This window comes from Camelus bactrianus, chromosome 1, assembly GCF_048773025.1.
Source record: "Camelus bactrianus isolate YW-2024 breed Bactrian camel chromosome 1, ASM4877302v1, whole genome shotgun sequence".
NCBI lineage: Eukaryota > Metazoa > Chordata > Mammalia > Artiodactyla > Camelidae > Camelus > Camelus bactrianus.
In genome coordinates this window covers 100304649-100376737 of record NC_133539.1, presented here as the reverse complement: position 1 = coordinate 100376737, position 72089 = coordinate 100304649, and the positions used below count along the sequence as shown (strand labels likewise).

Sequence of the window (72089 nt, the reverse complement as noted above, 5' to 3'; positions counted from 1 at the left end):
CCCTGTGCTATACAGTACAATCTTGTTTATCTATTCTGCATTTTAAAATCCCAGTCTGTCCCTTCCCACCCCCTGTCCCCCCAGCAATCCCAAGCTTGTACTCTATGTCTATGAGTCTGTTTCTGTTTTGTATTTATGTTTTTTTTTTTTTTTTTTAGATTCCTCATATGAGCGATCTCACATGGTATTTTTCTTTCTCTCTCTGGTTCACTTCACTCAGAATGACATTCTCCAGGAACATCCATGTTGCTGCAAATAGCGTTATGTTGTCGGTTTTTGTGGCTGAATAGTATTCTATCATATAAATATACCACATCTTCTTTATTTAGTCATCTGTTGATGGACATTTAGGCTGCTTTTTTATGTCAGTATCATACATACTGTTTTGATTACTGTGGCTTTTTAATATAGTTTGAAATCAAGGGGCATGATGCCTCTATCTTTGTTCTTCTTTCTCAAGATTGCTTTGGTTTTCAGGATCTGTTTTGGTTCCATAAAAATTTTAGGATTGTTTGATTTCTGTGAAAAATGTCTTAGGAATTTTGATAGGGATTGCTTTGAATGTGTAGATTTCTTCGGGAAATATGGACATTTTAACAATATTAATTCTTCCAATTCATGAGTACATAATATCTTTCCATTTATTTGTATCTTCTTTAGCTTTGTTCATGAATATCTTATAGTTTTCAGTGTACAGGTCTTTCACTTCCTTGGTAAATTTATTCTTAGTTATATTATTCTTTTTGAGTCCATTTTAAATGAGAGTCCTTTCTTAACTTTTGTCTCTGATAGTTCATTATTTGTGTATAAAAACACAACAGCTTTTTGTATATAAATTTTATACCTGTACCTTTACTGATTTAGCTTATTAGTTCTAACAGTTTTTTGGTAGAGTTCTTAAAGTTTTCTATGTATAAAATTGTGTTGTCTGCAGATAATGACAGTTTTATTCCTCCCTTTCTAACTTGAATACGTTTTATTTCTTTTTTATCATTTAATTGCTCTAGCAAGGTCTTCCAATACTCTGTTGAATGAAAGTCAGGAGAGTAAGCATCCTTGTCTTGTTCCTAATCTTAGAGGAAAAGCTTTCAGCTTTTTGCCATTGACTATGATGTTAGCTGTGGGCTTGTCATATACGGCCTTTATTATGTTGATGTGTGTTCCCTCTATTTTGTTGAGTGTTTTTAACATAAGTGGATGTTGAATTTTGTCAAAAGCCTTTCTACCTCTATTGAGATGATTATATGCTTTTATATTTCATTTTGTTAATGTGTCTCATGTGGGTAGATTTGCAGATGTTATAATTCCTTGCATCCCTGGAATTAATTCCATTTGGTCATGGTTTATTATCCTCTTAATGTATTGTTAAACTCAATGTGCTCATTTTCTGTTGAGGATATTTGTACCTGTGTTCATCAGGGATGTTGACCTGTAATTTTATTTTATTGTAGTGTTACTGTTTGGTTTTGGTATCAGGGTAATGCTGGCCTTATAAAAATGAGTTTGGAAGCATTCTCTCTCCTTCAATTTTTTGGAATAGTGTGAGAATAGGTATTAAAGCTTCTTTAAATGTTTGGTAGAATTCACCAGTGAAGCTATCCGATCCTAGACTTTTGTTTGTTTGGAGGTTTTTCATTACTGGTTTAATATCCTTACTAGTAATCGGTCTATTCAAATTTTATGTTTCTTCATGAATTTGTCTCAGAAGAGTGTATGTTTCTGGGAATTTGGTCATTTCTTCTAGGTTGTCCAATGTGTTGGCATATAATTGTTCATAGTAGTCTCTCATAATCCTTTGTATTTTTTGGTATCTGTTGTAGCTTCTGATTTATTTCTGACTTTATTTATTTGATCCTTCTTTTTTCTTGATAAGTCTAGGTAAAATTTGTCGATTTTACTTATCTTTTTGAAGAAACAGCTCTTAGTTTCATTGATCTTTTCCATTGTCTTATTAGTCTATATTTCATTTGTTATTGCTCTGATCTTATTAATTCTTTCCCTCTACTAACCTTTGGCTTTGTTTGTTCTTTTTCTATTTCTATTAGGTATAAAGTTAGATTGTTTGAGACTTTTATTTTTTGAAGTAGGCTTGTTTTGATATGAACTTCCCTCTTAGAACCAGTTTTGCTGCATATCATAGATCTTGGCATGTTGTATTTCCATTTTGATTTGTCTCAAGGTATTTTCTGGTTTCTCTTTGATTTTATGGTTGACCCATTGGTTGTTACATAATATGTTATTTGAGCTCCACATATTTGTGATTTTTTCATTTTTCTCGTAATTAATTTCTAGTATTAAATCATTGTGGTCAGAAAGATGCTTGATACAATTTCAATCTTCTGATTTATTGAGGCTTGTATTATGGCCTAACATGTGATCTAGCCCAGAGAATGTTCCATGTGCTCTTAAGAAGAAGGGTATTCTGCTGCTTTTGGATGGAATGTTCTATGTATTAAATCCATCAAGTTTAATGTGTCATTTAAAGCTGATCCTTCCTTATTGATTTTGTTTGGATGATCTATTCATTGATGTAAGTGAGGTATTAATGTATTCCTATTGTACTGCTGTCAATTTCTCCCTTTTGGTCTATTAATATTAGCTTTATATATTTAGGTTCCCCTTTGTTGAGTGCATTAATATTTACAAACGTTACATCTTCTTGTTGGATTGACTCTTTATTGTTGTGTAATTCCCATCTTTGTCTATATTACAGTGTTTAAAATTTATTTTGTCTGATATAGCTATCCCAGCTTTCTTTTGGTTTCCATTTATATGAAACATATTTTTCATCTCTTCACGTTCAGTCTGTGTGTCCTTACATCTATAGAGACTGTCTTGTAGGCAGCACATAGATGGTTCTTGTTTTCATTCATTCAGCCATTCTATGTCTTTTGATTGGAGACTTTAGTCCATTTGCATTTAAAGTCATTTTTGATAGGCATGTATTTACTGGCATTTTTGTTCATTGTTTTCTGGCTGTTTTATAGTTCTTCTCTTTTTCTCTTGTTCCCTTACCTTGTGTTTTGATGACTTTCTTTAGTATTATCACTAAATTCCTTTTTAAATTATATTTGAGTATCTATTACAGTCTTTGCTGATCTGGAAAGCTCTCTCTCTCCTTCTGTTCTTAATGATAATCTTGCCTGGTAGAATATTCTTGGTTGGAACGTTTCCTTTCAGCACTTTGAGTATAACATGCCACTTTCTTCTGGCTGACAAAATTTCTATTGAAAAATTTGCTGATAGCCTCATGGGGGTTCCCTTGTATGTAACAGGTTATATTTCTCTTGCTGCTTTTGATTCTCTCTTTAACTTTTGACATCTTAATTATAATGTATCTTGGTGTGGATCTCTTTGTGTTGCTCTTATTTGAAGTGGGTTTTTTTTTTTTTTTTTGGTGTCTTCCCTTATTCTTTCATTTATTGCATGTTTCTTCATTTTGCTTGACTCTCTATGTTTGTTTCTGTGTTAGGCAAAGGAGCTACCTCTCCCAATCCTGAAGAAATGGCCTTCTACAGGAGATGAACCATGTCCTTTGACCTTTCCTTAGCTCTTGGTTATCTCTCAAACCTTTGTGATTGTCTAAGCACCCACATTTAGTCTTCATAGGTCCTAGTTGTTGAGGCTGTTACAAGACATGTCACTGTGCAGAAGGAAGGATCTCAGTCAGTACCTAGTTTCAGGCTCACTGGGAGCCAGACTCTCAGGCAGCAGCTTCTAAGGTATACAAATATATATAGTCCTGTGGGATTGCTGTCATAAACCCAGTTGGACTCCAGATCAAGTAATTTGGAGGAATCCTCTTAGTGACGTTTGAAGAAATTCACACCCTAGATGAGTGTATAAGCTCCTTCCTGGTAGATACCAGAAAGCTGAAGCTAGGCCAAGAGAGAATGCAAAAATGGCATCTCCCTACCTATATTCCCTGGGGTCAGCTTTATAGCCTCTAGCTGTGTGACAAACTTGAAGCCTACCCCTCAAGCTGAGGCTCTGGGACCAGTAAATAGGCCTTTTTCACAGAAAGACTGGAGCTGTGTTTCAGTCTGCTGTCTATACCATGGTCTGGGGGGTGGTAGCCTTTTAAGAACTCTCTGATTGTTTCAGTCCCATGGGGCTCAGAAACAAGCACTCTTGGCTACCAGAGCCAGGTGATGAAGAGGTATCTCCATTGTGGACTGTACACACCTGTTGGCTTTGCCAGGGCTGCAGGTGAGCTTGGGGCCAGGGCATGCCTGCTGGCTTTAGCAAGGCTGCAGGCAGTGTACAACCACAGAACTAGCAAGGTAACAAGAATGCAAAAGTGGCACCATCTGTGCTGGCTGTTACAAGATAGAATGAGAGCATAAAAATGGTGCACACCAGTGTCTTCATCATCAGAGTCCCAACAGGCCCCTGCCCCTTTAGCAGTTGTTTTTAGATTAGCTAGTGAATCTTCTTTACTAGCTAATATCATTTAGTTTAGATGTTTTTCAAACTGCTGTTTGCTGTCCTAGGGTGAGTCTGTCTATGAGTCCTTTAAGACTTTGTTCCCTACAGCACTTTGAGTCTCCTGGACATAAGTCCTGTTGGCTTCCAAGCCCAGATGTTTTGCAGGCTAGTCTGTCTCTCCATTGCAGATCTCAAGGGCTGGGATGCCTGAAGGGAGGCATGAACCCCTTTCTTCTTGGGGAGAAGCTCCATATTTGTGAGATTTCTCCTGGTTGTGGGTCACTGCACCAAGTGTGGGTTTTTGGGTGAGAATACATCTCTGCCTTTCCAACCCATCTTGACGTGATCCTTACCGTATACTGTTGAAGAGCTGTTTAGCTAGTTGTCAGGTTTTTCTCAGAGGGAATTATTCCCTATGTAGCGGTAGATTTGGTATGCCCATGGTAGGAGATGAGTTCAGGCTGTTCTTATGCCACTATCTTGAACCACTTCTGACATTATTTTTAAAAGCATGTTTACATTCACAAGTATGGTTAGCATTTTATTTGCTCATGAGTATTATTGAACTTCAGATGATCCTTCTCAGATTGTGTTCCTTCTTCCTGAATTATCTCCTTTAGAAATGATCTGTGTGTGTAAAACTCTGTGTTTTTAAAAAAACTAATTTATGTATTTTTGTTTTATCCTTGAGATTTGTACTTTTGAAGAAAATAGAATTTGAGAGTTAAGATTTTTTTTTTAATCAATACTTTGAAGATATTCTACTTTCTCTGGTTTCCACTCTGTTGAGAAGTCAGTTGTCAGTCTAATTCCTTGTGGGAGATTTATTGATTCTTTTGGGTTATTTTTCTTTGTTGTTCTGCTTTTTCACTCTGGTTTATATAGATGTTAATTTTTAATAAAATTACATAGGATTGTCCTTTATGAATTTCTGGATTCACGTTTCTTTGTTCTGGAAACTTTTTAGTGATTATTTATTCTCTATCCTATCTTAATTATTTGGAACTCCTCACTTTTGTATTTCCTTATCTCTGTAGTGCATTATGAATAATTTCTTCAACTATATCTCTCAGTTCACTATTCTTTTTCTCACTTTCATTTGATCTGCTATCTACTCTGTGTATGTTTCTCTTTCTTCAAATTTTCTTAATACTACATGACTCAGCCCTGCATACCTCTCTTGCTGTTTTCTGTCATTTCATTACATTTGGAGAATGAAGGTAGTTGCTTATGTTCATTGTGCCCCTAAGATCCAATTATAATCAAGTGACATTTTTTAAAATATTTCTACATATCTATGGTTTCCAAATAACAATGCATTACTTTTGAATTAAAATGCAAAATAATGGTACTTTTAAAATGAAGTTTTAAATTATTGGAAATAACAATAAATTACATTGAATGAGCCATTATCCCCCTATTTTCAGTGACTTAGTCTTGTTTCTCATTAAGGCAAAGGATTTTAACTTTAACAATCACGTTTCCAAGACATTCTAGTTTTTATTTCCTTTGCAGTGTGAACACTAGTCCATGAAGTGATTTGGGGACTGAAGATTAGACCAAAAGCACAGATTGCAATTGATGATTTGAGGAGAAATATTGGCAAAGGTGTAGTTAAAATCTCAGAAAGTTAATGTTCAGCTAAATAGAATAAAAATAGACTCACAACGAGGAAACTTGCTCCAAGCATCAGTGCTTTTACTTTAACATCAAGATCAAATGGAAACTGGATCCCAAATTTGTCAGCATTGGTGAATAGTTCCCTCATAAATCCAGCCCACTGTTTTGAAATCTTACCAATTACTATTTCTTCATCCAGGGACAATAACTAAAATAAAAAATATATATATAGTCTTAGATAAAATCTCTGAAATAAAAAGAATAGGTATTCCTATATCAGTTTTAGTAATTAAATATGACCTATATGAGTAATAATCAAGCAAGCTGTAATATAACTATGGTTGTACCCTACAATAAAAAGAATAAGCAATATGGACACATAATAGCCTATAAAAACATCTACAGACAATTTCTATATAAAAAGAGATTTTCAAATTGATTATATACAACTGATTTTATGTATGTGTTTGTATACATACACATATAATATATAATCTTTATATATAATGCACATTATATATACAATTATGTTAATACATATAATTTGGAGAATTGATTTAATTGCAAAATGAAAACCACTAGCTGTTCAGCTAGTTAACTCTTTTCTAAGAGATACTAATTTTCTGAATTGCTCTATCTTTTCCTCATCCGCTTTTCTCCTGCACTTATCTAGACTCCTCAGGGCATCACTTCTCATACAAAATATTCATTTCTCAACATTGGAGATACTCATGCGAACATAACAATAAATCTGTGATAAATCCTACTACTTGTCTGGTAGTGAATGCCAGATGAAAAGGTAGGGTGCTATGATGCAGCATAATAGGGAGATGATAGGCAGACTGAAAGAATCCGGGGGATGGTTTTAGAGAAAGCCTCTTAGGCAAAGTACCATTTAAACTGAGACTTGGCGGATCAATGGAAATTAGTGACAGAGAACTAGGAAAAGTGAGAGCCTCCTAGAGAAAGTCAACTACATGTGAAAATGCTCTGAATTAGGAAGTGAAATGAGTGAGGAGGGTAGTGATAGAAAATGAGTGAGAAGAGAGAGGTTTACAGGGCTAGGTCTTCCATAGCCTTGTAAGTAATGTTAAGGAATTTGGGGAAAGAAAACTATGGAAAAGTTTTATATAACTATGTCAAAACTTCCCCAGTTTTTTCACAACTCTGAACACATCATTCCCCCTTATTCTTGGCAAACAGCTTATATTTTACATTGAAGAAAAAATCGAGGCAGCTGGACAGAAACTTACGAAAACCCTAGACACCAGCCTAGAAAGTTGTTGTATCTGTACCAACACCCCCTGCTTCCTTCATGGTATGATGAATGGGACATCTCTATGCCTGTTCAAGGCCAGTTCCATACAGCCTTGGGTCTCATACCAAATAAGAGACAGTGTTCATCAGATTTTCAATTTCTGCCGTTTCTCCACACTTTTCCTCCAATTTGGCTTCTTTCTTTTAAAATCAAAATATGCTAAGGACATACCTTTCATGAAGATACCTTCCTGTTCACCCTGTGCCCCCATCCAGCCAGGATCAGGATTATTGTAAGGCAGGGAGACAAGTCATACAAGTGCTTAGTGAGTTTTGGTCTTAACTAAAATTTTTGGTATTTGTTTATAACAGATTGTTTTGCATTAATTTTGATGTTTAAAACATGTCATTTATCTTAATTACTAGGTTTTTGATACCCCTTTAAATTTTGTACCTGAGATCAATGTTTTATTTGCCTCGCTGTGGTCCTGTCCTATTACTAGGAAGTCCTTGGCTTCTGCCCTCTTTTTCATAGCCAAAAGTATTAAAAGGTTTGTCCACATTCATGCACAAGATGACTTTCTCACAGAACCATTTGCCTCCCTTTCTTGCTCCTCACTCTTGGAGATTACCCACAAGTGCCAGCTCTAAAATGGCTTTGCTTCGAAATTAGAAGAAATAGGAAGTATTTTATATACCTTAGAGAAAGTTCTCAAAATACTAGAATAAAATAGAATTTATTGTATTACAATGTGAGATATAAACCAATGATATTATTAAAAAATGAGCCAAGGTAGCTTTGGCTTCCAGAATTCTATGCATAGACTACTCTGTTGCATTGGTTTCCAACTTGAAATAGAGAAGAGTCCTGTGTGCGCACTTTGTTAAATTTTTCTAAGCTAAACTTACTATTGTTATTATTAGAGTATGTTTTACTTAATCAGTACGTGCAAATGCTAATCAGAATTAGTATCACTAAACTGAATTGACATACTCTAGAGGAGGAAAAAAAAAGCAGGTAGTATTTTACCTAGGTTGTGTCCAAATTCCTGACTAGATATTAAAGATATTAAAACAAGCAAACATGTCCTTGATGAATACTGAAAGGCAGTACTTTTTTTCAAATTGAATATTTTATTAAACCAAGACAGTATTCTCTGTTGTTTAGGAATCTCCAGATTTAACCAAGTGTACTGGACTATCTAGCTTTATTAACTGTATTCAGTATATTTAGTAGTTCACTTTCAAAATTATTATCTGAATTTTGGACATAATCTGAGAAATAAATCAGTAAGCATATAAAAATGTAATAAAATTGTATCATACCAGTTTTAGAATTTTATAAAAATTAGCATTAATGTATTATCTATAATTAATGCTGAATTGTCATTGTCCATTGCAATAATGCTTAATTTTCTGTTTCAATATTCTACGAAATATTAAATACAAAACTTGTTGTTTGATAACTATATAGTTAACACTTTATAAAAACCTTTTCTGGAGGGGAGGGAGGTAATTAGGTTGATTAATTGATTGACTGAGGTACTGGGGATTGAACCCAGGACCTCATGCATGCTAAGCACACACTCTACCACTGAGCTATATCCTCCCCCTGATAACTGTATACTTAAAATATAGCTTATAAAGGTGCCTTACAAGCTGCACAAACTGTAGAGTTTAAGAAAAGAAACTATGAATTAGATATTCAATTAAAAATAGGCAAATAGTTCTAGCAATAACATGATAATGTTTTTGTTTTCTTTTAATCACATTTATTAATTATTTTACTAGAAAATTATCAAGCTATTAACTAATTTGAACATGATAATCTTAAAACATAATGAATTACTCACATTAAAATTTTGTTCTTTGAGACAGCTAGAAAGCACACATGGCCCTCTGATTTTCATTACATCCTCCTTTTTTTCATTTTATATTTTAAACATTGGCAAAAATGGGTGATAGTATTGATAAACATATCCAATTATTTCTCCTGGAGGAGCCTCAACTTTTAGCTATAAAATATTGAAAAATAGAACATTGATCAAATGAGATAAGTTTGATTTGTAAGTTACACTGTATTTACTTACATGCTACCTTTTAACTTTTTTTAAACATTTTTTATTGATTTATAATCATTTTACAATGTTGTGACCTTTTAACTTTTTGTATATATGAACAGAACTTTCTGACTTTAAGGCGTGCCCTATATTTGGGAATTGACTGGAAGTCTGAAACCCAGGATTTAGATGTTGAAACCCCTGAATTGAGATCTGTTGCCGCTGCTCACCAACAACATGAAATGTGGATAAGTCACTTACCTCTCTGAAATTAATTTTTCCATTTGTAAAAGAAGGCAAGAACACTCCCTTACACCATACACAAAAATCAACTCAAAATGGATCAAAGACTTAAACATAAGACAAGATACAATAAACCTCCTAGAAGAAAATATAGGCAAAACATTATCTGAAATACATATCAAAAATGTTCTCCTAGAACAGTCTACTCAAGCTATAGAAATAAAAGCAAGAATCAACAAATGGGACCCAATGAAACTTACAAGCTTCTGCACAGCAAAGGAAACCAGAAGTAAAACAAAAAGACAACCTACGGAATGGGAGAAAATTTTTGCAAATGAAACCACAAAGGCTTGATCTCCAGAATATATAAGCAGCTCATATGACTTAATAAGAAACAACCAAACAACCCAATCCAAAAATGGGCAAAAGACCTAAACAAGCAATTCTCCAAGGAAGAAATACAAATGATCAAAAGGCACATGAAAAAATGCTCAATATCACTAATTATCAGAGAAATGCAAATCAAAACTACAATGAGGTATCATCTCACACCAGTCAGAATGGCCATCATTCAAAAATCCATAAATGACAAATTCTAGAGAGGCTGTGGAGAAAGGGGAACCCTCCTACACTGCTGGTGGGAATGCAGTTTGGTGCACCCACTGTGGAAAACAGTATGGAGATTCCTCAAAAGACTAGGAATAGACTTATCATATGACTGAGGAATCCCACTCCTGGGCATATATCCAGAAGGAACCCTACTTCAGGATGACACCTGCACCCCAATGTTCATAGCAGCACTATTTACAATAGCCAAGACGTGGAGACAGCCTAAATGTCCATCAATGGATGACTGGATAAAGAAGAGGTGGTATATTTATACAATGGAATACTACTCAGCCATAAAAACCGACAACATAACGCCATTTGCAGCAACATGGATGCACCTGGAGAATGTCATTCTAAGTGAAGTAAGCCAGAAAGAGAAAGAAAAATACCATATGAGATCGCTCATATGTGGAATCTAAAAAAAAAAAAAAAAGCATAAATACAAAACAGAAACAGACTCATAGACATAGAATACAAACTTGTAGTTGCCAAGGGGGCAGGGGGTGGGAAGAGATAGACTGGGATTTCAAAATTGTAGAATAGATAAACAAGATTATACTGTATAGCACAGAGAAATATATACAAGATCTTATGGTAGCTCACAGAGGAAAAAAGGTGACAATGAATATATATATGTTCATGTATAACTGAAAAATTGTGCTCTACACTGGAATTTAATACATTATAAAATGATTATAAATCAATAAAAAATGTTAAAAAAAATGTAAGTGTGTATGCATATATATTAGTGGGTACGTGTGCAAAGAAAGGGCCTATGCCGAATTGTTAGCAGTGGCTGTCTCCAGATGGTGGCCAGACACACAGCACTTTTTTTCCGTGTTGTTCTGTTTTCCAAGGGTCTTAACACTGAATATGCATTACTTTTGTAATTAGAAACAAAGTTATTAAAAGAATGTTTGAAAAAATGAGGGCAGTTAGAATAGTAATTAATAAACTATTCTCTGGGGGCTTATGCGGATCACTTTTTAAGATTTCCATGCCCAAGAGATATGCCTTAAAAACTCCAGTTACACCAAAAACTATTTATTATCTAAAATGTGAATTCGTTAAAATTCTTTATGTTCATTGTGATTTGAAGCCCAGTTCATCAGAACTGATAGAGACTGGTTGAATAAATTATGGTATATCATCCATACAATGGGTTATTATGCAGCCATTTATGAGAATGAAGAAGCTCTGTTCATACTTATACAATCTACAAGCCATGTTATGTGTTAAAAAATTGTAAAAGAATGTTCACCATTTGTGTTTAAAACACACCCCCCCACACACATATATAGCACACATATAGCACAAATATACATCTGTTACATAAATATTCATAGAATATTTCTGGAAGAATACCTAACTCATAATAGCAATTGCCTCTGAAGAAGAATACAGCAGCAGACTCAGGAGATGAGGGTTTGAGAGACATTGTTTCCCTGAATATACTTCTGTTAGCTAGCTTGCTCTTTTTCTTCCTTTCCTTCCCTTCCTCCCTTCCCCTCCTGCCTTCCCTTCCTTTCCTTTCCTCCCTGCCCTTCCTTTCCTTCCTTCCACTTTTATATATAAGGGCTTATATTCAGACTATCTAAAAATTCTTATAACTTAACAGGACAAATAGATTCATTTAAAAATGTGCAACAGATTTAAACACTACATAAAAGATATTCAATATCTAACAAGCAGGGAAATGCAAATAAAAATCACAATAATATTTTAGAGTAAAAAAGTTCTAAAACTCTCAATTTCTTGTGACTTTCATTGCCTTAAAAATATTTACAGTTATATGCATGATTTTTATCCTGCAGGTATGAGGTATGAATATATGATTCTCTCTCTGACATACTTCATTCCGGACAATCCTTTGTAGCCAAACCTAATGTTTTAATTTTAGCATACTGCCCAGGGTTGATGCTTTTCTGAAGGAACTCAAATACATTCTAAATCACATGGTAGAAATAATATGTACTGACCTTTTGTAGGCAGCAGTTACTCCAGCAACAGCTCCATCTTAGAGCTTTATGCATAGTGATGACATCACAGCCTCTGTTATCATAAATTGTCATGGTAAAAGGCCTTGAAGGTCCACAGAAATGTCTGAGGAAACAGTTGCTTTTCTCTTCTGCAAAGTAAATTCTCTGTCCTTGATTGTCCATGACATCATATGTTTTGTTAGTTTCAAAATGGCTAAGGACTAAAGAATGAAACAATATGGTGATTTATTAATGCCAAAGGGACTTGTATAAATTGCATATCAAATTATGTTCAAATGTGAATAAGATGAGTAAGTTATGTAAGAAACCGCTTGGCTTTAAGTGGTTCTTCATTAGTATCCATATTTTCTCACACAGAAAAATAGAAGTGATGCTAGCTACTCTTTGGTTCTTTTTACTGCTAAAATTCCATGCATAGCTTTTTTGTGTCATTTTGAATTTCAGAGAAATTAACCTGTTACCATTATGTTTTGAGTTATTTTAAATTTTACTCCTCTTCATCTTTTCCTTCCTACAGGATGTGAAAATGACTTTCTTGGGTTTTCAGTCTGTCTAATAGAAACCAATAAAAAATATTTTACCTATGCTAAATTAACAGAGATAGCAGTCTCAAATATTAACCACATAAGACAGATTCAAATTCACCTCTTTTGCAGGCAAATGGAAGTATTAACTTTTGTCCTAATAACTTTACTTCTGTGATTATGCAAATAAAACAATCCTAATTTTTTTAAAAAGTGCTTTCTGCACCAAACATTAACTACTGCACTACTTAGAAAAGAAAAAAATAAAACAGAAGAAAAGTAAATATCCAGAAACAGAAGGCAATGTGTAGTATCCTCTCTTGAGGATTATTGTGTAGCTATTTAAAATGTTGGGTTTCAGGATAAAAAAAATTAAGTGGATAAATATAAAAAATTAGATGGACAGTGATTAAACATTATTTTAAAGACCTCATCAAAGAAATATTTTTAAAAGCCTTCAGAAGAAACTTACCAGTTACATATGGATGACTTTTTCCTCCTAAGTTTTCTTAATTTCAAATGTACTTTAGTGAGTATATGTTTATTTTGATATACATATGTTGCTCTGATATGCATATAACATTATGTTTTACTGTTAACCTTTGAAACAGAATTTAGTCACAGAATTAGTTATAGAATTTCGTCACTTTTTAATGGTTTTTGGGCATATAAACATATGTTTTCTTATTGTACCAGCATATTTGATAGGTATTCATTCTGATTTAACATTCAAAGTTAAATCATGATTCAAGATTTATGAAAAAATTTCTGGCTGCCTTTTAGATTTAATTTCTTTTATGATTAAGAATTACATATATATGGCACAAATTTTAAAATGCAAAGGAGAGTATAAAATTAAAAATAATTCTTCCTCCCAGGCCTATTTTATTTCTTCTTCTTTCTCCAATTTCATATGCATCCTTCTAGAGATATCTCAAACATATGCAAAACCTAAATGTATTTTACACACACACACACACACACACACACACACACACACACACACACACACATACACATGCTACTATATGCACTAACTTTGTAATTGCTTTTAACAGTTAGCAATATACCTTGGAGATATTCCTGACAATTCTGTAGAGCTGTCTCAGTCTTTTAAATAACTGCCCAGTGTTAAATCATGTGAAAGTGTCATTTAGAGCAGCAGTTCAGAAATTTGAGCCTTCATCAGAACCATCTGGATGGCTTGAGAAAGCACAGACTGCTGAGCCCCGCCTCTGGATTCTGTGATTTAGGGGGTCTGTGATAAAGCCTGGGAATTTGATAGCTCTAATACGTTCCATATGATGTTGGTGGTGCTGGCCCAGTGACCATGCTCTGAGCATCACTAGTTTGCAGAACTAGTTCCCTGTAGTATAGCTGGTTAGATTTTTCTAAATGTTTTTGCTATTTTTATCATAATTGAAATTGCAAGTTACTGTGACTGTTTATGTCCTGTGAGTCCCCACAATTGGTTCCTACCTCTCTCATGACTTTTATTACTTCATACCGTGTATTTTATTTAAGTACAGCCACTCTCACATTTTAGGGCAAGCCCTTCAGGGCAAGGCCAGGTCAGACTCTTCTTTGATACTTTCAAAATGGCTTGTTCATTATAGGTACTCAATGGGAATTCTGGAATAAATGGTCTTTCATAAAATAAAGCATTTAGTGTAAGCTAGCAAGAAAAATTCTCCCAAAGCACTCATTTATAATATGTCTATATTGGAATGCTTTTATTAATTAAACAAAACCATGAATGCCTATTTTAGTCTTAGATTCTCTAATGTCAGTAAGAAAGGTCGTCGATGGTGATACTATTTTTTTTTAATGACAGTCAATTTCATTTTATTTACATGTACTGCAGCTTCATCTAAATGAAATAAATATTTGTTCTAAGTGGAGGAAATAAACGAAAACAGTTGAATTCTAAAGGGCAGTTTAATTTCTCAGACTAAGGAGTGGAATTAGGAATTGGGCCGCCCAGAAATTTACCTGCATTCTGCTTCTACTAGCAGAATTCCAGAGAAATCTGGAATCATTGCTTCTCTGAAATACCAGTATTTGAGGAATTCAGGATAGGCAGACTCTTTCAGGAAACAGACCTACTGCTTAGCAAGACTTAAAACACAGACCAGAATTTTCAGGTGTAATCTGGAGCCGTATCTTTCTCTTGTCTCATGAGAAGACTACTATCACATTCACCTTTTCATCATCTAAAGACCTTCTATTTATTCTCTTCATATTTCAAAGTTTAGTTTTCCTTAGACATAAGAAGTGCTTTAATTAATAGGGGTTGGCTGAACTACAGCAAAACAAGTTACATATTTGAGAATTAACATATCAGTGCATTTGGTACGTACCTTCCAGCAGATCAAAACGCTGACACACTAGTAACTGATTAACCTATTACAGCAGAAAATAAACATAGGTGGTATGAAGTAATCAAACTAAATTTAAAGCACATAATAATACAAATATACATTAATACTTACAATTAGGTTATTTACAGTAATTGATTCATTATCAACATCTCTTATTTTTTTCTGTCAAATATCATACATTATACCAGTCTAGGTGTGACATTTTAACATTTGTACTATAGAAAAAGGAAATGAAAAAATCTTAGATAGTCTATAATGTGTATTCTCTTTGCCCTGTTGTTTATGTATTCAGTATTTTGGTTCAGAAAAAATTTTAAAGACTTTTATTAAAGATATCTTTGAAATTGAGAGAGAAATATCTATACTGTAATTTGAAGTAAAAATTTTAATGTAGTTTTTACCCACATTCAAAAATGTCTTGTTAGATTTATGTTAATATTAGTTTATAGTTTATAATTAAGCATTGAAAATGTAAAAAATCTTTTTAAGAAGGAACATGCATACCTTTTCATTTTTAAAGAATTAAAAAATAAGATGTGGCCAACGAATTGTAATGTGAAATATCAAAGTTAATTAGTTATTCAGAGATAGCACTACAGGAAAATTAAATCAGAATTGATAGCATAAACAAAATAGCAATTCAGTGTCATTAAATTTGCTAGAGAATGGAGATGTTTTCCTAATATTAGTGTTCATATTTGCGTACCAGGCGTCTAATACCTAATCAGTTAGATAAACTGAAGAGTCTTGAAGTCATTTTTACTTACATTCTCAGAATCCAATTTCCTATTTTAAAAAGTAGGTATTTATTTTTAAATGGGTTTCCCATAAAACCCATTTGTAAATAACAATGTTACATTGTAGTTGGCCCTTGAACAACATGGGTTTGAACTGCTCAGGTCTACTTATAAATGCATTTTTTTGAGTAAATTTACAGTCAGCACTCCATACCCCTGTGTCTGCATCCGCACACTCAGCCAGCCTCTGACGATGTGCCGTGTTCATGATCTGCAGTCGGTTGAGCCTGCGGTTCACAACTGCAGATCTGAAGGGCCGACTCCGGGACTTGGGCACCTCCAGTTTTGGTATCTTCTGGGCTAGTCCTGAAACCAGTCCTCCAGTGGATACTGAGGGGTTACTGTATTTAACTTGTGAATTTACTATCTCAATCAAAAATTAAAATTAAATAAAATGTAGAATTCTTAATGTTAACAGGTATAGTATTTTAGTCTATAGTGAAAATATTTTCTAATAACACAAATTATATTTTTAATCCATCTAAATTCATAGTATTATCCATCAGCTAAATTAAGAAACACATTATCATACCTGAGTTAAATATTCCAGTCCAGGTGGACAGTTGAGTATTGACCCTGGTGTTTGCATCCATTGTATCGTAGGTTGTAAATCACAAAAAGCCATAATCTAGATTACCGAATGCTTGAGACTGTGACAGATTGAAGAGATTTCCCCTTTTATCTTTAAAATCTAACAATACAGAAACATTAATCTAGTCAGAGACAGAAGTCAACTTCCAAGTTTAGTTTTTCTTCATTTAATGATAAACATTAAATTAAATGGTAAACATCATCCATACTTAATTTTTAAAATTGTTTTCAACTGAAATATTTATGGTTTTATTTATAGAGTCTCTCAACAAAAGCCAAAAAAGGAACCTCAGTAATACAAGAAATCCCAGTTAGTACCAATGTAATGAATTTAGTGTAAATTATTACACACATTCCTGTGTGATCTTGGTCTATTTAAATACAATTAAACCTTTAGGTTCAGAATCATTTGACAGTGATTGGATGAACATTTCTTCTCCAATGTTGAAGGACATGTTATGGTGGACATGAATTTTAAAATGAGGTTTGGGGAGCTATTTCTCTCTAGTGCCATGATTCTAGCAAACTTATAACAAATATATATGGAGTCAAAACTTTCTTGTTGGCCCTGATTAAAGTCTCATTATTCTCTGTATTTTCCTCAGCTTGCATCAGGATTACATTTATGGAATAAATTTACAAGCCCATGCTTCCAGCTCAGAGTATAAGAAGATGATTCTAACAGTGACTATAAACACATTGAAAGTATTACAGAATTTATTTATATTGTTTTGGGGCCAATATTCTAAGTTTTACTCTCATTCAGGTACATTAAAAGAAGCAAACAAATAAGACATCACAACATTAGCATAAGAGATGAATATCAATGTTGATAAGAGAAAGGTGTATTTTGGAAAAATATTTACCACTTAAAACAAGAGTGAGTTTTAAATAATAGATTATATTCCAAAGAATTAAGAATTAAGCTATGAAATGAGAGTTGAGGTAAAGAGAAGAACAGATCCTACAAAGGAAAGGAAAATGCAAACTTAAGAAGTATTTTCCTTCCTTCCTTCCTTCCTTTTTTATTCTTTTTCTTTTTCTTTTTTCTCTTTTCTCTTTTCCCTTTCTCTCTCTCTCTCTCCCCCACCCCCCTCTCTCTGCTTAATTGGGTCATATGGTAACTATATGTTTAAATTTGGAGGAAACTACAACATATTCTCCAGAGTGGCTAGTCCATTTTACATTCCTACTAGCAAAGTAAGAGAGTTCTAATTTCTCTGCATCCTTTCCAACACTTGTTATATTGTCTGTCTTTTTAATTACAGCCATCCTAGTGGGTGTGAAGTTGTATCTCCTTGTGACTTTCGTTTACATTATCCTAATGATTAATGTTCATGAGCAACCTTTCATGTGTTATTGCCACTCGTGTATCTTCTTTAGAGAACTCTTCAAATTCTTGTGCATTTTTTGCTTATGTAATTGGCATTTTTATTGTTGAATTGTGAGAGTTTTATACATTTTGGATTAAATAAATCCCATTATAAGATACAAGACTTGCAAGTATTTTTTTCCATTCTGTGAGTTGTCTTTTCACTTTCTTGATGGTGTCCTCTAGAGCACAGAAGTTTAAAATTTTGATGTAGTCCAATTTATCAACTTATCTATTTTCTAATAGTGCTAATGTTTTAGCTCTTACATTTGGGTCTTTCATCCCTTTAGAGTTAAATTTTGTGTCTACTGTGAGGTAGGAGTCCAGCTTTATTCTTGTACATAAGAATATCTAGTGGTTCCAGAACTATTTGCTGAACAGACTATCTTTCGCCATTGAATTATTTTGCCATCCTTGTTGAAAGTCAGTTGGCTGTAAACATAAGGGTGTATTTCTGGATTCTCACTCTGTTCCATCAATGTATATATCTATTTTATGTCAGTACTGCAATGTCTTAATTACTGTAGTTTGCAGGAAGTTTAGAAATGTAGAAGAATAAGTCCTCCAAATTTGTTCCTTTTCAAGATTGCTTTGGGTATTCTGCATCCCTTGAGTTTCCACATAAATTTTAGGGTTACTTTGTCAGTTTCTACAAAAAAGCTACTTGTGATTCGGAGATTCATTGAATCTGTAGGTTGTATTAGGGAATAGTGCAATCTTAACAATATTAAGACTTTTGATCCATAAACATTAGATGTATTTCCATTTGTTTAGATCTTCTTTCATTTCTTTCAATACTATTTTCTGATTTTCAGCACTTAGCACATCTTTAAAACTTTGTTCCTAAGTATCTTAATGTTTTGATGCTATTGTAAATAAAATTGCTTTCTTATTTTTATTTTAGGACAGTTCACTGCATGTTTATAGAAATAAAATTGATTTGGTTCAATGATCTTAAATATTGCAACCTTACTGAACTTATTTTTTTTCATTCTAATTGTGTCTTAGTGAAGCTCCTAGGAATTTCTGTGCAAGATCATGCCATCTACAAATAGAAAATCTTTTACTTCTTTTATTTCATTTTTTTATTTAGTTCATCAGACTAGAACCTCTAGTATGATGTTAAGTAGAAGTGGAAGGAACATCTGTGCTTTGTTACTGAATTTATGTAAAAAGCATTCAGTCTTTAATCATTTAGTATGATGTTAGCTGTGGGTTTTGTTTTGTTTTGTTTTTGACAGATGCTGTTTACTAGGTTGAGGAATTTCCCTTCTATTCTTAGTTCTTTCATAATTTTTTTTGTCACAAATGTGTGTTTGATTCTTTTCCAAGTGCTTTTTTTTGTGTCTATTGAGATGATCATTTAGCTTTTGTATTTTATTCTATTTATATGTTGTATTATATTAACTGATTTTCAGATTTCAAATCAACCTTACATTCCTGGGATAAATCTTACTTGGTATACAATTCTTTTTATATCTTGCTGGGTTTGGTTTGCTCATACTTTCTTGAGGATTTGTGTCTAAATTAATAAGAAATTTTAATTTGTAGCTTTCTTGTAATGTCTTTGTGTAGTTTTATTATTAAAGTAATACTGGCCTCAATAATAATTTGGAAAATGTAATTCTTCTTGCATTTTTTGGAAGAGTTTGTGAATAATTTGTATTAATTCTTTAAATATTTGGTAGAATTCACCAAGTAAGTCGTCTGGGCCTGGACTTAATTTGTGCACACCCTCAACTTTTTGCTTAGAAATCTCCTCAGCTAAATATACAATTAATTGCTTACAAATTCTTCTTTTCAAATATCTCCAGGACACAATTCAGCTAATCATTCTGTCACTGTATAATGAAGATGCCTTTTCTTCAGGTTTGCAGTAAGACTTTTGTCATTTCCTTCTGAACCCTTACCACCAGTGTTTTTCATGTACTTATTTCTACCAATAGTCTGTGATGGTTTAGGTGTTCGCAAAAGTCAATTTTCACTGTCGTGCTCCTCACTTCTTTCCGAGCTCTCATCATCAGCATCTTAAATAACCATATTTCTACTAACAATCTTCTGGTAACCCAGAAATTTTCTGTTATGCTTTTCAAAACTCTTCTAGTTCCCCATCCATTATTCAATTACAAATTTATTTCCACACTTTGGGGTATTTTTGATAGCAGCACCCAACTTTCAGTTACCAAAATCTGTGTTAATTTTCTATTGCTACTCTAACAGATTACCACAAACTTAGTGGCATAAAAACACACATTTATTATATTGCAGTTATGAAATTCAGAAGTGTACAATGGATCAGCAGGGCCATATTCTTTTTAAAGACTGTAAGGAAGAATGTGTTTCTTTGCCTTTCCTAGCTTCTAGAAGCTGCCTGCATTCCTTGGTTGTGTCCCCCTCCCTCTGTCTTCCAAGTCAGCAGTGTAACATCTCCTTTCCTCTTTGACTTCCTCCCTCTTATAAAAACCCATATGATTTGATCAGATCCACACAGATAATACAGGATAATCTGCTCATCTCCAGATCCTTAATTTCATCATATCTGCAAAAGACATTTTACAATGTGAGATAACACAGTCACAGGTTTTGAGGATTATGATGTGCACATGTTTGTGTGTCATTATTTGTCAATCACATGTCAATCATGGGTACTATGATTGCAAGGCTGTTGGTTTTCAAGGATTCTGTGGAGCTGGGGAGATGGAAATAGAGCAAATTGAAATGCCACAAAACTGCCTGCTCTTACTGAGATTTTTTCCATTTTTTATTGAATACATTCTCCTCAAACTGTTTCAAGTTTTGGGGTAATTTTCAGAATTCTGAAAAAGTTGATTTTGACTTTTTTTAAAACGAGTGTTTTAATTGCTTTTATTGAGGCACAAATATTCAGAGACACTTACTCTGAGGTTTTTTGTGTGTGTTTGAAATAATTAACACATATAGAGAGACAATTACTTGGAATTATAAACAAATAAGAATATACTTAACGTGTGCATTCATAATTTCTGAAATACTTTATATGTTTAAATGAGAAATATACTTATTTTTAAATTGTTATTACCAATATATTAATATTTTAATAAGTAATTATTTTACATAGTATATATAGATATTTTATATGTATACTTGTAATGTTTCTTAAGAAGTATAACTATATTGATCTTTATAGACATGTCACCAGAGAGAAGGTTAAAAAAAACTGGATAAATTTGTGGTCTTCCAATTGTTTTCTCAAAGCACCTCAACTTTAAATGTTTGCCCTATTTATGATTATCTCTAGTTTGATAAAGTAGAACCTAAAATATAAGCACTGTTTGTAAACACTGTCATAATAAATGCACAGATGTTCAATATCAGTAATAACTATACAATTGTAAAAAATGGAAGTTCTACTGAATTTTTAGGGAGACTGTAAGTCTTGTATTCTCCTTTAAGCAAATATTATAGCTTTTTAATTCTGGAGATAATTTTGGACTTTTTGACATCAAACATCTTTTTTTTTTTCTAGTAGAATTATAGTTGGTTCATTGTGGGAACTTACATATCATTCCAAGCTCAATCCCTATAGTAGTTTTTCACTTGCCAGTGGACACTTAGGTTGTTTCCCTATTTTGTATATTGTTAATAATACTGCAATGAAAATGGTGGTGCAATAAAATATTCTCCAGGGTAGGTCACAAAACATATCTTAGCAAATTTAAGATGACTGAAATCGTACCAAGTGTCTTTTCCAACCACAATTGTATGAAACTAGAAATTAATATCAGGAGAAGAAGTGAAAAATTCACAAATATGTGGAGATTAAACATGCTTCCCCCCAAAAAAATAGGTCAAAAAAGAAATCAAAAGAGAAATAAAAAATCTTAAGACATATGAAAATGGAAATACAACATAAATTTATGGGATGCTACAAAAGCAGTTCTAAGAGGGAAGTTTATAGCAATAAATACCTGTATTAAGAAACTACAAAGATTTCAAATAAGTATCCTCACTTTACACTTCAAAGAACTAGAAAAAGAAGCAAGCTCAAAATCCATAGAAGGAAGGAAATAAGAGCAGAAATAAAATAGTGACTAAAAAGCAATAGAAAAAAATCAGTGAAACTAAGATCTGGTTCTTTGAACAGATGAACAAAATTGACAGAACTTGAGTTAACTGAGAAAAGAAGAGAGAAGACTCAAATAAAACCAGAAGTGAAAGAGGAGACATTACCACTGATACCACAGAAATAGAAAGGATTATGAGACTATTATGAAAAAATATATGCCAAGAAACAGGATAACCTAGAAGAAATGGATAAGTTCCTGGAAACAAACAACCTACCAAGACTGAATCATGAAAAATAGAAAATATAAACAGACCAATAAAGTATAAAGGGATTGAATCAGTAATTAAAAACTTCCAACATAGAAAATCCCAGGACGGATGGTTTCACTACCAAACATTCAAAAAGAAATAATGCCAATCTTTTTAAAGTCTTTCAGAAAACTGAAGAGCAAGGGATACTCCCAAACTCATTTTGAGGCCAGGATTACTCTGATACCAAAGTACCTCAAGAAAAGAAAATTACAGGTCATTATCCCTGATGAATACAGATGTAAAAATTATCAACAAAATATTAGCAAACCCAATTCAATAGCACATTAAAAGATCATTCACCATGATCAAGTGGGTTTTGTCTCTGGGATACAAGGATGGTTCAACATATGCAAAATGATAAATGTGATACCACATTAATAGAATGAAAGATAAAAATTGTATGATCATTCCAATAAATGCAGAAAAATAATTTGAAAAACTACATCTTTTAAAAATAAAAACCCTCAACAAATTGGGTATGGAACATAATAATACAATAAAAGGCCATACACAACAAACCACAGCTAACATCATACACAACAGTGAATGGCTGAAAGCTTTTTCTCCAAGATCAGAAAGATGACAAGGATGCCCATCCTCACCAATTCTACTCAACATAGTACTGGAACTAGTAGCTACAGCAATTAGGTAAGAAAAAGAATAAAAAGCATACATGTTGAAAATGAAGAAGTGAAATTATCTGTTTATAGATGAAATGACCTTATATATAGAAAACTCTAAAAACTACTCTAAAACCTGTTAAAACTTATAAATGAATTCAGTAAAGTTGCAGGATACAAAACTGACATATGGAAATCAGTTACATTTCTATATACTAACAGCAAACTATCTGAAAGAGATATTAAGAAAGCAATCCCATTTACAATAATAAAATATTTAGGAATAAAGTTGGCCAAGGAAATGAAAGGCCTGTACCCTGAAAACTATATGACACTGATGAAACAAATTGAAGAATACACAAATAAATGGAAAGATATCCCATACCCATGAATTGGAAGAATCAGTCGTGCTAAAATGTTCGTATTACCCAAAGCAACCTACAGATTCAATGCAATCCTGCAAAAATTCCTATGGCATTTCTCAGAGGAGTCAGAAAAACAGTCCTAAAATTTGCATGGAACTACCAAAGACCCTGACTAACCAAAGCAATCTTGAGAAAGAGTAATAAATCTGGTGGTGTCATGCTTCCTGATTTTAAACTACATTAAAAAGCCGTGATAATTAAAAATAGTGTGGCACTGGCATGCAAACAAGCAGGGTGCCAACAATACACAATGGGAAAAGGACAGTCTCTTCAATAGATGGTGTTGGGAAAACTAGATATCCACATGCAGAAGAATGAAACAATGCTTATCTTACGCCATTCACAAAAATTAACTCAAAATGAATCAAAGATTTAAATGTAAACCTGAAACTATAAAACTCTCAAAGAAAAAAATGGGAAAAAATTCTTGATATTGATCTAGGCTGTGATTTCTTGGATAAGTCACAAAAGCACAGGGAACAAAAACTGAAACAAGTGGGACAACATTGAACTAAAGGGCTGCTGCACAGCAGGGGAAATCAATACATTTGAAAAGGCAGCCAGCAGAATGGGAGAAAATATTCATAAACCATATACCTCATAAGGAACTATATCCAAGATATATAAAGAACTCATGTAATTCAATAGCAAAAAAAAAAAAAAAAAAAAAAAACAAAAAAACCCAAATAATACAATTTAAAAATGGACAAAGACCAGAATAGGCATTTTTCCAAAGAAGACTTACAAATGGCCAACAGGAATAGGAAAAGGTGCTAATCAACACTAATCATCAGGCAAATGCAAATTAAAGCCATAAAGAGATATTACCTCACACTTGTTAGGATGGCTTTTCTCAAAAAAACAAGACATGACAAATTTTGGCAAGGATGTGGAAAAGAGGGAAGTCATACACTGTTGGAGGGAATGCAAATTAGTACAGCCATTATGGAAGACAGTATGGAGCTTCTTCAAAAAATTAAAAATTGAACTACTATATGATAAAGCAATTCCAATTCTGGGTATGTATCCAAAGGAATTAAAATCAGTATCTTGAAGAGATCTGCACACTCATATTCATTGCAGCATTATTCACAGTAGCCAAGATATGGAAACAACCTAAGTGTCCATCAATGAATAAATGGATAAAGAAGATGGGAGATATCTATATAGATATTTTCATCCTATGCAATGGAACATTATTCAGCCATGAGAAAGAAGGCAGTCCTGCCATTTGTAACAACTTGGATGTATTTTGATTATACTAAGTGAGATAATTCAGACAAATACTGTATACTACTACTTACATGAAAAAAAACTGAACTTGTAAAAAACCATATTGTAGAATGATGGTTACCAGAGGCTAGAGGGTGGGGAATTTGGGGAAGATATTATTTAAAGGTACAAACTTGCAACTAGTAGATAAATAAGTTCTGGAGACCAATGCACAATATAGAGTGATTATAGTCAACAATACTGTAGTATAAATTTTAAAATTGCTAAGAGTATATCAATTATTCTCAACACATAAAACATGACAATTATATGATGTAATAAAAGTATTAACTAATGTTACTGTACTAACCATATTGCAATATATAAACATATCAAACCAATACATTGTACACCTCAAACTTCACACAATATTATGTATCAATTATATCTCAGTGATTTTTTTAAGAAAGAAAATGAAGTTCAGCTATCTCTTTGACATAGATATAGTGATTTCATTTTCTTCAAATATATACCTAGAAATACAACTCTGTTTTCTATCTGGTTCCTTCTATGATTTCTATCTCCCTGTTTAACTTCTCATTTCGTTCTTGTATTGTTTACTAATTTCATTGAATTGTCTTTCTGTTTTCTTGTGATTCACTGAGCTTCCTTAAAGCAACTATTTTGAATGTTTATTGGGCAAATCACAGGTCTTCATTTTTTGGGATGTGGTTACTTGAAAATTCTTGTGTTCGGTGATGTCATATTTCTTGGTTTTCAGGTTTCTTGAAGTTTTACATTGCTTTTGCAGTTGAAGAAGCAGTCAACTCCTTCAGTCTTTACTGACTGAAGAGAAATATCTTCTGATAGCCATACTAGGGACTCTGAGGCTTTCTCAGCCCTTTGTATGAATATGCTTGTTCCAAACTTCTTGTTCCCTGTTGGGGGTAGTTCTTAAGATTTTATGCCTTCTCATTATCCTGCAAAGCCAGGCCAGGTGCTGATAGCTTCTTGTTTGCTTTCCCTAGGGTGGTGCTGAATGCTCAAGTTTGTCTGATCTTTTTCCCCAACCTTGTATTGTTAGCCCTGCTTTCTGTGTGTGCTCACTAGCCATCTGCAAATATTCACTCTTGCCACCTTTCGGGATATGCACAGGGAGCTGGCCACAGGGTAGGGATGTGAGTGAGGGTGAGGCACATGAAGGGTTGGGGGTGCCTGTGGGCCGGTTGGGAGGGATCTGCAGGTGAGGTGTCCCCAGGGGCTAGTGGGTGGGCTACCTGATGGAGTCTGTGATGCAGTGAGTAGGATCCATGTCCTTTTGATGTCCTCCAAGAGCCCTAGCTACAGTTCTCCCAGTTGTCCCCTCATCGTTCTACACAGGTCAGTATTCTGGATAGGGTGAGAAAGAAGTTGGTCTTTTCGGCAGCATCCTGCACTGGACACTCACTCACACACCCAGCTTTGCTTGATGGGAAAATCACAGCCGAGGTCTCCCTTGGTACTGGGCTTTGCCGCCTTGGAGTACGGGTGATGTGGGTAAAGTGAAATCCTTCTTCTTACCCTCTTCAATGTGTCCAATCTCTGATACTTTTTTTACTCCAGCAGCGTGCTGGAGTATCTCTGCTGAACTCCTGGGCTTTCATAAACGCATTATCATTTGTGGGTGACTGTCAAAATCAGTCTTCTTTGGGTGTAATACGGTAGAAAAATTTTGCCACTTCAATAACATCATTCTCCTCTCATCCCAGTTTTGCAGATCAAAAATATGAGACTCAAAGATGTTTCATTGTCATTTAGATTTATAAATAGAGCAGTAACACCCAGGCATCCTGAAGAAGATGAATAGCAGGAGTCCTTGAGATGGATTATGAAATGGGGGTGTGGATGGAGTAACTGTATTGGGGCAGGAAGGAAGAGGCTTATGTAGGGACAGATGTATTTTATATGTGTGGCTAATTATAACTCAGAAACAAGATAAGTTTGGAGATTTGTTACTCATGAGCTATGATATTTGTTTTTCTGTTCTCTAGATATAAATATGAACATCCACTTCCTACTTTTGATATTGAACACCTGAGTGGGAATCTCAGAGACTTGTCCTCAGCCCAGGAAGTTTGGCATCCTCTCCAGAAAGAATGCAAAACTTCCCCTTCTATCAGAACAACAGCAGTGAAGCATCAGCCAAGTTACAGATCCTTTTGCCTGAAGACTACAGTTTCCTAATGTAAGCTGTAGGATGTTCATTAGATAGGTCACGAATAGGACCACAGATAGAAAGAAAGGGCAGACATCGCTTAGGGTGACCAACAGTTGGAACACATTTGTCTCTGAAACTCCCTATGATGTGGCTACCTGAGAGGTGAGCTTGAAGAGGCTTGGTCCTCTCTGTGGTCCACATCCACAGCCTCTCAAAGCTCTTGTGAGGAAGAGTCTAAGATGGGACATCCGAATAGCCACAACAGTAAACATTCCATTCAGAACTTTGAAGCGAATTAGTTCTATGCGTACTCACATGTGTACTAGGATGTAAAGCTGGTGATTCTCCTGCCGTTCTAGGATGGCAGTAGAAGGACAGAGTGCCAAGCACCACACACACTTAGTTTGAATAATTAACCAAGTTGGGGCCACTTCGTCTTGGGTTTATTGGCAGCTAAACCCCCTACAACTCTGTGTTGAACAGTGAATGTCAATTAGGACATCACATTTGGTGTCAGGCTTTAAGGCAAAAGGTGAAGACTCTGGTATCTCCAAACAGGAGTGGAAGGTATTCAAAACGGAAGCGAGAGAGAGAGCATCTCACCGAATGAGGACCTGAAGCAGAGTGATGGGGATACTATAGTCAGCTTCCCTCATGCGTGAGCCAGTTTGCTAACCTTAGCTATGGTCCACACACAGACTTGGACATTTGTGAACCCCCTTGAATCAAGGGAAGGGACTTGCACATCCTGTGAATGGATGTGAGCATGAGAGGCCACCTGGTCTCTGCCCGTGATGTCACTGAAGCTCTGGTGGGGGTGTTCCCTGTCAATAGGGATGCGGTTCAGCCCCTAGCTCATACTCGAGCTGTTCAGGGGAGAGAGACAAGTGCCTGCTGACCACCAGGAGGAGAAAAGACCCTGATGATAAAGGCTGCCACTTAGTGGAACATGAAACTAGTCCAAAGGGAACTCTGCCCTGTGGGTGGCTAACTTCTCCCTAGGGAAGATGAGAGAGGTTAAATACATACAGGCCAGTAGCAACTCATACGCCCTCAGTCAAATCGAAACCTTGAAAACCTCCCCTATCTCTGGACCCAGAAGGATCAAATAAACAGCCCAGAAATGTACCCCCTTGGCCCCAGTAACCTGCAACACAGGTTTCAGAGAAGTGACATAAATCAGTAATTAAAGGAAATATAGAGATACTGTCTCACTTAAAATCTAGTATAAATTTGAGTTTTGAAAGAGACATATTGCCTCTTCAGAAGTATCTTTATTCAGAACTTCCCTCTTTTAAAAAGCTGCAGTATTCAGTGATTTAAAAATATGTATTATGCACCCTATCATATTTTACATAAAACTCAAAATGTTGGAGTAGGTAGCCTATTTTAATCATGGAATTGCATGAACCTCTAAAGTTTTCTTTTGACCCCCCTGTTTCTTTCTTACCATGACTTAACTTGCTTTTTACAAACAAAATCAAGGGAAACTAAAATGAAGAATAGATACTTGGTAAACTGCTAGAGACTAGCCCAGTTTAACTAAATGCCCTGCCGCGGCATACTCTACCCCATTGCCCAGTCAGTGGTCCAAAGTTAAAAGGCAGACATGTAGAGAAACCAGATCAGAGTAATATTCAAGGGGATTCAGCCTCAATACCTGGACTGGAAAGAGTAGCTGACTGGGTGCTAGGAGCCCAGGCATGATTTTCTGGATATTTTAGCTGCCTCTGCCTGGAGCATCTCTTCTGCCCCAGCAGCTACTCTGCTTTAGCTCTTCCCTCCCCCTCCCACCCCCAAAGCTCTCTGCCCAGGTGCTGGACACTTTAGCCAGACCACCCACCCAGAACTTCTCAAAGGCTGAAAACAGCTCCATTCTCTGCCTCTGCATCCTCTTCCCACACTTACCCCTTAGTCAGGGACATCCAGTGACTCAGCTTTCACTGTCACAACCCACCCCACGGTGGGCTGGTTCCTAGGCCCTAGGTGTGCCCTCGACTTCCCCTCTCCTGGGCCTCAGGCACTTCCAGAGCAGGACAAGAAGCTTCCCACCCTTTGTCTTCCCTCTCAGGACAAGGAACTCGGGGTGTAGGGCTGGAGGGGTAGGAGGATGAAGGGGTGGGAGTGCAGAAGCCACTTCCCCGTCCTAGGATAATGTAGACTCAGTACTGTCTGCAGTTGCGCCCCAGCCCAGCCACGTGGCCCCAGAGGAGTGGCCTCACTTTGCTTTCCTGAGCTTTTCCACTCTGGCAGATTTCTAACTGCGATCATTAGGTTTGTCTACTTGTTGAGGTTTGTCCACTGGTCGAGTCTCTTTAGACTGAGAGATGCTATCACCCCTCCTCCCTCAGACCCATCACCCATCAACTCCCCTCACATTCACACACCCAGACACAGCACTCAGGTTTCTAGCCAGTCCTGGATCTGTGAATGCCTCCTGAGTGATGACGTGACTTAAAGAGATAAATTGGGCAAATCCGCAGTCTCTGACTTCAGGCTGCTTTGAATTGGGGAACAGGAGGTTTACAGTGCCTGCTTGAGACTGACACTTATCTCGAATATCAGAAAATACTCTGTCCCCTATTCCCCAGCCCCAGACTAACAAGCACTGAGTGAAAAGAAGAATGAATTATGGATGGAGTGCTGTAAGATTCTCTCCGAGGAGATATTCAGTAAAACTTTCTAGTAAACTGGCCCACATTCTGAACATAAGTTATCACCAGCAGAATATGAAATCTGGAGTGCACCAAGGGTAACTGCAACAACCAGCTGCGAACTAAGCCCAAGGCCTCACTAGAAAAACACAAGTTGCTGGGCAAAAAGCTGACGACAAGGGAAGATGAGCTCATTGAGCATTAAAACATAATTAATTTGAGGAAGGTAAAGTCCAAGATGACATAGGAGGCTCCAGAATTCACCTCCTTCCAAGGACACACAGCACCTACAGCCATACACAGAATAATTCTAAAAGAAATTCTGAAACTACCGGAGCAACTTCTTTACGTGGGGCAAATGAGAAAAACAAAACCCTTACATTGAAATAGGTAGGAATGGCTGTGATAAACAATCTCCATAAACCCTATGCCTGGCACATTGCCACGTAATTGAGAGGGAACTCACAACTCCGAGAATCTCCCTGAAGAGAAAAATGTCTGGACCCAACTCAAGCATCCCAATTTCTAAGACTTCTCCTTGAGGGATGGGCCCCCAAAATACCTAGTTCTACAAGTGATCAAGGCTTGCCTCTGTGAGACCCACAGGACTACAGCGAGCAAGGAAACAGTTCATAAGGGTCTCCCAAAGACTTCCTGTGCCTATCCCCACCGAGCTCAGCACAGAGGCAGCAGACAGAAATACCCATCTGTAATTCATTGCCTGAAAGATGCCTATTTGCATAATTTAAAAGCTGCAGCCTGAGGGTCAGGCTTTCCGTTTAACACAACCTAGGGCTGACTGCTCCTTTTCAGAAACTGGGAAGGCCGGTGGGCCGTGTCATCACACTCTGTCAGCAAGAGGCACGGCAAGCCAGAATGTTGAGATACTGACTTGAAGCAAAGAAAGGGTTTATTCACAAGGCTACTTTAGTTTTTATTCTGTGGGACAGACATAACTCCTTTGATGTAAGAAACAGGAAAGGCTGGGAGCAGGGCTGGTGGAGCACCTTACAAGTCCAATTATGACATTTCCATTCACAATCTTTGTAAGACAATTATGTTTCAGTCTGAATCTTGACATTAAAGTGTATGTTTACAAAATTGGCAGTTAGATAAACTAAGTGTGTAAGACCATTAAATAGAAAAGGCAGCCAAGTGAGTAGACAGGAGAAGATCTGCCTCCCCAAAGACAAGGGTCTTGGCATATTTATGAGATAAAGAATAAAAAATTCAGGATAGTATGAAGCATGGATAATGTGGGGAAAGGTGATTGGGAAAAGGTGTGGTAATTGTTCTGCACAGGTACAGCTAGGCTATAGGCCTCTGCAAGTTAAAAAAAAAATGGAGGCATGTAGCATGAGATGAGGTTGGAGTTCTTGGCTCTCTGACATCAGAGGGTCACCTAGTGGACATTGTATATGCCCAGTTGGAGGGTTGGTGGTCCTATCCAGTCTTAACCAGCTCAGCTCCAACTAGACACAGCTGACTCCAAGTTCCTGGACAACAACTCAAGCAAACATCTTATTGTTTAGGCCGTGTGCCTCTCTGAGGACATGCAAGTCTTATGTGGCAGCAAATTAAAATGACCTTGATTAGTGAAGGCAGGTTACAGGTGAAATGGATTTAACTAATGAGTACCCCTGAGTTAATCTCTAATAATCTGTTACTAGCTTTACACCTGAAGGTACTAGAAAAGAAGAACAAACTAAGTCCAAAGGGAGTAGAATGAAGGGTAATAAAGATCAGAGCAGAATCAAATAAAATATAGAAAAAAATTAAAAAGATAAATGGAGTTAAGAATGGAGTTTAAAAGGGTAAACAAAATAGACAAACCTTATCTAGACTCACTAAGGAAAAAGAGAGAGGACTCATAAATAAATTTAAAATGAATGAGAAGTAACAACTGATACCACAGAGCTACAAAGAATTATGAGAAATTACAATGAACTATACACCAACAAATTGGACAACCTAGAATAAATAGATACGTCCCTAGAAACAAATAAACATCTAAGACTGAATCATCAGTAAATAGAAAATCTGAGCAAACCAATCTCCTAGTAGTAAGGAGACTGAATCAGTAATCAAAAACCTCACAACAAACAAAAGTCCGGGACCAGATGGCTTCACTGGTGAATTTTACCAAATATTTAAAGAAGGATGAATACCTATCCTTCTCAAAGTCTTTCAAAAAAAGGAAGAAAGGGAAACACTTCCCATCTCATTTTAAGAGGCCAGCCTTACCCTGATATAAGAACCAGGCAAGTATACTATAGGTAAAGAAAATTATAGGCCAATATCCTTGATGAATGTAGATGCAAAAATTCTCAACTGAATATTAGGAAAGCATATTCAACAATATATTCAAAGAATCATATACCATAGTCAAGTGAGGTGTATTCCAGGGATGCAGAGATGGTCCAGAATGCACAAATCAATCCATGTGACATAACACTTAATCAAATAAAGAATGGAAGTCATATCATCATCTCGATACATGCAAAAAAAGTATCAGATAAAATTCAACATCCATTCACGATGAAAACTCTCAACAAACTGGGTATAGAAGAAACATAGCTCCACATAATAAAGGTCATTTATAACAAGCCAGCAGGTAATATACTCAATGGTGAAAAGCAGAAAGCTTCTGCAAACATCAGGAACAAGGAAAGAATGCCCACTCTTGTCAGTTTTATGCAACATAGTAGTGGAAGTTAGTTGGAACAGTTAGGTGAGAAAACGAAATAAAAGGCATCCAAATCAGACAGAAATAAGTAAAACTGTCTCTATTCACAGAAGACTTGATATTAAATATAGAAAACTCCCAACTCCACCAATAAACTATTAGAACTAATCAATGTGTTATTAAAGTTGCAGAATAGAGAAACAATATACAAAAATTAGTTGCATTTCTGTATGCTATGAACTATGCAAAAGAGAAATTACGGAAACAATTCTGTTTACAATTGTATCAAAGAGAATAAGTTATCTAGAAATAAATTTCACCAAGGTGGTGAAAACTATGTACACTGCAAGCTATAAGACATTGATGAAAGAAATTGAAGAGATGAATAAATGGACAGATAGCCTTTGATTAAAAGAATTAATATTTTTCAAATATCCATACTATCCAAAGCAATATACAGATTCAGCGCAATCCCTATCAAAATTCCAATGGGAGTTTTCACTGAAAGAGAAAGAAAATTCCTAAAGTGTGCATGGAATCTCAAAAACCCTGAATAGCCAAAGCAATCTTGAGAAAGAATAACAAAGATGGAAGCATGTATATTTCAAACTATGTTACTCATCTGTGGTCATCAAAAACAGTATGAAATTGGCATAAAAATGCATGTAGATCAGGAACAATCAGAAGTAAACCCATGCATATGTTGTCATTTCACTTGTGATGAAGGATATATAAATACAATGAGAAAAGAATAGTCTTTAATAAATGGTGCTGGCAACACTGGATAGCTACATGCAAAGGAATGACACTGGAGCACTCTCTTATACCATACACCAAAATCAATTCAAAATGAAGTAAAGATTTGAATGTAAGACCTGAAAACACAAAACTCCTAGAAGAAAACTTAAGAGCAATATCTTTGACATTGGTCTTGACAATGATTTTTTTTTTAAGGTTTGACACCAAAGCAAAGGCGACAAGTGGGGCTACATCAAACTAAAAAGCTTTTGCACAGCATAAGAAACTATTAATAAAATGAAAAAGGAGCCTCCAAAAAGAGAGAAAATATTTGCCAATCATATATTTTGTAAGGGGTTAATACACAAAATATTAAAGAACTCATATAATTCAAAAGCACAAAAAAAGAATCTGATTTAAAACTGGGCAGAGGATCTGAATAAACATGTTTTCCAAAGAAGACATACAAATGGCCAATAGATACACTCAAATGTGCTCAACATTGCTTATTATCAGAGAAATGCAAATCAAAATGACAATGTGGTGTTACTTCACACCGATTAGAATGGCTATTTTCAGAAAGGTAAGAAATAAGACATACTGTGTTGACAAGGTCCTGGAGAAAAGGGAACTCTTGTGCTCTTTTGGTGGAAATGTAAGTTGGGGCAACTAATATGGAAAAGAGTACGGAGATTCCTCAAAAATTAAAAATAGAACAACCATGTGATGCAGCCATTCCACTTCTGGGCATTCAAGCAAAGGAAGTTAAATCATTATTTCAGAAAGGTATCTGAACACACATGTTCATCACAGCATTACTTACATTAGCCAGGACTTGAAAACAATCTAAATGTCCATCCACAGAAGAATGGATAACAAAACTGTGGTATATGTATACAGTGGAATTCAGCCATAAAAAGAAGGAATCCCTGCCATTTACAGTAACATGGATGGAGCTTGAGCACATTATGCTGAATGATATATATCAGATAGAGAAAGACAAATACTGTGTGATTTCACCTATATGTGGAAACTATTGAAATCTGAACTCACAGACACAGAGTACAGAGGGTGGGTTGTCAATTGCGGGGAGTTAGAGGGTTAGCAAAATGAGTGAATGCTGTGAAAAGGTACAAACTTTCAGTTATAAGATAAATTAGTCCTGGGGATGTAATGTACAGCACGGTGACTATAGTTGGTAATACTGTGTCACATATTTGAAAGTTGCTGAGAGAGTAAATCTTAATTCTCATCACATGGGAAAAATTGTAATTATATGAGGGGATAGATGATAACTAAACTTACTGTGGTAATCCTTTTGCAATATAAACATAAACCATCATGTTGTACATCTAAAACCAATAACAATGTTATATGTCATTTGTATTTCAATAAAACTTTGAAATATTATTTTACTGTGTGCTGTCATAAAACAGCATGTCACAATTCCTGATACTGTGTCTTACTGAATCCTATGACGTGACACTCAATTTATTTTTTCCTCTTACTGACAATGGTCACTTTGATCACATGATCATAGTGGGGGCTGCTGAGCTTTTAACTTTAAAAAAGTTACTTTTTCCCTCTTAAAAATTAAAAGGATTTCATGGGAGACTATATTAAAATTATATATATATATATACATATATATATATATCTTTTTCTTCATCAAACTTAATTTTCATGTTTATTGTATGTGTAGGTGCACAGTGTTCTTTTATTTAATGGTAATAATCTCTTATAAAAGGTTTTGATGTTCAGATTGTCCTTAATTTTGTGGCTGGAGCCCTTTCAACTTTATCCTTTTTGACACGCCACCATCATTCCTTGAGCACCTCCTTGCTATTCCATTAGTTGTTCGAGGCTCATCTTGTACTTTTCCTGGCTTCAACTCTAGGATCAGCCATTTCTCAAAGAGCCCAGTTTGAGTGGAGAATGGTATTCAGAAACCAAGAGCTAGGACTTGGTAGGTAGAATGATGACCTGAGATATGACACTTTCTCTTTGTTCTTTTCAGGGTGAAAATGACAGGAAAAGGGAGTCCCTGCTCCGAATGATCCATGACCCCACATCTCTCTAAGTCACATCACGCTGACGGACAGAATCTCTGAACTGGTAAGGTCTCTGCTCAAAGGCAGACATGGGAAATGGGGGACAAGGTCACAATACCTTTATAGGATTTCTCTTTGTTTTACATACTTTGGTCCTTTAAATGTCTGTGATTAAACAGTGCTAAATTGGTTGAGCCTTATTGATGAAGTAAGAAAAAATGAACTAGACTGTGGGAATATCATGGAATTTAGGCCACAGAAACCATTCTACTAAGGCCTAACAACATCTGTAATAATTGTTTTGTGAATAATCATAAATAGGTATTTTCATAATTTTTTCTAATATATGGCAAATTCATTCACCTAAAAGAATATGATCTGTACTGATTGTAAATAAGTTTTCTTCTTAAAATTATTCTCTTGGTTCCATCTGATTTCTCCTTCTGGAATTCCTATTATGCATAAATTGAAATTGATCTCTCTATTCCTCAAAAATCACCTTTTTTCCTCTAAACTCTGACTTCCTGAAGAGTTTCTAAAATCTGTCTTTTACTTTATTGTGTTATCTTTCTTCTATCATACTTTAACATGTGGTCATCATATGTTTCAACCTTACTAAAATTTTGCCACCTCAGAATGTTCCCCTTTTCTCTATTGCTTGTTCCAAAAAACATATGCAACATCTCCTCAAATCTCATTGAGATTACAAATTATGATACTTTTTGTAATTCCTGATATTTTTCTCATTTACATTTCTAATATTTGATCATTTTTCTCTTTGTAAATAATGAGAAGGAGTTTGTCTAATATTTGAACTTAATGGGTTCTGCAGATAGTGTTTCTGCTTACGTCTTCTGTGCACAGTTGAAAACAGAAGGAACTGTTCAGATTAATTGCTGGGTTGTTTTTTGTTTTTTTGCTTTGCTTAGCCAGAGATCCTAGGTCCCATGCAAAGAAGAGGGAAAACGGGGGAGGGGAGGAATGATAGCAAGATGTAGCTGTCATGAGATAATGTCAGTCCTTTAGCCTCATTTTGGGTTGGTTGTGGTGCCTGACCGCTGGCCTGGAAAGCCCTCCCCTTCTCTAACTGGCGTAACTAATGCCACTGGGATCCAGCTGTGCAAGTACCTCGTTTACCTGGCATGCTGTCTGTACCAACTGTAAACTGAATGTGAGTACCTGTGTTACACCTCATCATTGGAATCTGGCATCTGGTGAATTGATTAGGCTAATGAAAGGTGACCTGGACACCACTTTTCTTGCAGCTCCCCTGCCCTCCCGGTGTTCTCAGCATCAGGAGCCAGTGGTGCTGGAGTTCTGCTGAGATGACAGGGAATCTCTCCCCTAAGCTCTTGTTTCTTAAACACACTTTTCCTTTGCATGAAGTAAACTGAAGTTTAGACATCTCCTCTCACTGGATTCAATTTTGTCTACAAAACAGAGTATAAAAATTTCTTTATCTTTCTGATAGATAGAAATTCTAGTTTTCCAATGCTGGAATTGATTTTACTAATGGTGTCATATGCTTTTGCTCCTTTTAAGGAGATCTGAAAGGGAATGAAAGGTAAATGTACAGGGTTCAGAATACCACCTGACTTGATTGTTCATGGTTTGTTTAAAAATACCGAATATGCAAAGAAATATATCAACAATTTAAAATTTTTAGTGGTTTGATTATTGGTACATTTAATACTAGACCCATATTGAAGTTTATTTTCTGCAAAGGTATATGTGTGCTCTATTAACACATAGAGTAATATCGAGGTTACTGTGTTCTATAAATGCTAGAATGTAGGTGCTAACTATTCCATATATAAATAGTTACTTCAAAAATGATAACGATATCCTAGTTATAGAGTGAGTTCTTACAATGTGTCCTTCTCTGGGACAGAATTATATTTTTCTTTGTTCACTGAAAACTATCAAAATGGTAATTTATTGTCTTGTCATTATGAAGACTTTATTTATGTTAGCAGATTAGTTTATCTAAAAGTTAAATATAATGTGAATTCCTGACTGTAAAACAAATGCATTTTACTTTTCCTTAAATTCCATATTGAGAATTATTTGAACATAATTGTAAAGGAAACTGAAATTATGTGAATCCTTGAATATACAGGATTTACAAAATAACATGAGTTGTTACATATAAAATAACTAGATTTAATAAAGTATAATTTTATAATATAATTCCTTTAATAAGTTTTTCATTAATTTTTGCTATAAAAATGGAAAATAAACCAGAGTATAATTGAAAACAGTTTTTCATAAGAAATTTCATGTCTAAGCTTAAAAAGTCCTATGTCATTTTTCCCAAATACAGAGTGAACATTCAAAGAAAATGTATAAAAACATTTATAAGCCAGGGAACAGAAAATAAACTATATAGTTTCAAAGTGAAGTCACATTCTGGGACTACAGGCATCACAGAGTATTCCACATGTGGTATTTGACTCCAAGAGAAAAAAACAATGAGTCTTCCATTTATATAGTCCCAATCAGTATAGACGTTAAATTTTCTGATGCTTTCATCAGTCTGCTACCATATTCCTAATGTCAAAAGCTGAAAGCATCCATTGTTTTCATAAAACATGAAATCCTATATAAAAACAAAAACACAGAAATGAATTTTCAGCAATAAAACAGAGACAATTCTCTGATGCAGAAATGCTAAGGAATCTGGTGAAACACAGTAATACATCTGTTAAACAAGAAAAATTAAGTGTAAAAAATAACATCTGGGGCAAGTCTATAGCTACATAAAGTTCCACCTTCAGCTTTCCATTTTAATAGCAATTAAATCCTGTGAGTCTATTCATTTGTTGATATCTGCATTAGTTTAATTAATCTTTGGTAATTTCTATTTCACTATAACCTGCCTTGGAATCTTTCTTGTTCGTTCTTTCTTCCTCTACTTTTTGTAGTCGTTCTCTAGCAATGTAACTTGTGACTGGGGTTCCATGTATAATTTTTAGCTTTTTTTTTCATAAGAATGACAGCCATGTTGAGTCAGAAGGCACCTTAGACATTTTGTGTCAGTTTGATGATTGGTCTTCCAAATTTGCTCCCTATGTTTCCCAGCTTGTTTCATTGCATCAGCATCAATCCAGACTCCCTCCCCTATGACTTTAGCTGAATCCTATGAAATTCATTTCTCTCACACCTGTTATTTTACCTTATCCCTTCAACAGAAATAATTTAATCCTTATTGCTAATAACTTGCAGATAGATGTACTATTACAATTTTACCTCTCAAATTCATTTTTCACATAAACACGAGGATTTATCTTTCTAAAATCTGGATTTATAACTTGTTAATTTATATCTGTTTTGAAACCAACCAATTAACAAAAATTTTTATTTTTTTACTGAAGTATAGTCACTTTTCATGTGTCAATTTTTGGTGTACAGCATAATGTTTTATTCATATACAGACATACATATATTCCATTTTGTATTCTTTTTCATTATAGGTTACTACAAGATATTGAATATAGTTGCCTGTGCTATACAGTATAAACTTGTTTATCTTTTTGATGTATAGTTACTAACTGCAAATCTCAAGCTCCCATTTTATCCCTTCCCACCTCTTTTCCCCCACTGGTAACCATGAGTTTGTTTTCTGTGAGTCTGTTTGTGAGCTGGTCTTGAGATGAGTTAAGGCCGTGGGACCCAAGGCCACGATTGGAGCATTGAGATGAGTTACAGCCATGGGACCCAAGGCCACAATCAGAGCATGTTTATAGTATGCAGTAAATAATTGCTCCACGCATGCATCAATTATATAAGATTTAGAACAAAGAAAATAGACGTACGCATGTGCTAGAGATATTCTGTAAGCCTAATGAACAAAGAAACTCAGACCGCGCATGTGCTGACAGAAAACAGATAAAAGCAGGACAGGTGCATCATAGGCTCACCTCCCTGTGGCAATAAAGTGTTGTTAATCCCATGGTGTCTCCGGCTGAAGTCTGCCCGGCAGTATGGCAACTCCTCGTGCATTTTTTCGTTTGGGCTGCTCACCTCCTAGAACCCCGCATCAGCCTCCCTCGGCTGACACTGTTTCTGTTTTGTAAATAAATTCATCTTTTTTTTTTTTTTTAAGATTCCACATATATGTGATATCATATGGTATTTTTCTTTCTCTTTCTGGCTTACTTCACATAGAATGTTCTCCAGGTTCATCCATGTTGCTGCTACAAATGGTATTATTTTATTCTTTTTTATGGCTGAGTAGTATTCCATTGTATAAATATACCACAATTTCTTTCTCCAGTCATCTGTTGATGGGCATTTAGGTTGCTTCCATGTTTTGGCTATTGTAAATAGTGCTGCTATGAACATTGGGGTGCATGTATCTTTCTGAATTAGTTTCCTCCAGGTATATGCCCAGGACTGGGATTGCTGGAATATATGGTAAGTCTGTTTTCAGTCTTTTGAGAAATCTGCATACTGTTTTCCATAATGGCTGCACCAAACTACATCCCCACAGCAATGTTGGAGGGTTCGCTTTTCTCTACACCCTCTCTAGCATTTATTGTTTGTGGACTTCTTAATGATGGCCATTCTGACTGATAAGAGTTGATACCTCATTGTAGTTTTGATTTGCATTTCTCTGGTAATTAGTGATATTGAGCATTTTTCATGTGCCTATTGGCCATTTGTATTTGCCTCAAAAAGTTAAAAGATTCTTTGCTTTTATATAACTATTCTTATCATCATAGCTTTAAAAAAAAAACAAACCTTAGTCATTAATATCATCAAATAGTCCAATTGTCAAATTCCTTGAATGTCTTGTAAATGTGTTTTTACATTGATTTGTTCAAGTCAATATCCAAACATGATCTGTAAACTAGGTAAGTTTGGTCTCTTTTTTTCATTTTGTTTTTATCTTTTTATCTTCCTTGACATTTATTTATTGATGGAACCAGGTCCTTTATTGCTATATATCCTCTCACCTTTTAGTTTTCTCACATTGCATCTCCAAATGAATGTTTAAGATAGTTATCTAATGATTCCAAACCTTGTTTGCATATTGGAATCACCTGGGAGCCCTAAACAGCTTAAAGACCCGGTCTCACCTCCAGAGATTTTGGTTACTAGATCTGAGTGGAATCTTGACATATAAGCTTTGAAAAACTACCCAGGTATTTCTCCCCAGGTGTTTCTACTGTGCAGCCAAGGTTGAAGATCATTGCTCTGTCCCAGATGTCTTTGACTTTGGCTGCATATGGAATCATCTGGGGAACTATACAAACTTCTGATTCTGAGCTTCTGATTTAATTGAACTCGGGTGTGATTTGGTACTTGGGCTTTTGAAATCTCCCAAAGTGATTTAATGTGAAGACAAGGGCCTTGCTCTGTCCCATGAATTTCCTCTCAACTGGCAGTTTGATCTAATGGCTTGATTGGATGTATACACTTATTTCAGATTCTACTCTTGTATTTGAGGATTTAATTTCATAGTGAATCAAGAGGTAATCTCCTTGTTTCACTGAGTTTTATTCCATGTAAGCCCATACTTAAAGTATTCCCCAGTGCACCAATGTTGATTTTTTAATACAAGCCTCAAGGACCAGGACCTCTACTCAACACATAAGGTCCTTCTATTGACATGTGAAACTAAGTAGAGTTTCCAGAGAGAATTAGTCACCTGTGAATCAAGAGTATCAGGAGAAAATAGAATTTCAGAGCCAGGATTAAATGAACCCTTTTGAACAAAACCTATAAATTGAAGAAGGTCATTCTAAAACATACAGTTTACTGAATAATTTAAGAATGATGCTAGAGAAACCATCTATACCCAATGTTAGTGAGAACAGACTTACAATGAGGAAACACGTGCCAATGATCACAGCTTTTATTTTCACATCAACATCTGAAGGGAACTGGATGCCATAGTTACTATAATGTGTAAACATTTCTCTCATAATCCTAGTAAACTGCTTGGAAATCTTGCCAACAACATTTTTTCCATCAAGAGATTTGATCTAAAATGTAAAAAATAAAAAACAACAAAACTCTAGTCTTACACAATTCTAGGTAATTTTAATCTACCTCCAAAGTTTGATTAAAATGAAACAAATTTACTCTTAAAAGTATATTCCAGATAGAACTATGAACATTATATAATTCATTAGATCATAGAGATACATCCATCTATTTATAGATACATAAAAAAACTGTTTCTTTGCCTTAGAGGAGTCGTATAAAAGTAGTTTTGTGAAATATTTAACATTTTTTTATTCTACACTAAGAAAGACTTAATAAATGAGTTGAATTGATCCAAAATAAAAGTTAAGTAAAGACATGAAATATTTCTTAGATGAAATTTCTAGAAGCCATCAGGGAGTAGGAAATGAAATTTGCATCTGAGTTCTGTTCTAAGACAAGCACAGAGAGTTTACATAGGCTGAGTGTTTAGAGGTGATGGGAGGCCCCATTGTCACCCGCTGTCAGAAGGAAAATGTGAAATGCCAGGAGCCTGGAAAAGAGGACTGGCAGTTCTGAGTGTAGGAAAGTAACCAGTAAGTGGGATGCCCCAGGTCCAAGGCTGGGGTCAGACTGGACAACAGGAGGGGATGGGTGACAACAAATGAGAAAGTGTGTATGAAAGAAAAAGGCTCCAAAGTAAATTTCTTCTAAATTTACAGTTCTGCCTGTGGAAAGCCAAGGGCCATGATAAAGAGTTGAACAGCTTATAGCCAGACAGATGCACCTCACCAAGCGGGCATGTAGGGGCTGAAAGTAGCCCCCATTCACCAAAACATGTACAGGCAGGGTTGTGTGAACCCAGGAAGAGGAGTGTCCTTTTCAAGTGTGCACAAGGTACCACATGTACTAGGAACAACCTTATGTTGGCAGTAACATAAATATGCGGAAACTAAAAACTGCTGACTCATTTTATTTGAGTGTGAGTAGTTAAGTTCTTTAAAAACCTGAATTAAACTTCTAATATGAATACTGCGATAGCATGGATTACTCTTCATCAAATATTCATTTCAATTCCCTCCCACTGTAAGCCCAGTATCCTTCCCTGCACATTGAAATTAGGCTTGGCCATGTGCCTTGTTTGACTGACAGAGTCTTAGTGGATGTGACATGAGCAGAGACCTTAAACAGGGCCGAGTGGTTTGGCCTTGAGTCTTGCTCTCCAGGGATCAGCCACCAGAAAAGCACAATCCAGGCCTCTGCTGTTGCTACAGCTCCAGACTGAACATACCAGGAGCAGACCTGAAGCCAAACAGCAGCCTCAATCAGAGCTGTCTGGCTGAGCCTCGGTATATCCCCCAGACACAGTTAACCTGCAGACCCATAAGCATGAGAATCAATTCCTGCTTTATAAGCCACTGACCTTTAGGGGTTATTTGTTATGCAATGCTATTGTGGCAAAACACACACAAATCTTTCATACACTTTAGTAGTTCACCTTCTAATAGCTGCCATTTTTAGCTAGTAAAGAAATCTTATTTTTTAAATTTATTTTTAATTTAAAAATATTTTTTAAAATAAAAAATACAGCCACTATAATCCCACCACTGAATTTAAGATACTAAAATTTCCCCATATTGATTTTTATAGTGAGACATTTTAAACTCCACCAAAATCATTCCAAAGTTAAAATAAAAAAATTTTTGTGGAAACCTTTAAATATGAATAATGTCTCACAACTTAAAAGTTATGAGAACTAGGTAATTTTTTACCTAAATTCCAAATGACCTTTTAAAAAAGAGAAAAATACCTATAATAAGGTTATTTCAACTCTGAAATAATTAATTTGTTTGTGACACAAGAAACATATATTTAGTTTTTGTGCCTGGCTCCTGACATAGAGCTCTAAACCTCTTGTAACTTGCTGAGTGATAGGAATTATAGGAGTTTTCTTTTGTTTTGTTTATGTACTATGTGGCCTTTATTCCAGGTTTCTAGCACACAGATTCTAAAACCTTTGGAAACTTCTGAGTGATAAATCTTTTGCAGGCTAATGATATGACACTGGCTATGGACTACTTTCAACTTCAGGATGGGGGCTGGTCACCAGGAAGTCCAAACGATGAACAGAGACTTGGCATGGGGGCGGGGAAAAGAGGTGTGAGGGAGAGGCTAGAGATCGACTTAATCACCCACAGCCAATGATTTAATCAGCGATGTCCATGTAATGAAAACTCCATAAAAACTAACTGATAGGGTTCAGAGATCTTCCAGGTTGGTGAATGTATACATATTTTTAGAGGGGGATGCATCCCAGTGCCATGAAGACAGACAGCTATACCTTTCCAGACCTTACCCTAGATATATGCATACCTTGGATATGTTACAGGTTTGGATCCAGACCACCACAACAAAGCAAATCTCACAACAAAGTGAATCACATGAAATTCTGATTTTCCAGGACATATAAAATTATTTGTAAATTATACTGTAGCCTCTTACCTGTGCAATAGCATTATGTCTAAAAAATATATATACATGCCTTAATTAAACATACTTTATTGCTAAAAGATGCTAACTATCATCCCAGCCTTCAGTGAATCATAATCTTTTTGCTGGTGGAGGGTTTTGAAATACTGCAAGAATTACCACTTTGTGACAACAGACACACGAAGTGAACAAAAGATGATGGAAAAATGGTGCTGGTAGACTGGCCTCACTCAAGGTTGCCACAAGCCTTTTGTACAAAGTGCAGTATCTGTGAAGAGCAATAAAGTGAGGTGCAAATAAGAAGTGTGCCTGTGCTTCCTCTTGGTGATCACCTGCGTTCTTGTAATAATCCTTTATAAAACCTGTTCATGTGAGTAAAGTGTGTTTCTGAGTTCTGTGATCCACTCCAGCAAATGATCAAATCTGAGAACCTCTGCTTTATACCAGGTTGGTCAGGAATGCAGGAGTTCTGGGACTTGTGATTGGCATCTGAGGTAGGGGCAGTCTAGTGGGACAGGGCCCTTAATCTGTGGGGTCTGCATCAACTCCAATTTGTTACTGTCAGAAATGAATTAAATTGTAGGATGACCAGTTGGTATCTGGAGAGTTAGAGGACTGTTTGGTATGAGAAAAAATTTCATACCTTTGGTGTCAGAAGTGTGGGTAAAAAAATAGCATTATGTATATTATATTTGAATTAAATTTGTAAGTACATAAATTTAATACCAATAACTGTTAAAGATATTCTAAAAAGAAAACTATAGACTCACATAATATAAATCCAAAAATCCAAGTAGAACACTAGCACAGCATCCTAGGTAAGTATCAAAAGAATATACAATAGTAAGTGTGAAATACTAGAAAATTAATAGAATTTAAAACAAAAGATCGCATCAGTGGTTGCTGAAAAGGTATTTTAGTATTTACTAACTAAACATTTATATAACATTTAGTATACGGATGGCATACAAAGGCTTTACAACTGTTAGGTAATTTAATGCACATGATAACCTTGCATGTTACCTACTATTATTATCCATATTTCCCATATGAAAAAATTGAAGCAAAGAAAGGTTAAGTAATTTGTTCACTGTTACACAGATAAATTGTGGTCATGGGTTTCAAACCAAGGCATTCTGGTTCCAGGGTCTGTACTCTTGGTCATTATGGTATTCTTTTCAAAAAGTTAAGTATCCATTCCTAATAAAAATCTCAGTCAGGAGTCAGCCAACAGTGATCCGTGGGCATATCTGCCTGCCTTCTGTTTTTGTAAGTGAAGTTTAATGGTGCACAAACGTGACCATTCATTAATGTACTACTTTTGACTCCCTTTATGCCACAATGGTATAATTGAGTTGTGACAATGAACATGTGGCCCACAACATCTTAAATATTCTCTGTCTGGTCCTGTACAAAAATTTTTTTTTGCTCATTCCTGCTTTAAGTAAATAGGAAGAGAAAAAAATGTTATGAAAACAAGAGTAATATCTTCCTAAAGTGTGAAATATTTGGTACTATTTCAACTGAAATCATCAGCTTGGTAGATACTCCCACAGTTGTCATCATCATCATTACTATTTCTGATCTGTAGTTAGGCTGGAAGAAAAATGAGCCAGCGGGTTTAGAAACACTAGAAAAGCTACCAGAATCTCATTTGCACTGTGATTTTATACCTAGAAAAACTAATAATGCAAAAACACCTAAATTTAACATTATAATACAGTCATATGAATACAAAGTAAAGAAAAATAGCTTTTCGTACTATTTAGAATAAGCACCTCAAAATATAAATATTCCTTCTTAGTAGTGATAAATGGCTACATATTACTTAGGAATAAGCTTAACAAAAAAGTCAGAGGTTCCATATGAAGAAACCTATGTGGTCTTATGAAGTATACAAAATAAGGTATGAATTTGAAGACATAACACTTCTGAGATGGGCGAGGTTTAGCATTGCATGTATGCTGATTTTTAAAAATGATGAGCAGGTTTCACTCAGTACTGATTAGATTCTAACTTCTGAAAAACTGAATGAAATTATCTTACTGTTCATATGAAAGGAAAATTAGATAAGAGCAAGCAAATATGATAAGAAGAATAACGAGTGATCATTTTGCTATGGGTAGACAGAGGACATACCATTAAGGCGTCATGAGCATATCATAAGGCACTGCTGTGAACACAGTTAGGTCACTGCAACAGAGCATGGAATCTAGAAATTAATTCCATTACTTGTGGGAATTTAATGTATGGTGAGGATGGTATTTCAATTTAGCAAAGAATATTTACTTAATAAATTCTGCTGGCACAACTGTTCAGCTATTTGAAATAAAATGAAGTTTGCTCCTATCCTGTACTAATAAAACTGCTGATGAGTTAAAGATTTAAATATAAAATTTAAAAAAGATTAGATAAAATATAAGGTTTGCTGTGTACCTTCATAATTAAAACAAGAGAACCAGAAGTTGTGAAAATAGACATATTTGACCATAAATGATTTAAAATTTCTGTATGGCAAAAATATATTTTAAAAAAGTACGAAAACAAAGGGTAGGTTTGTGGGAAATATTTGCAAATCAGAGGACAGATGCAGAATTAATATCTCCAGTACACAAATTATTTTTATAAATTGACAATAAAAAGCAAACAGCCCAATAGGTAAATGGATATTAATACATAATGCAAAAAGAGCAAATAAAAGTAGCCAGTGAAGGTAGAGTAAAATGTTCAAAAGCATTAATTGTAGGACATTATGTATTAGAGATAAATTTCTTCCTTGTCACTTGCTGATCTTAGATTTCCATTTTTAGTTTGAAGTTTGCTGTTTATCTAAGCTGTACCTGGGTGTCATTTCTTTTTCTTTTCCAGAACTCCTGGCAATTTCTTAATCTGAGCATTCATAGCATCAGGTCTGAAAGAATTTTAGTAATTTATCTCTTTGAATATCATTTCAGCACAGTCTCTGTCTTTTCCTTCTCTGTATCTTCTCTTTGGCATATGCACAAGCAGTTGTTTTTTTTTCCCTCCTAGCCTTCTATGTCCCTTCAATTTTATTTCTGTCCCTTCAAATTTATGTCTTTTTCCCACCTCCTCTTTTTAATCAGGCACTGCTCCTTATTTCTGGAGATTCTTCTGATTTGTTTTCGAATCCTTTTTCTTATTCTTCTCTTGTGACTTTTGCTTCTTCTTGGTCTCTTTAGTGTTTATTTAGGTATTTCTTATATGACTGATTGTAGACTGTTCTATTGTATGCCGTTTATTCTTGGTGGATTACTTGCTAGAGCATTATATAATTTTTCAATCTGCTCATGTGAAGATAGGCTTTTACAGTAGGAATAGAGGGTACCCTCAGTGATAATCTTCTACTGTAATTCTGCATTCAATTCTGCCATCTGTATCACCACTCAAGGTCAATTTCTGTGTTTTGAGATTCCTGAACCAAAACAGTGGTATGCATTCAGACATCAAAGTCACAGAAGGGACTGGATTGGATATCAGTTTCATACAGGCGTATTTTTTCCCCCACCAAGAGTCCTGGAAGAAGACAGACTGCCCTATCATCTCCATGAGATTGAAAGCCTACTTGTCTTTCTTCTGCTCACCTTTGGAATAATCTTGTCCTGGCTTTAACTACCATCTGTATGCTGAAAACTCCCCAACCTTTTCTTCTGCATACCTAAAATCCAGCATGACTCAAATACAAGTCATTAGCTTTCCACACATCACGTGTTTCTCCTTCAATATTCTTAAATTGGCCAACGCCTTCATTATTCATTCAGCTTCTCAAACATCAGACATCAGAATCATCTCCCAATATTTTTCCTCCTCAGCTGACATCAAATCTGTGAATCACTTGGTTCACTTATGAAATGTGTCTGAATTATTTCCTCCGTTAGAATGACTCCTGCTCCTTCTTGTTCAGGCTGTTGTCCCATTCTACTCCAACTTTCAAAGACCACTGATATCATGATGGAGTCCAGGTTCCACAGTGGTCCCTCGTACTGATAAATCCCTCTTTAAGGTGTCAAACTTTCCATCAGAAATTGATTCAAGTGAGTATGTTTTCCATTCTCTGAAAGAGAATACCTAATTATCATCATCCTAGATGCCCAGGAGAGAAGCTAATTCATTACATATAATCTTGTTTTAAGGCATCCACTGAGAAGGATTGCTGGGTGAAATCTAAGTTTCTTAGCATTAAATACCAGAGTTTCAAATACTTTTCATGTTTTCACTTATTCCCACCAAATAAAGCATCTGCCAGCTGAACGTCTGTTAATGTTGTTCCTTGAATGAATAATCTCTTTCTGCTCCTCTGGATCTTTGATCGATACCCCATCCTCTACACAGAGAACTGGTATTAGGTATACCTATGAAGTCCTTTTACATACATCTCACATACATTGTACATAGCTCTTTAAAAGAGCCTTTATGAAGTCTCTTTACATTAGTTGTGTTTTCTTGGGACTTCTCATCTTTGTCATTAGACTAGGAAGTCCATGTGAAGAGTGATTAATCTTTAAATGAGCAGGGTCTAGCAGAGGAATTGAAAACTATATAACAAGGGAAGCGAGGAGATAATGTAAAAGAAAGATTCTGGATAGTGGAAAACCTTAGGATGTCAGGGGACAGTGGCAAAATTCCTACATGTTATCATAAGGTGGCAGCCCTGCTCAATTTTGGATTTTTTCCTCCTTCTGCAGAAATGTGGGTCCAGTTGAACAGATTTTATGATTTTCTAAGAGAATCATGATATTAAGTTATAAAACACTCAACCTTTATACAACTGCATCTAAATAATATAGTCTATAAGGGCGGATACCACCTGCTGGAAAACTGCTGTGATGAGTTTCTTTATCTAGGAAATACACAGGTGTATTGTGGTTTACAGCAATGGAGTTAATATGAAAACGAAGACTGCAGAGAAGTATAATTGCATAGTACATCTTACACCATTTTTCTTAAAATTCTCTTTGCATAAGTGAGCTTTTTGTAGGAACTCAAAGATGTCAGTGCTTCTAAAGAGGGGCTACAGCACTGACAGCCCATATTTCAGACTAAGGAAGGACCATATGCTTTGGCAATCAGACTTGGTGACAAGGTTACGGTTCTATTTAAAATGGATAATGTACACCACGTTGAAGGGTTAGATGCTTTCCTTATGTTTATTTGACTATAAGGCTGTGCTTCTCTTTTTTTTCATTTAATATAATCAACACTTAAACTTAATTAGAGCAATAATAACCAAAGTTAAATATATGAGCACATTCTCTTCCTCTTGAAATATGTATACAAATCATTATTTAATATATTTATAACATCTTACACAATTATTTTCTCCTTATAGTAGGAAAGCAAATCCTATAAATATTATCACCTCTCTTACCTTAAAATCAACATTTCCACAACAGTTGCACACAAGACATGGACCTATAATTCTTAGAATATCCATTTTATTCTCATTTTGAATTGTAAACTTTGGCAGATATGGGTGCCAAGTCTGAGTAACATAACCTATTGGTACACCATAAGGGGTGTGGACTTCTATCTACAAAACAGAACAGTATATATATTATGTAATCATCATTATTATCATAACAATGTCTGATAACAGTGCTCATTTACAACAGTGCTCATTTACTCACTACTTGTTTTCATATTAGTAGTATACTTTTTTCCCATTTTTATTGAGGTGCAACTGACATACAAAATTGTAGTGTATTTAAATTACATAATGGGATGATTTGATACACATACACAGTGTGGAAAGATTACCACAATTAAGTTAAATGAAACAACTTTCACCTCATATAGTTAACTTTTTTTTTTTTTTTTGGTGAGAACACTTGAGATATATCTCTTAGCAAATCTCAAGTATACAGTTTAGTATTTTTAACTATAGTCCCTATTCTGTGCATTAGATCCTCAGAACTTATTCATCTGATAACTGAAAGTTTGTAGTGTTTGACTAACATACCCCAATTCTCCCACCCAGCAGCCCTTGGCAATTAGCATTATACTCTGTGTATCTCTGAGTTAGACATTTTTTTAATGATTTGATATATAAGTGATGCCATCCAGTATTTGTGTTTTTAATCTGGCTTATTTTAGTTAGCATATTGGTTTCTCAAAGCATGCATGTTGTCACAAATGGCAGGATTTTCTTCTCTTTTTTGGCTGGATAATATTATACACACACATCTCACTTTTTTTTTGTCCATTCATCAGTCAGTGGACACTGAGGATGTTTCCATAACCTGGCTACCGTGAATAAGGGTTCAATAAACACATAAGTGCAGAAATCTCTTTGAGAACCTGATTTTATTTCCTTAGGATATATACTCAAAAGTTGGATTGCTGGATCTTATGGTAGTTCTATTTTTAATTATCTGAGGAGACTTAATACTCTTTTCCATAATGGCTGTACCAATTTACACTTCCACCAACAGAGTGTAAAGGTTCCTTTTTCTTTAAATCTTTGCCAACATATGGCTTGACATTTTGATGACATTGTAACAGGTGTGATATGATATGTCATTATGGTTTTGATTTGCATTTTTCTGATGATTAATGATGCTGAGCAGCTTTTCATATATGTGTTGGCCATATGTATGTCTTCTTTGAAAACATGTCTATTTAGATCCTTTGCTCACTTTCTAAGGGAAAGATACTGTTCTATGCACCACTTAATTCACACTACATTCTTACCAGGTTGATACTATTATCCCTATTTATAGAGGAAATAACTGAGGAACAATGAGGTTAATTAACTTGTATCATATTCCCCAGCTGCAAAGTGAAAAAGATGAGACACAAACGTGGGGAGGCTACATGCACAGTCTCCACTCTGAGCATTGTTCTACTGGCCTCATGTATTTAAAAAATTTCATACTTATATAAAAATATCTAAATTATTAAAAGCTCTTTTCCTAAACTCCTTTAAAAACAGTGGTTTAGATATATGGACAGAGCCCTGATCACTGGGGCAGTTTTCAAATATGAGTGGCAGTGGTGCTATGAAGGAAAGAAAATGGGGCCTGGAGTCTTGGCGGTGCGTCTTAGCTGGGCGACCTTGAGAGAATCTCAGTACGTTCATCTGTGGATGAGGACCTCCCAGGTCTCTTTACTGAGACCAACAGAATAATGTATGCGAATGTGCTCCATAAATTGTAGGGAACAGTCCATCAGACTCTTATCTTTCTCTCAGCTATTCCTATATTGTTCTATCTAGGCTAATTAACATGGAAAACAAAACAATTCAGTATGAATAAGGTCAATTTTCCTTTCAAAATAAGTACAGTATTAGACGTCAGATATCTATGTGCTTGTATGTCTGTCCTGCCCTCACAGCTGCCCGTATGGATGGCTGAGTGACAGGCAGGGCTGGGCTCAGGCCCATGGGATCTAGGCAGAGGCCAACTTCCTGTAAACACTCTGCCTGGCGTCTCCCTGAGATCCATGTTCTCTGCCAGGCTGTCAAGTAACATGAAAGAGACCGCTGGACCTCATAGAGCTGAAGGTCCTCACAACTAGCATATCCCTATTACAGGGACTCAAATATGTTACTTTTTTCCAATGGACAACTGAAAAACACAGGAGTTGAGATTTCTCAGGGGGCCTTCTCCTAGGTTTGCTCCTTGTAGGTTGGCTAAAATTGTGAGATGAACACATCTGTCCTTTTCCTCATTCTCCTGTCCACTTGCCTCTGGGATGGCATTCGAGGGTATCTCCATGGTGCCCTCCTCTGGCTTTGGCCAGGCCCTCATGGTCATTTTGGGAGAGGGACTTGACCGAGGTGCCCTACCTGCTTAGCTCTCCCTGAAGATTGAGGCGTCTGGTCTCTGAGATCTCTGATCTCACCCCTAGGAGGTGCCCTACTCAGGGACAGGGGGCTAACTGCTCACTCTGTTCCATCTGCCTTCCTTCCTGTACAGTTTACTCTCAGGTATAAACCAATAGCTTGTGGACCACTTTTCCTTTAGATCTCACTTTGGTTATATAAATTCAACAAGAGGGTAAAATTCTTACAGAACTACTTTGCAAAGTACCCTGGTAACCGCTCACCGACCTCCTGCAGGCAGCAGGGGAAACAACAGCTGGTACACCTTAGTGGTCTCTTCAGAGTTATGATTTCTTGGCCCTTAAGATCAAGGATCTTTATGATAAAAGGCCTGAAAGATCCATAGCAACATCTGGTACAGAAAGTAGTATCCTCTGCTGCAAAGTATATACACTGTCCAAAGTTGTCCTTAATTTCATATTTGTTATTGGTTTCATGACTTGTTAAGACTAAAAACATACAAGAGGAAGCCATAATCACCATTATGTTAAAATATTAGACTCATAATATTTTAGACATTAGTTTAGATGATATTTCTTAAATAGAAAGAACAGGAAAGGGGTTTAGAGATGATCTAGTCAGAGAAAAAAGGAAAGAGAGAGAAAGAGGAGGGGAAATTAAGCTACAGAGAAATTAAAGTGATTTATGTGAGGCATGGAAAAGAAAATAACGCATATATTCCTGATTGCATAGGCCCATGTCAGAAAGGGAGACTCTGCTGTGAGGGCTGGTGCGAAGCTGCAGAGGGCCGGAGCTGTGCTAAGTGTATGCAGAACATGTCTCCTTGTTCGTGTGTTCAAGTGTGGAGGAGAATACAGGATGATTGCTCTGTTTATGCTCCTTATAAGATGACATTGAATAAATTGACTTGAGATTTTGTTTAATAAACCATAGCCATGGCTTATCATTCTGCACTGTGTGAGGAAGGTATGACAGGGCTTACCCTCAATGCACACGTGTGAAAAGGGAGGGAGTGGAATGGAAGGTGAGATAGAACATCACCCTGGGCCCAGGGCACCCTTGTTGAGCTCAGCAGTGGTTGTTCAGAAGTGGGAGATGGGTACTAGACAAGGCGGAAAGGTGCTTGGCAACCAAGGCTGCAGCTCATAGGATGTCTAGACCACTGGCATCCTAAGTGAACCCTGTACCTTAGAGGGGGCTGGTCTCTTCATGGAGGAAACAGCCATGCTAAATGCTGACACTCATGTGGTATCTTACCAAAGGGCTTCCCATATTGAACTACACTTTGAAATCTCTCCTTGCTTAGGGCCAGGAAGGAGCAAGTAATGGTCCCACTTGTCCACAGCCCTCGTTAACGTGTGTCACAGGATGTCAGAGCCACCAAATAATGAGCAATTAATAAAAATATACAGAGACAAAAACCACTCTCTAATATTTGTGTGGATAGACTTTTTAGTCAGATAGAAATCTCCGTCACAAGCTCTATCACCATGACCTCCTTCAAATGTCTTTTACTCAAACAGGCCCTGGACTTTGCCTAAAAGAACCATCTTTGACCTCAATATCTGCCAGACAAATGTTTGATGAGAAAAAAGCTAAATTGATTGAGATGGAATCTATTATCTAACTACTTCATTAAGCACCTTTATTTCAATAATCTTCAGTTTGCTCATCTGTAAAATGAGACCAATGGGTTCACACAATCTCTTAAGTTTCCTTCTAATTACTGAAAAATGAAAACAAAAGAATTCTGTGGTTATGTTTTTATAGTGTATTACATTTTGAACTAGGGCAGCAGTTAAGTGTCTGTTATGGTCTCAGATGCTAAAAACAAAGTAATCTTCATTTCTTTATACAACTCATAATGTTAAAATATGATAGAGCTTTCTATTTGGGACAAAAAGAAAATTAAAGACTTCCCTTTAAAAACACTGAAGAATTAACAACTAGTAATTTGTTACTTACTTTATATTTCTTGCCAAAGACAAGGATTTTCATGAATATATGTAGCTTTTAATCTAAAAACTATAAATCAAGCATTGTAAAATATATAATGTCTTGTCTTTTGGATTACATAATCTCAATAATATATGCCTTGGAATAAAACATTAAAAATTCAGAATGTAAATTATGAAACTTCAAAGAGCTCCTTTCCAGAGAAAACTGATTTTAAAGAAACTGAACAAAACTAATAATAGTATAATATCTAATAATATATATTACAAGTAATATTTTAAGATGATACTTTTAAATTATTTTTTATTGAGATGTAATCGACATATAACATTGTATTGGTTTTAGGTGTACAAAATAATGATTTGATATCTGTATACATTGCAAAATGAATACCTCAGTAGTTTAGTTAACATCCTTACCACACATACATTCAAATTTTTTTCTTGTGTGGGAAATTTTAAGATCTACTCTCTTAGCATCTTTCAAATATACCATTCAGTACTGTTAATTATAGTCACCATGCTGTACACTACTTCCCTAGGATTTCTTTATCTTATAAATCGAAGTTTGTACCTTTATACCACCTTCACCCATTTCTCCCACCCACAACCCTCATACCTCTGGCAAACACAATCTGTTCTCTGTATCTCTGAGTTTGGTTTCTTTCAGATTCCACATATGAGATCATACAGTATTCGCTTTCTCTATCTAGTTTAGTTCACTTAGCATAATGCTCTCAAGGTTCATCCATGTGTTTGAAAATGATAGCATTTCCCACTTTTTATGGCTGAATTATATTTCAGTGTATATATACCACATTTTCTTTATTCATCTTTCTGTCAGTAGAAACAGGTTGTTTTCAATTTTGACTATTTTGTAAATATGCTGCAGTGAACATGGGATTGCATATACTTTTTTGAGACGGTGATTTTGTTTTTTATGGAAAAATACCCAGAATTGGAATTGCTGGATTATATAGTAGTTCTTTTTTTTTAATTGACGTATAATTGACATATGAAATCATATTGATTTTTAAAACTTTTTTTGTGGAATTTCCATACTGTTTTCCATGTTGGCTACACCAATTTACACTCCCTCCAACAGTGCTCAAGGGTTCTCTTTTCCCCACATCTTCACCAGCACTTGTTAGCTCTTCTCTTTTTGATAAGGTTTTAACCAGTATGAGGTGATATCTCATTATGATTTTGATTTTATCTCTCTGATCATTAGTAATGTTGAGCACCTTTTCATGTATCCATTGGCCATTTGTATGATTTTTGTTTTGGAAAACATCTTTTGAGATCCTGTGCTCATTTTTAATCATTTTTTTATTGAGTTTTATAAATTCTTTATATATTTTAGATGTTAATCCCTTATCAGATTTATGATTGGCAAATATTTTCTCCCATTCATAGGGTGACTTTTCATTTTGTTGATGGTTTTCTTTGCGGGACAGAAGCTCTTTAGATTAATGTAGTCCTACTTGTTTGTTTTTGTTTTAATTTTCTGTTGTTTGTGACTTATACAAAAAAATCATTGCCTAGAACAATATCAAGGAGGTTACCTCCTCTATTTTCTTTTTCTTTTTTTCCCTCTATTTTCTTCCAGGAGTTCTGTATTTCAGGTCTTACATTCAAATCTTTATTCCATTTTGAGTTCTTTTTGATGTGTAAGGTGGTGATTCAGTTTTATTCGTTTACATGTGTAAATCCAGTTTTTCCAACACCATTTATTGAAGAGATTGTCTTTTTCCCATTGTGTGTTATTGGTTCCTTTGTCATAAAATTTAAAAAAAAATTTTTTTATTGAGTTATAGTCAGTTTACCCTTTGTCATAAATTAATTGACTGATACATATAGGTTTATTTCTGGGTTCTCCACTCTATTCCATTGGTCTATATGTTTGTTTTATGCCAATACTCTATGGTTTTGATTAATATAGCCTTGTATTATGGCTGGAAATCAGGAAGCATAATTAGTACAGATTTGTTCTTTCTCAGGATTGCTTTAGCTTTTCTGGGGTTTTATGGTTCCCAAAATTTAGGATTTTTTTTTTTTCTCTTTCAACGAAAAATGCCATTGAGGTTTTGATAGGGTTTGAATTGAATCTGTGGATTGCTTTTGTGTGGTATAGACATTTAAATAATATTTATTATTCAAATCAATGAAGACAGAATGTCTTTCCATTTATTTGTGTCTCCTTCACTGTCTTTTTATCAATGTCATATAATTTTCAGAGTATAGTTTTTCCCTCTTCCTTGTTAAATTTGTTCCAGATATTTTCTTTTAGATACAATTGTAAATGGGATTGTTTTGTTTGTTTCTCTTTCTGGTAGCTTGCTGTTAGCATTGAGAAAGGCAACCAATTTTTGTATATTGATTTTGTATCCTGCACCTTTTCTGTACTTGTGTATTAGTTCCATCAGTTTACTGGTAGAGTTTTTAAGATTTTCTATATAATAACATTTAATTTGAAAATAGAGACAGCTTATTTCTTCCATTCCAATTTGGATGCCTTTTATTTCTTCTTCTTTCTTAATTGCTCTGGCTTGGACTTCAGTTCTGTGTTGAATAAAAGTGGCAAGAGCTGGCATCCTTGCCTTGTTCTTGAACTTAGAGGAAAAGTTTTCAGTTTTTCATAATTGAGTTTGACATTAGCTGTCGACTTATCACATAGGGCCTTTTGTGTTGAGATATGTTCCCTCTATACCCAGTTTGTTGAGAGTTTAGTATTATGAGTGGATATTGAATTCCGTCAGATGCTTTTTTGCATTTAATAAGATGATCATATGATTGTTATCTTTCATTTTGTCAATATAATATATCACCTGGATTGATCTGCGTATATATTAATCAGGTATATTAGCCTGTAATTTTCTTTTCCAATAGCATCCTTTTTTGATTTGGCATCAGAGTAATTCTGGTCTCTTAAAATGAACTTAAAATTGTTCCCGCCTCTTATCTTTTTTGAGAGACTTTCAGATATTGGGTATTGTCTAAAATGTTTGATAGAATTCACCAGTGAAGCCATCTGGTTCTGGACTATTGTTTGTTGAGGACTTTTTAATCACTGATTCAGTCTCCTTACTTGTAATTAATGTGCTCAGATTTTCTATTTGTTCATGATGAATTCTGAGAAGGTTGTATGTTTGTAGGAATTTACCTATTTCTTTTAGGTTTTTCAATTTGTTGGTGTATAATTGTTCACAGCAATCTCTCGTAATCCTTCGTATTTCTGTAAGGTCAGTGGTAACATCTCCGTTTTTTGAAGTTTTATTCATTGAACCCTCTCTCTTTTTACCTTGATGAGTCTAACTAAAGATTTGTCTATTTTGTTTATCTTTTTTAAAAAAACCCAGCTCTTAGTTCCATTGATTGTTTGTTTGTTTTTAGTCTCCATTTATTTATGCTCTGATCTTTATTATTTTCTGCCACCTAGTAACTTTAGGCTAAGTTTGTTCTTTTTCCAGTTTCTTGAGTTATAAAGTTGTATTGTTTGAGATCTTTCTTGTTTTTTAATGTTGAATTTATTGTTGTGAAGTTCCCTCTTAGAACCACTTTTGCTGCATCCTATAAGTTTTGGTTGTTATATTTCCATTTATCTTAAGTTTTTTTTTTTTCTCTTTTGATCTCTTCATTAAACATTTGGTTGTTCAGCACTATATTGATTAATTTCCATATATTTGTGAATTTCCAGTTTTCTTTCTGTAATCATTTCTAGTTTCATGCCATTGTTTTCAAAAAAGGTGTTTGATATGATTTCAGTCTTCCTAAATGTATCAATAATTCTGTTTGTGAAACATATAATCTATCCTGAAGAATGTTGCATGTATGCTTGTAAAGAATGTGTATTCTGCTGCTTTGGGATGAAATGTTCTGTAAATATCTGTTAGGTTCATCTGGCCTAACACGCCATATATGTGCAATGGTTCCTTACTGATTTTCTCTCTAGATGAACTATCCATTGCTGACTGTGGGTATTAACGTCCCCTGCTATTATTGTATTGCTGGCTACTTCTCTCTTTAGATCTGTTAATATTAGTTTTATATATTTAGGTGTTCCTATGTTAGGTGCACAGATATTTACAAATGTTATATCCTTTGGTTGTGTTGACACTTTTATCATTACATAACAAAATTTTTTGTCTTTTATGACACTCTTTGTCTTAAAATCTATTTTGTCCAATATAAGAATAGCTATCGCAGCTTTCTTTGGTTTTAATTTGCTTGGATATCTTTCCGTCACTACAGTTTCAGGGTGTGTGTGTCCTTAAAGCTGAGGTATCTTGTGCAATCATATAGTTGAATCTTGCTTTTTTATCTAGTCACTAGGTGTCACTGATCAGAGAATACTGTTCATTTACATTTAAAGTATTCATATATATATTTATATATATGACATTTAAAGATTACTTTAATATTTTTAAGCACTTTAAAATATTTATTTATTTACTGGTGGGAGGGTAATTAGGTTTTTTTATTTCTTAATGGAGGTACTGGGGATTGAACCCAGGACCTTGTGCATGCTAAGTAGGCACTCTACCACTGAGCTATACCTTCTCCCCATAGATATGTACTTATTATTGCCATTTTATTAATAGTTTTCTGGGTGTTTTGCAATCCTTTGTTCCCTTCTTTTCTCCCTGTCTCTGCCTTTGTGCTTTGAGAATTTTATGTAGTGATATGCTTAGATTTCTTTTTCTTTATACTTTATGAATATACTATAGGCTTTTGCTTTGGAATTACCATGAGGCTTATATAAAACATCTTATCTTTATAACAGTTTGTTTAAAGTTTAGAACAACTTCAATTTGAACACATTCTATAGGGCCACTTTCTTACTCTTCAACCCACCACATTTTATGTTTTTGATATCACAATTTGCATCTTTTTACCTTGTGTATCCATTAACAAATTACTGTAGTTATAGTTTTTTTACTTTTGTCTTTTAACCTTCATATTAGATTTATAAGTGATTAATCCATCACCATTTTAACTGTAGATAATTCTGAATTTAACTATATCTTCACTTTTGCCAGTTAGATTTATACTGTCATACGTTCTCCTGTACTACTTTGTGTCCTTTCGTTTCAGCCTGAAGAAGTCTCTTTAATATTTCTTGTAAGGAGGTCTATTGGTGATGGATTTCTTCAACTTTTGCTTGTCTGGAAAACGCTCTCTCTTTCAATTAAGAAGATCAACTTTACTAGGTAGAATATTCTTGGTTGGCACTTTCACCCACCCAGAATTTTGAATATACCATCCCACTCCCTTCTGGCCTGCAACGTTTCTGCTGAAAAATCTACTCATGGTCTTGTAGGTCCTTGTAAGTAACGAATTATTTTTCTCTTGATGCTTTTAAGATTCTCTCCTTCTATTTTACTTCTGACAATTTAATTATAAGGTGTCTTCATGTGAATCTCTTTGGATTAATCTTATTTGGAACACGCTGGGTCCTCAATTGTGAGGTCTGTAACTTTCCCCAGGTTGGGGAAGTCATCAGCCATTATTTCTTCCAGTGAGTTTTGTGCCTCTTTCTCTCTCTCTTTTCCTTCTTGGATCCCTGTAATGTGCTTATTGATCTGCATGGTGTTGTCCCATAAGTGCCTTAAGGTGACATTAATTTTTTTCCCCATTTTTCCTGATCCTCTGATTGGATGAATTCCACTACCTTGTCTTTGAGTTTGCTGATCCATTTTTCTGCTTCATCTAGTCTGCTGTTGAACCACTTTTGAATTTTTCAGTTCAATTCTTGTATTCTTCAGTATTCTGTATTTACATTTGGTACTGTCTTATATTTTCTATCCCTTGTTGAAATTCTCACAGTGTTTATGCATTATTCTTCTAACCATGGTGAGCTTCTCTATGGCTATTATTTCTTTAGCCTTTATATTGAAGTATAGTTGCTCTGCAATATTATAGGTTACAGGTGTAAAATATTGTGATTTATAATTTTTAAAGGTTTTACTGCATTTATAGTTATTATAAAATATTGGCTATATTCTTTGTGTTGTATATATCCTTATTGCTTATTTTATACCTAATAGTTTGTACCTCTTAGTCCCCCACCTCAATATTGCCCCTCCCCACACTCCACTGGCAACTGCTAATTTGCTCTCTATATCTGTGAGTCTGCTTTTTTGTTTTGTTTATTTGTTATATTTACTAGTTTGTTGTATTTTTAAGATCCCACATATAAGTGATATCATGTGGTATTTTTCTTTCTCTGACTTATTTTACTTGGCATAATTATGGCCATTATTTTTAATTCTTATTAGCTAAATCACTTATCTCCATTTCATTATGTCTTTTTCTGAGTTTTTATCTTGTTCTCTTGTTTGGAATATATTTCTCTGCTTCTTCGTTTTCCTTGAGTCCTTGTGTTGGTTTCAGTGTATTAGATAAAACAGCTACTTCTCCCCGTCTTGAAGGAGCAGCCTAAAGTAGGAGGTGAACCTTGTCATTTAACTCTGCCTTAGCTCTTAGTTGTCTCTCAGAGCTCTGTGACTGTCCCAGCAGCCTTCTTATTCTTAGTGGCTCTCAGTAGTTCAGTTGTGCCAAGACCCATCAGTTTCCCAAAGTGTAGGACCTTAGTCAGCACCTAGGTGCAGTCTGATTGGAAGCTGGACTTTCAGGCAGCAGCATTTAAAGTATGCAAATATACTTCTTTCAGGGGAAGATTGGGAGATGGGCATTTCTCTCAGCTATATATGCACTGAGCCCTGGGTGGATAGCCAGTTAAGAATTGTTTGTTTGCAACTGTCCTGTTGAAACTGAATACAAGCCCTGCTACCACCAGAGCCAGGCTATGAAGGGATGTTTCCTCTATGTGGCACCAGCAAAAGCTGGGTAACAGACATGTGTACAAGCTTCTTTCTAAGAGACATCAGCAAAGTAAGATGGAGGTGAGGAAGGGCACAAAGATGGCACCCACAGGCCACTAAGGACTCTGGATTGCTCTGCAGTTGGCCATAGATGTGTGTTAAATTAGAAACCTTCCCCAAAAGTCAAAGCTTTTAAGATAAGCAACTATACTTCTTCCACAGTAAGACTGGGCTTCTTTTTGTCTGCTACATCTGTGCTGGGGCCTTCAGAGTTAGACTCCATGAGTCAACATTTAAGAATTATCTCGAGTTTGATGTAGCCTTGTGGGTCTTGTGAACATAAGCCCCGTAGCTCTCAAAGCTAGATAATTTGAATGCCCACTACTCAATCTTAAGAGTTGGGGCACCAGGTATAGTGTCAAACCCTTCACTCCTCAGGGAGGAGCTGGGAGGTGTGAGTTCCCACCAGGTTGTGTGTTGTGCTGGGGGTATGGTTTATGAAAAGATTGTGTCTCAGCTTCCCCTACCCATTTCAATGTGTATTTTTTTTCTCATTTGCCCAATGTGCAGACACTCAGCTAGTTTCTGGATTTCTTTCAGAGGGAATTATTCCATAAGTTTGTTGTAGATTCATTGTGTCCCTGGGAGAAGGTGAGTTTAGGAGCCTGCTCTGACATGATCTTGAACTGGTCCATTATAAGTAATTTAAATGTAATAGGTGATAATTGTGTATTTTAACCAAATCCATTACTCTGTTAGTACAATTCATGTTCTAAATCTCCTACTGAAAAGGAACTTTGTAGAGACATAAAGATATATTTATAGATATATTCCACAACTAGCAGTTTTTACCAAACCCCTTACATCTGGAAGGGGGACACTCTGGATAATGAACCTTCCAGATTCTCTTTCCACTGGCAGCAGTGCTGAAGCATCTAGTGGCTTCCTAACTGTATTCTTGCACATGGAGAGCACTGGAAACATCTGGTAGAATCAAAGGAGTCATTTAGCACATTCAGGGTTGCTCATCTAGGAAGCCACGCCACTGGGCCTGTTGGTCAACACACTCCAGCATCACAGGGTCCCCTCATTCAAGCTGGTACTTCACAGTCCATGGAACACATCCCATGGGATGGGGACATAGGATTTATAGCATTCATCTGAATTCCCAAGAGAACCTATGACCAGGAGTACAATTTCCCAAAACATACCCATCCAAATGCAAAAAGTTGACTCTCTTTGGAAACATACTAAGGTAACTGTAAGTACGTGGTACTAAGTTAACATGAACTATTGCCTGTGGCTCTGTGCCAATCTCAAGGTTATCACAAACTGGGAGAAAATAGCTGAAGTATAGAAATCAGGTAATGTGATAGATTCCCTGAAGTGATTTCTAGAGAAAAAAAGGGAACAAAAGTAAATTTTGATTGTTTTCTTTCTAAGTTGGGGTTTTTAACTTGAAGACAGTTTGGTCAGAGTAGTAGTATTTTACTACTTGACTCCTAATTTCAATGAACTACTGATAATCCTCATCAATTCATTATCACAGAGAGAGACAATTGTAAATCACCAGGTTTAACACATCACTTAAAGTGTTACATTGGTGTTTGGTGATGTGCCTTTATGTACATAAACATCCCCTCTTTCTAGAAATATAATGAATACAATGAATACATACCATCTGTAAGTTCAATTTGCTGATGAATCTGAATCCGATCTATCTATTACAGCAAACAAAAAAATTAAGCTGTAAGCATATATGTTTTTAAATTTTTAAAAATTCATATAAGTAATCATCAATATTTTTCAGTATTTTCAGGGTTTAATAATAGTTTATATTACTTTTCAGAGTAAAACTAAAGGTGATATTTTATACGTGAAAAAATATCTTTTGAATGTGTTTATTATTAATGTGGGCAAATTCAAGTAAAATAAAATTGACTTACACTGAAATTCCTATAAAGATAAGAATACATTGTTCCTTCTAGTAGGAGTTTTGAAAATATTAAGACTATTTTATCCACTTAAAGATTTTTTTTTTACTGTAAATCTCAAAACTTTTAAGTGTACATATTATCATTTTTAGTCAATGATAACTTTCCATATATATTTTGTGAGTCTCTGATTAAAAAAAAAATCTATTTAGGGTATTTCTTAGACAATATATGAACTAATAAAGTTTTTATAATATATGATGACTAAGTGAACAGTAGGTATTAAATTAGTGCAGAGTGCAAGAGACACAACTCATTTTTTGATAAGTGGTTGGATAGCATGGGAATATTTATTTTTGTATCGTTTTAACACATAGAACTTCATATTCTTACTTAACCTATGAGATTTCTAACATCAAACAAATGTAAAACCTCACTTTGCTGAGATAAGCTATCATGTAGCAACTTGAAATCCAGGACTATTTTTTCGACTTTATGGTTACATTTATAAAACTGGGTCTTCAAAAGAATAAAAGCAACAAAAAAATGTAATTTTATTAATTCTAATAAAATTATACACAAAACATTACTCCATTTTGGTACCACTTGTTCAAACAACACAGTTTTGTTTAATGTTTGTTTCTAACTCCTAGGAAATTATTCAGTGTTGGGATTAAAGGGCACAGGATCCAGAACCAAGGTTCCAAAAGTAAAAAGCCATTCCCACTTCCTCTGCATTTTAATGCTGAGCAAATTATGTAATCTCACTAGGCCTCAGTTTCTCTTCTGTAAAACGATGATAATTATAGCAACTACACATCACAGAGTTTCTAAAGGATTAACTGAGTTAACACATGTATTCTGCTTAGGAACAAAGCCTGGAAAATAGTGCTTAATAAAGGTTTGCTATTGGTATTATTGCAGATTATATTCAAGATGATAGAAAACACAATTTCCTAAGACATGTGTCTTTTACTGTAAAAGTAAACCTTACCTAGAAGAAATAGAGTAATTTGTTAGCAAAAAATGTTGTTTTACCATTTCAGACTTTTGTGAATTAGTCAATTGTTAGTCTCACTAAGTAAACTGGAAGCACAGTTTTATATTCTATGAATCTTTTGTGTATTTGAAGTTACCTGGTTTAAATATTCCAATCCTGGTGGACAGTCTGGTGAAGGTGGTAGTGCTGGAATCCAGGGCAGTCCTGCAGGCACACCTGGCCGAAGAGGCACTGACTGGTATTGGATGGGAGAGCCAACTGGGCAAGACCCTGAATAGCCAGCTGGTAGGACTAGGTAGTCAGTCTGGGTGCCAGTGTAGCCAGCCTTGGGGCCAGGATATTCAGCCTGGTTTTCAGGATATTCAGCCTGGGAGGCAAAATATTTAGCTTGTTTTTCAGGATAGCCAGCCTGGGAGGCAGGATACTCAGCCTGGGTTTCAGAATTGCCAGCCTGGGAAGCTGGATATTCAGCCTGTGTTTCAGGATTGCCAGCCTGAGGGGCAGGGTAGCCAGTATTTCCTGGAGATGCTGAAATATGAATAAATGAAGTTGTTTTTAACTGCCCAGAAAAATGAAAACATTAATTCTTTTAGGATTACCCCAGTTATCTACAAACTACAATTTCTGCTTAGATATCCTCTTTCTATTAAGCTTAAGGTTTTTGTTTTTATTACTTAGCAATTTTTCAATAAAATGTCTGTGATTTCATATCCACTTTTATTTTGAGGGTTTTGGGCTGTGTATAGAGTTGGCCCACAGCCTTACTCTTATCGTTCACGATTTAAATGAAAATATTCTTGAACCTAAGGAAGTGAGAAAAACAACAATGATCTAGAATCATAAGCATAAAGAATCTGGAATGCCTTCGCAGAAATGACAGGTGGCAGTGGGTGCAGGGCCCACAAGGGCTTTGAGCCAGCATTTCTAGCACCAAATTACCCTGTCAAAAAATAATTCTGGAATTCTAACAAATGATGGTGGTTTTGCTCCCTCAGGGGCTATTTGTCAGGATCTGGAGATGTTTTGTTGTCACAACTGAAGGGAGAGTAGTAGTGGCACCTTGAGTACAGAGGCCACTGATGCTGGCTTCATATGCCTAGAATAGCACCCTTCGAAAACAGCATTATCCATCCCCAGATATTGTAGTGCTGCTGTTGAGAGGACTGGCACAGTGTTAAAAGCATGTCGTTACATCCAGTCCTGTCCAGATACTTCTCTGTGTTAATAATTTGTCTGGAGTTTTAATCCATGGTGAATTTCATTCCTAAGACCCTGCACAATAAAAAATGTTTTTGATTATGACATTTAAGTTATAAATTTAAACTTCACAATTTTGCACCCTCAGCGTATAGGAAAGTAGAATTTGAGAACCAAGGAAGCTAAAAAGTGTAAATGGCAAAACTGCCTTAAGTATTTTGTAAGAACAGGGTGAACAAAAAATACTGCAAGCCATATCAGGAACAAAGAATGCTGAAGCCATCAATTCATCAGCCGCTGCTGCCACCCCCCACAGTGAAGATAAGCAGGCAGCCCGGCCTCTGCAGCCACTCACAATGGTGCACCCTGAGGGGACTCAGAATAAGAAAGGACAGGATACTGGCCCTAGATAGCTAGGTGCTTGTCAAAGGAATGATTTCAATGAGCCCAGAAGTTTGCTTCTTCCCAAAGAAAAGTGCTAAATTCTTTAACTTGAGATGTCTGGTCTTCTTTTATTTATTTATTTATTTATTTAACATTTTTTATTGATTTATAATCATTTTACAATGTGTCAAATTCCAGATGTCTGGTCTTCTTTATCAGTAATCCTTAATGTTCTGACTACCTGGTCTTTGTTGTAAAACTCCTATATATCCTAGCTCCTCCCCTACCTCTTCAGAGCATTCCCTCAGAGCGATCTGAGAGTCTGTCATCCCTGGCTCGAAGGGGTTTGAGTCCTCAGAAATGTCCACCAAATAAAACATAACTCTCAACTTTTAGACTGTGCATTTATTTCAGTCGTCAACAGTATGGGGAGAACTTTAATAAGTATATACTCTGTATTCCATATGAATTTGTAATCATAATAAATCTTTGTAAGCTTATATGTACAGTACATAAAATATAAATTCTGCAGAAATGGAGAACAATTTCAAAGGACTGTGTCCCACATTGTAACTGTAAAGGCTATGCAAAATTTAATACTTAGAATAAGCAATTTACAAATACATTTAAATGGAATACTGATGAGAAAATACATACACTATTAAAAAGTAAGTCTATAAGAGGCAATTTATCTCCTAGAAGAAAACATAGGCAAAATATTCTCTGACAAAAATCTTAGCAATGGTTCTCCTACAGCAGTCTACTCAGGCAACAGAAATAAGAGCAAAAATAAACAAATGGGACCTAATTAAACTCATAAGCTTTTGCAAAGGAAACTATAAGCAAAACAACAACCTACGGAATGGGAGAAAATATTTGCAAGTGATGCAACTGACAAAGACTTAATTTCCAGAATATATAAACAGATCATACAACTTAACAAAACAAAACAAAAAAACCCAATCCAAAAATGGGGAGAAGACCTAAAGAAGCATTTCTTCAATGAAGACATACAAATGGCCAATAGACATGAAAAATGCTCAGTATCACTAATTATCAGAGAAATGCAAATCAAAACTACAATGAGATATCACCTCCCACCAGTCAGAATGGCCATCATTCAAAAGTCCGTGAACAATAAATACTAGAGAGGGTGTGGAGAAAAGGGAACCCTCCTACACTGTTGGTGGGAATGTAGTTTGGTGCAGCCATTATGGAAAACAGTATGAAGATTCCTCAAAAAACTGAAAACAGACTTACATATGATCCAGCAATCCCACTTCTGGATACATATCTGGAATGAATTCTAATGGGAAAAGATACATGCATCTCAATGTTCATAGAAGCACTATATACAATAGCCAAGACGTGGAAGCAACCTAAATGTCCATCAACAGATGACTGGATAAAGAAGTTGTGGTATATTTATACAATGGAATACTACTCTGCCACAAAAAGAATAAAATAATACCATTTGCAGCAACATGGATAATGAGAAAGAGAAAGAAAAATAGCATATGCTATCACTCATATGTGGAATCTAAAATTTAAAAAAAGAAAGGACACTATGAACTCATCTACAGAACAGAAACAGACTCCCAGACTTAGTAAACAATCTTATGGTTACTGGGGAAAGCGGGTGGGAGGGGATAAACTTGGGAGTTAGAGATTTACAAATGTTGGCCACTATACATAAGAATAGATTTTTTTTTAAAGTTTCTTTTGTATAGCACAGAGAACTATGTTCAGTATCTTATAATAACCTTTAATGGAAAAAATATGAAAATGAATATATGTATGTATATGTTTGATTGGGACATTGTGCTGTACACCAGAGATTGACACACTGTAACTGACTGTACTTCAACTAAAAAAAAAAAAGAGAAGAGTGAGTTCCAGTAAGTGAGGTTTGATTTATATCTTACAAAGTTTTTAGGAGTACCGAGCCCTGGGATTTAAAATGAGAAATGCAAATGTAACTGCTGCCCCAATTGACAAAGGGGAGAGAGAACTTTATACTCACCTTTACAGTAAAGAGATAAACACCAATGTGATTAAATGATTAACTAGAATCAGATACAAGCACTTTGAAGGAAGGGACCAGGGTTTTATGACTACATGTGCCAAAGGAAGATGTTTGGATGGGGAGAGAAAAAGTGAGGGAGTTGGGACGGCCTCCCTGAGTACCGCTGAGATCTAATGGACACAAAGGAGTTATGTAGGCCAGTGGCAGAGAATGAACACTTCAGAGAGAAAGCCTGGGATAGTAACAAACATAGGACCTTTATAAATCTGAAGAATGGCCAGAACCCCTGAACAGAAGAGAGACAGGCTAAAGAAGCAGTCAAGGGGAAGGCAGGGGAGCCCCTTGTGTGTGGTGGACCAAACTAAGCATTTTGGTCTTTAACCTGAAAGCAAGGGGAAGATAATGACTTATCCACTGAGCACTATCTATGATATGTATTATTATACAGATATGTGTTTTTAAACATCATTCATTACAGTGCAAAGATCAAACCACAGGCAAACCTGTGAGAGTGAGGAGATGTGAATTAATTTGTTGTATTATTAGCATTATCAAATCTTTACAAGATTCTTAGAGAGAGGATAATTGATCATTTCCACATTAGGCACAGCAAGCTGTCAATTTTAATCTATCACTGTTATCATCATTGCCACAAAAGACCTGTGCTTCACTGGTCTTGGACTTAAGAAATAGATTTGAGCAATTTTTCTCACAAACTCTCAAACCTGATTATAACCTAATTAATTATGTATCACTTTTATTTAGCTATGGGTGGATTAAATCATTCTCCAAATGCCTTGTATGAATATTATAGACTAGATGATCATTCTTCAAATACCAACCATATAAGAGTTTACAGCAGTGGTTCTCAGCCCTGGCTGCATGTTATAATCACCTGAGGAATTAAAAAAAAAATCCCTAGGTCTCGCATAGAGTTTTATTATTTAATTTTTCTGGCATAATGTCCTGGTACTGGTGTTTTTGAGAGTTTTTGCTTAATACTTAAGTGAAGGCATGATTGAGATTTACCACCTTAACGTCTTAAAGGTTTTTTACTGCAAATTTTTTAAATTGCCAACATCTGGATGAGATCTAGTCCCCAGTCAGAGTTTTCTGGCTACACAACTAGATAAGCCATTCAGCTCCCAAGGAGATTTGTTTGCTCGGAGTGGTATATAAAAATGCATATACCCTTCTGCCTATGAAATTCTGTTTTTTTTTAATTGAATTATTGTTGTTTTATAATATTATACTCATTTCAGGTGTACAGAATGGTCATTCAGTATTTTTTAGATCATACTCCATTGAAAGTTATTACAAAATAATGCCCATTGAGATGATCACGTGATTTTTATCCTTCTTTCCGCTAATGTGGTGTATTGCACTGATTGACATGTGAATATTGAACCATTCATATATCCCTAAAATAAATCTCTATAATAGACATAGCAAAGGCATTTGGTAAAAGTCAATATCCATGCATGATTAAGTTGGTATAGAGGGAACATATCTCAACATAATAAAGGCCGTTTATGACAAACCCACAGCTAACATCATACTGAATGGTGAAAAGCTGAAAGCCTTTCTCCTAAATTTCAGGAACGAGGTAAGGATGCCCACTCTTGACATTTCTATTTAATGTAGTATCAACAGTTCTAGCCATAACAATCAGACAGGAAAAAAAAATAAGGCATCTAAATTGGAAGAAAAGAAATAAAACTGTTCCTATTTACAGAGCCGCCAGAAAACGATTAGAACTAATAAATGAATTCAGTAAAGTTGGAGGATACAGATTAATATACAGAAATCTGTTACTTTTCTATATGCTAATAATGAACTATCAGAGAGAGAAAGTAAAAAAATCCCATTTAAAATCACAACAAAGAGAATAAAATACCTAGGAATAAGCATAGCCAAGGAGATAAAAAATTTAGACTCTGAAAATTAAAAACACTGAGGAAGGACACTGAAGATGATTAAAAGAAATGGTAGGATATGCTTCCAATGGATTGGAAGAATTATTAAAATGCCCATACAACCCACAGCAATCTATAGATTTAATACAGCCCCTATCAAAACAGCCATGACATTTTTTCATAGAACTAGAACAATCCTAAAATTTATATATACTCATGAAAGATCTGGAATTGTCAAAGCAATCTTGGGAAAAAAGTACAAAACTGGAGGTATTAACCTCCCTGACTTGACTATTGTACAAAGCTACAGTAATCATAATAGCATAGTATTTGTATGAGATTCCTTTTGATCTCAGGTCCCTAGGGCCCCTGCCTACTTGCAAATCTGGTACACCACGAATTTTGGCAGTTGGTAAAGTCCTGGTAATTTTGAAAACGGCATTGGTCTAATTGACATTTTCTGACATCTTTTATGCAGTGGTTTAAAAAAATAATGTATTCTCTAATATGTAGTGATATGACTCAGTTATTTTTCTTATAAATGTTAAGGCATGGTTCAGCATGCATACAAAAGTAAAACTTTCACATATGTTACAAAATCAAAGTAAGAATTATCCCAGGTAGCTACATTTCTATTGCGTCAGCTTCCAGGTTTAAGCAGTCATCTCTTTTCTACGACTCTCACTGAATACAATTAATCCCAGAAAATAAATTACTCAAAAACTTCCAGGGGTGAATCTCCTAAATGTGATTACATGACTGCAATTTTCAGAACAGATAGAGAATCAACAAAAACTTTTATTAAATATGTGTAATTTGAGGTTTAATTTATGTATAACTTTATATTTCACTAGCTAAATGTAAATTCAGTACTGTTTTTATTAACTCTAAATCTTTACTCTCCTGTATAAATAAAAATTACTTTTATGATATTTATGATAAAATATGTCGAACAAAGAGTCAAGAATTAGGCTACCAATTTCATTATTGTGCTTTCAGTAAAATGTACTTCCATGATAAACATACATAGAGACAGACGGACAGACACACAACATTTGGAGAGTATCAATAATTAATTATGGTTTTAATTTTTAATTTTATTTATTTTTGTCTAACAGTTAACATTTTAATTTATTTATTTTATTGAAGTATAGTTGATTTACAGTATTTATAAAACAAAGTGATTCAATTATACATGTACATATATATGTATATATGTATTCATTTTCAGATTCTTTTTCATTTAGGTTATTACAAGATATGGAATATAGTTCCCTGTGCTATACAGTAGGCCCTTGTTAGTTATCTTTTTTATATATAGTAGTGTGTATCTGTAATCCCAAACTTTTAAATTATCTCTCTTTACCTTTTCTCCTTTGGTAACCATAAGTTTGTTTTCTATGTTTGTGACTCTATTTCTGTTTTGTAAATAAGTTCATTTGTATCATTTTTTTAGATTCCACATATAAGCAATATCATATGGTATTTTTCTTTTTCTGTCTGACTTAATATAATCTCCAGGTCCACCCATGTTGCTGCAAATGGCATTATTTCATTCTTTTTAATGGCTGAGTAGTATTCCATTGTATTTATATCTATATCTGTTTCTATATACCACATCTGCTTTACCCATTCATATGTTGATGGACATTTAGACTGCTTCCATGTCTTGGCTATTGTAAATAGTGCTGCTTTGAACATTGAGGTGTGTGTATCTTTTCAAATTGGTTTTCTCCAGGTAAATCCTCCAGAGTGAGATTACTTGATCATATGGTAAGTCTATTTTTAGTTTTTTAAGTAAATTCCATACTGTTCTCCATAGTGGCTGAACCAATTTACATTCCCACAGTGTAGGAGGGTTCCTTTTTCTCCACACCCTCTCCAGCATTTACTATTTGTAGACTTATTAAATGATGACTGTTCTGACCAGTGTGAGGTGATATCTCACTGTAGTTTTGATTTGCATTTCTCAGTAATTAGTGCTATTGAGCATCTTTTCATGTGCCTGTTAGCCATCTGTATGTCTTCTCTGGGGAAATGTCTATTTAGGCTTTCTGCCCATTTTTTGATTGGGTTATTTATTTATTTATTTTTGATATTAAGCTGTATGAGCTGTTTGTATATTTTGGAGATGAATCCCTTGTCAGTATCATCATTTGCAAATATTTTCTCCCATTCTGTAGGTTGTCTTTTCATTTTGTTCATGGTTTCCTTTGCGGTACAAAAGCTTTTTAGTTTAGTTCCCATTTGCTTATTTTTCCTTTTATTTTCATTACTCTAGGAGACGGATTGAAAACTTATTTCTGTAATTTATGTCAAAAACTGTTCTGCCTATGTTTTCCTCTAGTTTTATAGTATCCTATCTTACATTTAGGTCTTTGATCTACTTTGAGTTTATTTTTGTATACGGTGTTAGAGAATATTCTAGTTTCATTCTTTTACAAGGAGCTGTCCAGTTTTCTCAGCACCACATATCGAAGAGACTGTCTTTTCTCCATTGCATGTTCTTGCCTGATGATGTGTGATGTGGAACATACTGTCATATGCTTATTTGCCATCTGTATATCTTCTTTGATGAGGTGTCCTTTAAATACTTTGGTCCATTTTTAATAGGGTGTTTTAATTATTGAGTTTGAGTACTCTGCATTACAATTATGCATACAGTCCTTTATCAGATATGTCTTTTGCAAATATTTTCTCCCAGTCTGTAGCTTGTCTTCTAATTTTCTTGATGTTGTCTTTTGCAGAGCAGAGACTTTTCATTTTAATGAAGTCTAATTTGTCAAATACTTCTTGTGTTTTTGGTGTTGTATATAAAAAGGCATCGCTATACCCACAATTATCTAGATTTTCTCCTATGTCATCTTCTAGGGATTTTATAGTTTCACTTTTTACATTTAGGTCTATACTGCATTTTGAGTTAATTTTTATGAAGGATGTAAGGTCAGTGTCTAGATTTACTTTCTTGCAAGTAGATGTCCAGTTGATCCAGCACCATTTGTTGAAGAGACTATCTTTGTTCCATTGTATTGCCTATATCTTTGTCAAAGATCAGTTGACTGTATTTAAGGGTATCTAACTATGGGCTCTCTGTTCTGTTACAGTGACCTATATTTGTTTGTTCTTTTGCAACCACCACACTGTCTTGATACTGTTTCTATAGTAAGTCTCAATTTTGGGTAGTATCAGCCCTCTAACTTTGCTCTTCTTAGGATTTAGTTCTTAATATTTCCCCAAATATATATATATATTATTTTTCTCTCTAGAACATTAAAATTTTAAAAATAGAGGCCTTTTATTACGTGCTTGATCAATATTCATCTTATTTTAGAATTTTCTTGAGAGAAAAAGAGTACAAACATAATGATTGTTATTTATTTAAACCTATATACTTGTGTATGTTATGAAATATATATCAGGGGATGTATATGAGGATTTTACACAAATAAATGACATATTAAATTCATTATCTGTTTACCAGTATGATTTGAATAACTTTTATGTATAAAATGTACACAGAATAGGGAAAACTTACCTCGATGGACTATTGATAATTATATAATTTTCCCAATAGGATTAGAATTTCTTAGGTTACTCTAAGTTTTTTTTTAAAGGAAAAATGAACAGTATTGGATATTTGTCTACATCTTCTCTGAAGTCCAACTACTGACATTAGATTTTGATGCATAAACAACACAGAGTAAATCGTGTTCTTTCCAAAACTGAATAAAACAAAATGACAAAAACCTGTTAACAACAGGATTAACATTATAGGGTGGAAAGTAAACAAAGCAAAGTACTTACTTTGGT

General features: G+C 35.1%; 2 protein-coding genes across 2 annotated transcripts in view; both read right to left on the bottom strand.

Moving 5' to 3' along the window:
* The window catches only part of LOC105066805 (phospholipid scramblase 1), a 22790-nt gene extending 4771 nt beyond the window's left edge, over positions 1 to 18019 (bottom strand). Inside the window, 6 exon segments of the mRNA XM_010952221.2 lie at positions 4915 to 4916; positions 6095 to 6256; positions 9159 to 9320; positions 12197 to 12417; positions 15102 to 15144; positions 16452 to 18019. Of these exon segments, the coding sequence (XP_010950523.2) occupies positions 4915 to 4916; positions 6095 to 6256; positions 9159 to 9320; positions 12197 to 12417; positions 15102 to 15144; positions 16452 to 16544 (683 nt within the window). The 5' untranslated portion in view covers positions 16545 to 18019.
* Positions 18020 to 37360: 19341 nt separating this feature from the next.
* Positions 37361 to 63324, bottom strand: LOC105066854 (phospholipid scramblase 2; the record flags this gene model as incomplete). The annotated part of the gene is made up of 6 exons (XM_074372682.1): positions 37361 to 37420; positions 40650 to 40811; positions 48629 to 48790; positions 51311 to 51531; positions 61501 to 61543; positions 62893 to 63324. Coding segments are annotated over 6 exons (1080 nt in total), but the record flags the coding sequence as incomplete, so codon positions are not given.
* Between the last annotated feature and the right edge of the window lie 8765 nt (positions 63325 to 72089).